This window comes from Silene latifolia, chromosome Y (assembly GCF_048544455.1).
Source record: "Silene latifolia isolate original U9 population chromosome Y, ASM4854445v1, whole genome shotgun sequence".
Taxonomy (NCBI): Eukaryota; Viridiplantae; Streptophyta; class Magnoliopsida; order Caryophyllales; family Caryophyllaceae; genus Silene; species Silene latifolia.
Genome location: NC_133538.1, coordinates 55,812,413 through 55,884,501, shown reverse-complemented (window position 1 = coordinate 55,884,501; position 72,089 = coordinate 55,812,413). Strand labels below are relative to the sequence as shown.

Sequence of the window (72,089 nt, the reverse complement as noted above, 5' to 3'; positions counted from 1 at the left end):
AAGCTAATTTGGTCCCAACAAATCAAGGAGTACGCGCCTACGAAGGCACTCGTCGCAAGGTAGCGGGGCTCATCACTTTGATTGTCGCAGCCAGACCACTGGAAAGGCAAACCAGTTTTCAGGTGGTCGACATCGATGCCTCCTTCAATATGCTCTTGGGACGTCCCTGGATTCACGCCCTCAAGGCAGTTACCTCAACTCTCCACCAGAAGATCAGGGTCCCCTTCAACGGGAAAACGATAACATTTCCTGCTTCCCCGATCAAAGCTGTCATGAGAAAGGGAATAGCCTCCCAGAACATTGAGGAAGATGATAATGAAATGTGGGGATTCCAAGATATGAATACATAACTGATGAATCAACACCCTTTGATTGTGACCCGTTTGCTAACCTCGCGGTCAACCGCATCATGATGCGCCAGGGTTACTTTCCGGGTTTGCTCCTCAATCCACTAAAGAGCACCTTACCTCCCATGAAACAGGCTAAGGTCCCCAACATTCCCTTCGGACTGGGATATGAACCTACCGATGAAGATATCCAGGAGATGAACCTCCTAGTTCAAAAACGCAAGAAGCACGGAGTTATCCTCCGTCCCTATCATCTGACCCTCAATGGTTACTTTGTTCCCGAGGGAGAATCAGAGCTCTAACATGGCTTTCCGGAGCCGATCTATGACTCTGTGGCCAAGGCCAGACACCCATGTGTAGAAGTCTTCCAGGACTGCTACTTCATCCCCGACAACACCGAAGCTGCATCAACTGAGTCTAAGCCGTCGTCATGCCTCGATGGACAAGCTGTCACCCACCTCTTTGGAGAGGATAACATTAAGCACCTCGACTATGAGGACATTATCAACATCGCCCTGAAGGAAAATCAGTTTAACCCAACTGCCTTGATCTCCGACACTGACCCGAAGAAAGCTACACAAGGCTGAAAAAAAACCATCAAGTGGACCGATCGCCGAGGCCGCATTCTCAAGATCACAAATGGAGAAGGGCCTATGCTCAAAGAGGGAAATTGAGAAGAATCTGAATCTGAGTCTGATTCGGAGTCAGAGTCTGTCATAGCTCCTAACACTCCCGATATCCCAGTCAAGGCCCCCTTCCCACTATTTTATCACAAGGTCGTGGCCGATTCAGAGGCTGAGTCTACTAGGGTCACCCCCACTCCCATGAAAGGTGACAACCTGGATGCTGTTCCAGGGGCCACCTCCTCTGCTGTGTCGCCTCTGACTGACCACGAGATGTCTGTCCTCTCCGAGCTTTTCGCTCGTGTCAACTTAATGAACGCTAAGTTTGCTTATGACTCGTCTCAATTTAACTGCAATGTAATTCTGAATGACTATGAGGAATTTGACTTGAGTGACTACCCACCTCACCTAGCCAAAGAACTTGACAAACGGGAAACCAAAACCGCCATCATTGAGGAGACCGAAACTATTAACGTAGGGACCGACAACACACCTCAAGAACTTAGGATAGGGACAACCTTGGACCCCTCGGAAAGACAACAGTTCATTGACCTCCTCCACGAATACAAGGACGTATTCACCTGGTCCTACAGAGACATGCCTGGGATTGATAGGGAAATTGCAGAGCACCGGATACCCATTAAGCCAGGAGCTAAACCCGTAAAGCAGAAGCTACGCCGGATGCGTCCTAAAAATCAAGGAAGAAGTGGATAAACAATTCAAGGCTGGTTTCATCAAAGTGTCTGAATACTCTGACTGGGTGGCCAACATTGTTCCTGTACCAAAGAAAGATGGGATAATTCGGGTTTGCGTCGACTTCAGGGATCTGAACAGGGCGAGTCTAAAGGACGACTTCCCTTTGCTACATGTTGACATTCTGGTAGACAACACTGCCGAACATGCTCTCCTATCATTCATGGACGGGTATGCCGGATACAACCTGATTAAAATGGCTGAAGAAGACATGCACAAGACTGCATTCACTACACAGTGGGGTACATATTGCTACACAGTCATGTCTTTCGGTCTCATCAATGTCGGGGCTACCTATCAAAGAACCGCTACCACTCTCCTATATGATATGATGCACAAGGAGGTAGAGGTGTATGTCGATGACATGATCGTCAAATCGAGAGAACGGGACGGCCACATCAACGCCCTTCGAAAGTTCTTCGCTCGTCTGCGGAAATATAACATGAGACTAAATCCTCAGAAGTGTGCATTCGGGGTCACCTTCGGAAAACTCTTGGGACATGTTGTCAGCAAAAGAGGCATTGAGATAGATCCAACCAAAATCAAAGCCCTTCAGCAAATGCCTCGACCTAAGAACGAGAAGGACTGAGCCAGCTCACATTTGTGCCATCAACAACGATGAGGAAAGCCATGATGAGCCTTGGTACCAAGCCAACCTCAACTACAGAACCAAAAACGAATTCCCTCCTAACTCTGACCAAAGGGGACAAAGAGCCATCCATTTACTTGCATCACAATTCGTGATAAACCAAAATCAATTATACAAAAGAACACCCCAAGGGATTCTCCACCTTTGCATTGACCATCACAAAGCCAAAAAAGTCATGGGAGAGGTTCACGACGGAGAATGTGGCCATCATATGAGCGCAATGATGCTTACCCGTAAAATCATGCGGCTAAGTTACTACTGGACCACCATGGAAGCCGATTGCCGTAACTATGTCAAACATTGCTACAATTGCCAAATCTTCACCAACATACAACATATACCACCATCCCTTTTATACACCATGACGTCACCCTGGCCTTTCTCAACCTGGGGCATCGACATCATCGGGAAAGTCAACCCGGTGGGCACCAAGGGACATTGTTTCGTCCTCGTCGCCATCGACAACTTCACCAAATGGGTGGAAGCGCAGTCATATGCAATCTTGACCGCCAAACAAGTGGCCAAATTAATCCAGAACAACATCATTTGGAGATATGGGGTACCCTATGAAATCATCAGCGATCAAGGCTCTCACGTCCGAGCGAAAACTCAGACGTTGCTGGACAAATACAAGAACAAATGACATCGATCATCCCCCTACCGTCCCCAAACCAACGGAGCGATGGAGGCAGCTAACAAAACTCTTATCACCATTATCAAGAAAATGCAAGACAACTACCGCGATTGGCCGAGCAAACTCCCATTCGCACTCTGGGGATACCGAACCTCCATTCAAACACCGACATGCGCCACACCCTTCTACCTAGCATACGGTATGGAGGTGGTTCAACCGGTAGAGTTAGAGGTTCCTTCTCTACGCATCCTACTGGAGAGTCAAGTCCCTGAGGCGAAATGGACCCGCCAAAGGTACGAACAACTCACTCTTCTAGACGAACGACGGCTTAACGCCTTGCACAACGTCCAGCTATACCAACGACGTATACAACGGGCATTCAACAAGAGGGTCAAACCAAGGAATATTAAGGAGGGCGACTTGGTCCTCAAGTCGGTCCTAGCACCGCTACCCGTCGATCTGAGGGGAAAATTCAAACCCAACTGGGTCGGGCCATACCTGGTCAAGAAAATACTTTCGAGGGGCGCAGTGAGACTGAGTGACCTAGATGGGGAGGATTTTACAAACCCGACCAACCTAGACCAACTCAAGAAATACTACCTTTGAACCGTAGCAACCAACGATCCAAGCCTAGTTGCACAACTAGCGTCCACCCTAACCCTTTTCAAGTCAAGTTCCTCAAACGCGTTCTGATTTGAAATTGCATGTTTCATCGAGTCTTAGTTGCGGCACCTTGCCCGTTTCGAATGTACTTTGATCTGTCAAAGGCAACGTCCATTTGCACTAAAACAAACAAAACCCCTGAACTACGAGCATGGTTTGATTTCACCTCTTCAGGTGGATACGTAGGCAGTCCCTCTTATACCTGAGGGATACAACCACAAAACAGAATCAAAATTTATAAAACATTTGGAACTACGATCATGGTTTGATTTCACCTTTTCAGGTGGATACGTAGGAAGTCCTTTCTTACACAAGAAGGATACAACCATCCCCATAATAAAAAAACATCACCCCCAAAATAAAAAAACATCACCCACATCAACTTTAAAAAAAAGAGAGAAAAGGGAACAACATTCCCTTTTCCCCGCAAAAATACCAAAAATGAGCCTTTCTCCCTTCCTACAAAAATCCCACTTTCCCAAGTGCAAATGTTTAGGAAGATTCAAATTGAATTGCCTTTACAAAATGGATGGAAGAAACGAGCGTTCTCAATTTTTGACACAAGCAATCCTCTTATTTAATTAATAATGGGAGGGATTACAATTTCAACAACAAACCAAGCTCGACGAGTCTATAACTTATCAAAGCTAAGGTGTTGACTAAAACACCTCACATAATAAAATTAGCACAAAACACACAATAACTAGCTAGTACAACATAATAAAAATTCACAACACTAATACAACATAATAATAAAATGGGTAATGGAGGTCTTCACTCTTCCATTCTACCCTTGCCTTTTCCCTCGGGGTGCATCTTCCCCTTGTTCTTCTTGTTGGCCCGCCTAGCATGGATTTCCTCTTCGGAACGGATCCTCAACGGATCTAAGACGGCAATGGCCTCGGGTCTAGTGCAAGACCCCATGTTCGGCCCAAAACGAGCCCATGCACGGCCCACCATGTTCTTGGGACCCGAGATTCTCCTCTTTGGTAGTCTTATCACATCGGGGCTAGCTCCATCAACATACTCCTCAAAGAAGGCACGGTTGGCCTTGCCAACCTCTCGATACTTCAAATCGACAACCTCGTCCTTACGAAATTTGGACCTCTCTTCCAAGGATGGAGCACGTGACCGTTTGACATAAGCGGGAGTCACCCATGTCGTGGCAACGGGGTCCGATACCTCCCAAAGCGGCCAAGTGGCCCACCATATTTCGAAGACCTCAACAAGCTCGGAGTTCCGGAAAACATTCTCTTGGACAAGGGTATCTTGAGCGGGCACCTTTTGTTGACGCCCCATTTGCCTCATGAGCCTTTTGGGATAAATGAAGGAAGCAACCTTCAAACCCACCACCATCAAAGAACGAGGACTATCACCCGAAGCGGGCAGCCCCGTGAAGAACCTCAAGTGCCACCATGGCACCACCCAACGGATGTGAGGACCACCCTCCGACAATCTTGCGGCCTAATAAGCCTCGGTAGAAGCAAAACTATCCGAGTACAATTTCTTCCTCATGGTAAGGTGACGCAAGGAATAAGAATAAGAATCAACCGGAGGCTCTACATACCTTAGCCTCTCCAATAGCCACACTTGGAGGATCCTTGGTGACCCAAATGAAGGGGCTTCTCCGAAAGAACCTTCCTTGTCCAAAGCTTGGATGATCACTCTAAGCACTAACCACGATGGATCTCTACCATGCTCCATTTTCTCAACCACATGTACAAGGGTCATGCTACCATAGCATTTCAGCTCCTCCTTCTTCAAAGCATCAACAAAGAGGTATACATGGCCAAGGCAAAAGGTAAGAGCCCTTCTCCTAGCCACCTCCGAAACATTGGCATCTAATCGGTTGGAAAAGATGTTGATGAGAGCCAACATATCCACACCATGTGGAGCAAGAAAGAAGTTGACTTGGCTTGTTGACAAGCCCAACATTGAACGAAATTTCTCCTTCTAGACAACCGAGTCGGAGGAAGCACCGGAACACAACCCGGCCACCCACTAATGGCTCCAACTTCTTCGGCTAGTGGACTAATTTCACCTTTCGGGAATACGAAAACATGGTGTTTCGAATCCCAAAATCGAGAACATGCTTCGAGAAATGAGGATTGCACCTTGACTTGACGGAGCACCAACAATTGACCAACTCCCATGCAAATGAGTTGATACTTTTCGGGAGGCGACAAATCCCGGCACCATTGTCGCAACGCATTCTCAAAGGCATCCATGAAATATTTTTGTGGAAGAAGAAGAAGAGGTTTTATAGAGATGTTTTTGTGTTTCGGATGATGAAACAATGAAGCGCAAACATCACTATTTATACAAAAACAATCAGCGCGTTTTTCAGAAAAAGGGGAGAGCTGGCTCCCATTGCCAGGCTGCTCGCGCCTCTTTAGGGCCTCCCCCAGGATTCCCGCTTTGACTTGTCTCTTTCAATTTGTGTTTTCTCTTGACACCTCAAACCTCCCGCCAGAACGCTCGCGCCTCTTCGGGATGATCCAGGACATTTTTTGTTTCCTCACACTCACATTTCCTTGTTTTCGCGTTTTACGAAATCCGACACGGTTTCCATGACGCAGTTTTAAACATACGGATTTTTCTTTCTTTTTTTAAGGGGGGAAGGGCTAGTCGCCCCGATCCGCGACGAATCAATTCCATGTCAGTCAAAATTACGAAATGTTTTCGCATTTTTGCAATTTTCCATCAAAATTAAAATCGAAAATTGATAACACGACATCAATTTTCCTCAAAAATTCAAGCGCTCACAAATTCGAGTCTTGACCTCAAAAAAATCAAATCAAATACACTCGTAAAAATATTTTCTAAAATTCATCCCCGATGGTTTGAGTTTGAAGTTTTCGAGTCACAAATCAATTTCAACAATTTCAATGCAATTTAATTCATGACACGAGTTAATTGCTCAATTTTAAAATTAATTCCTTTTGTGAGTCCAAACGTGACGACTTGTCGCAAAAATTTTCAAAATTCATTTCAATTTTCAAATTTCAATTTTTAACTTCGTGGCATCGTGGTTAATCTTTGTTTTCAATCAAATGCTTTTTACGTGTTTGCGTTTATACATACGGGCTACCTGTTGCCTGTTTTCTACACTAACGATGCAGGAACTGGTGCAAAGCAAAAGGGGAATTGACAGCCGACAACGCTCTTCCGAAACACAACACAAAAAGCTAAAAATCACAAAATGAACCACAATCCAAAAACACATATATACAAACTGCCTCACGCAAAATACGTCGACACACGTTTGATACAAACGACTTACCATACAAAAAGGATCCAAGACAGACATCTATCATACAGACACTCACCTAAGAAAACAAACTGGGGGCTATCCGCCACCTACCGAACTAAGCACTCCCTATCCTTTCGCTCAGAAAAGAAAGGGAGCAACACGGGAAACAAAGGAGCAACAACGGAAGTAGAGGTGGTTACCATGACGGTAATACCTCGTTCCTGCTCCACGACAAAAAAGAAGACAGTGTCTGGTAGACTTTGGATGATAAGGAGGCCAAGGACCATGATGTGACGCACCACCCCGGTGTTGACCTCCAATCATCAGCTGCCCTGTCTTTAAGCCACAACGAAAAAGAGAAGCCGGCTGCGACAGCCGCCTCCCCTCCTCTACGGAAGCATCCTCTACCACCACCTCAGCTCAAGCAGCCTCCACAGTCGCCTCTCCTCCTCTTGGATCATCCTCCTCTTCCAAGGCGTCCACAACGGACCCCATAGGTCCCAAATGGTACCCTGCAATCAAAGACAAACAAAAAACGTCAGCCGAAATTTCGGCATTATGACGGCGTAAATTGGACAAACCCAAAACAAACAAACAACTGCAAAGCAAAGTAAGGGCAACCCCGCCCAAATCCAACCAGACAAAAAAAAAACAATTCACAAAAACGAACAAAAAAAAACAACGACTCGCCCTTCTTTTCAAGCAAAAGATGAGTCGAAACAACCACAACAAAAAACGGCGCCCCAAGACCCATACAAGGTCCGCCAACAAACCAAAGTACATTCCCAATGCAACGAGGAATTTTTCTACGGCTCAAAAAGGCAATTTCTACGCCAATTTGGGCGCAAACCGGTCAAAAATTCAAAAACGACCGCAAAGAGGCAAACGTGATTTTATCACAGCTCAAGGCGACCTAAACTACCAATAAGGTCCATTTCGAGGCAAACTGACTCAATTCAAGCCCAAACAGGCGCTTATTTTGTCAGACATTAGACCGTCACATAAGGCAAAAATTCTAATTTTGCCCACAATACACAACAAAGGTCCACAATGGCAAATACGGTCTTTCTCGACTACAATACAACCTAGTGGGACCCAATACCCAAGCAAATAAACCTGGTATTGTGAGATGAGACGGTTTCTCCACCCCACTCACGTTTTTCGAACATAAGGAGCGGGAACGGGGACCAAAATGCAAACTAAAAGCACCCCTATACTCCTAAACGGGTTTCTAACCTAATGCAATCATCAATTTCACTCGAAATGGGCTCAATCAAAAATGCCCAAATCAATTTTCTAGGGTAAAACTTTCACCCTAATTCAATTTAGCTAAATGACCAACAAATTCAAATTGATTTAAGAGGAAATACATACCTTGAGATGACATTGTTGATGATAGCACGAATTCAAGCAGGCTAGAAGACTCAACAATGGCGATTTTAGTTTGTTTTGTCGAAACTTGGAGAAGACGAAGGGATGAATGACGAGCAGCCTGGTCTCGCGTCTTTTCTACAAAATAGCAGAGCCCCCTTCTATCGCCAAAGGGCTCGTGCCTCAATGAGGCTTCCCTTTGCTTTATTCAACGAAGTTTAGGTTTTGGCCCAATTTCCTGCGCAAATTCTTCAAAATTCAACGACGGCAATTAAAACCGTCATTTCAAAAATAATAGTGAAATCAAAATTCACTATTTCTTCAAATTTCAAACAAACGGTGATCAAAACCGCCATTTTCCCTTCAATAATAGTGAAAAATTCAAAATTCACTATTTTCCTTCAAATTACCACGACGGCAATTAAAACCGTCAATTTCAAAAACAAAATAATAGTGGAAAATTCAAAATTCACTATTTCTTCTATTTTCAATTTCAAGAATAATAGTGAAAAATTCAACAATTCACTATTTCTTCAAATTTCAGACGACAGCAATTAAAACCGTCATTTTCGAAATAATTAAAACCGTCATCTTCAAATTTCCGCTACTTTCAAAACAAGCCCATTCGACGCGGCTATTCTCACGGTCGATTAACCGACAATTCTCCATGGCTGGCGAGCCTTACAACGCATCGTGGATGACGCGCCCTCCTCATATACGCACCATGGCTGGTGAGCCTTACAACGCATCGCTGCTGGCGAACCCTCCTCCTATACGCCTCATGGATGGCGAGCCTTACAACGCATCGCGGTTGGCGAGCCCTCCTCACATACGACCCATGGCTGGCGAGCCTTACAATGCATCGTGGTTGGCGAGCCCTCCTCATATACGCACCATGGCTGGCGAGCCTTACAACGCATTGCGACTGGCGAGCCCTCCTCAGGTACGCACCATGGCTGGTTAGCCTTACAACGTGGTCGGACTCTCGAGGAGGTTTAGTTTTCGGTACTTGTCGTTAGGAGCACCTAGACCAAAACACAATTTATAACTTCACAAACAACTCTACAATTAGTAAAGAGGCAAGTAAAGGTCAGATCCCAAGGGACGGGAATTGAGATGAGATTTTTTATTGCAACTAGTGGTGTCTAAGGGTGTCACAATTTGGGGTTTGAAGTATAAGATTACTAAACTAAATGGCAATGAAAGTAAACTAGCAAGATGATTAAAAAGGGGTGTAAACAATTGATAAAAGGCACTAGGGTGTCATGGGGTCATAGGGGATTCATGGGAATTGATCATAAAAACATATTCTCAAATTATAAGCAAGCAATTATTGTTGTGATGGATCGAGTTGGTTTATATCTTACAATCCTAGGAAAGTTTGGGTCCCGGAGCCGAATCGATTAGATTATACAACACCTACAAGTCGACTTAATCTTCCCTACTCAACTATATGCATGGTCTAATGAGTCTCGAGTTGGTTTATGTCTTACAAGTCTCATTGAAAAGATAGGTGATTGGTAAAAAAAATGCAAGGATTCATAGGCTCGCATTTCATCAAACATAACATGTGCATAAGTTGAGATCACAACAAGTAAGCAAATAAACTATGAGAACATATTAATTTAAGCATGAATCATCCACCATGTTGGTTTCCCCTAATTACCCAGTAACCCTAGCTAAGGAAACTACTCACTCATTATCATGTTGAACATGCTAGCAAGGTTGTCAATCATACCAACAAAGTAAAACATGATGAATAAATGAAAGGGATTAACAATAATTAAAAAGGGATTAAGAGAATTATACCTACTAATGATTCCAATAATAAAGCAAAGAATAATTGGAGTACTTGATGATAGATTGGAAGGGTGTCGATCTCCCAATAATAACCCAAATAGTCTTCAATTACCCAAAACAAAGGATGAACAAGAGAGAGATTAAGGAAATGAAACTTGTATTAAAACTTGATTAAATGTTGATTACAAGATTAAAGAGTGATTTTATTGATATTAACTACACTAGAGATTGCTAAGAAGAACATGCTAATCTAATTAGACTAATGGGATATTTATAGTGGGGATTAGGTGCATAAATTAGGGTTTACTAAGGGCTTAAATGACGATTAAGTCCTTGAGGAATCGCCGGTCTCTAGGGAGACTCCGGTCTCCTTTTCGCCGGTCTTAGAAAAATATGCGCATCCTTCCTTCAAGCTTGTAGAAGACGAAATAGCTGTTAGGGAATCCGGGCGTCCAGGGCACGGGACGGGCGGATTTGGGTTATTCGGGACGGGCGTCCAGATGGGGAAGACGGGTGGATTTGGGATGTTTTGGACGGGCATCCACAGGGGGAAGACGTTTGGATTGTGGCTGCTGGACGGGCGTCTTGTGGACAATCCGCTCGGATTGTCTTACAACTTCTTTCTTTCTTCTTTTCTTCCTTTTTCTTCATAAAATCCTTGAGGATTTCCTCGGGGATGCAAGGATCTTTTCTGATCATTGCCCATCTACTATAGTATGTACAAAGGCCTTCTAATCTTGTCTTCTCTTTGATGCTTGGTCATTGAATTCAATCAATTTAGCCTCATTTTGCCATGAAAATGCAAGGTTTGCACTCCTTTCCTACCAAGGACACAAAACCTCAAAGAATATGCAAAACACAGGACTAAAGACAATAAATGACCCAAATATGCACTAAAAAGCATGGGAACAAGGCTAATTCAGGGACTAAATATGCTCTAATTATGATCACATCAAATATCCCCAAACCGAACCTTTGCTCGTCCCGAGTAAAGAGGTGACAAAGACTAGGACCATTATTTAAACTAACCTAATAGCATAGCCGATATGAGACAATTAGCGGGTTTCACTCCGCCCCTTCAACTCACAACAAGACAACCATGAGGTAGGATGCCTTCTTGCAAGGCAAGGTGAGTCTTGCCAAAATGGCGACACGTCCAAACATTAAGCACACAAAATCAAGTAATGGATGCATCTACAAAAGAATAGCCACTTTCCTCATCTAAGTGGCGGAAATTATCTACAAGGGAAGCAATTCAAGGGTACACACACCTTCATAGATGCAACTTCTTCAAACTACTAAGCCTAGAAGGATACCAACAAATCACCTCCAAATTGTGTCAAGCTAGGGTACCTTTGTCCTCAATCGTTAAATGCTTTTGTCAAGAGTAGACTCCCTATGTTGTTAGAAACACTGGAGGATCGCAGAACTCCCCCTCTTGCCTAGACAAGAAGAAGGGTCGTCCCCTCTCTACCATGCACAAAAATGGATACGATGGATAAAGGGATCAATAGATATTTGAGTTTCATTTTGGGAGTTTGCTTTTGTTTTTGTTTTCCCCCCAATTTCTTGTGGCATTTGACATTTGAGAACACTTTCTTTTGCCATTTATTTTGATTTTTGGCTTTTCAACACTTGACAACTTTTCAACTTTTCTTTGCATTTCTTTTTTTTGAACATTTTCAAAGTCACCCCATATGTAGTGAGGGTGCCTTATATTTGAAGCATAGGCATCTATTTTTGCTCCTCTTTTTATTTGATGCAATTGCAAACTTTTTCACTTTCTTTTCATTTCTTTGAACTCAAATCATTTTCTTTTTTTGCCCATTTCCTTTGATGACAAAAATGGTAGAACATGGATGAATGATGGATGCATGGTTTCAAGGGTCACCTTTGAATAAACGGTAGCAAAGGAGTTATCACACCACAAGGTACTCTTGACTAGGCCTTAATCCATGGGTCAAAGGATAATAGCATGACACATCCTAGGGTGTTTTACAAGTATTCTAACAAGCAAAGTCTTAAGAAGAAAAAGCATCTACTAGGGCCTATATACACTTGTCAAGCTTCCCAAGTAGACGGTTTCGCAAAATTTTCTAACATGAAAACTACATGCCATGATGCAACTAGCATATATACATCCTAATGCATATGATTCTACCAACTAATATGCCATATAATCTAAATGCAAGTCCTAAATTCACATTGTTATACCGCATCAATCAAAATAAAGCCACATAGTCATTAACATAAAGAGGAAAAAGGAGATTGGAAAGATCATACCATGCGGTCTTCAATGTCCTCATGTCTCGGATGTGCCGTAGTCATTCAATGTGAACAAGGATAAAGCAAACACAATATATACAACAATATATACAATTCTACACTACAAAGGAAATGAACTTGTTTTTGGATTTTCAAATTTTTTCAATTTTTTTTGGTTTTTTCGAAACTTTTTGATTTTTTTGGGTTTTTGGATAAAAGTTAAGTTAGAATTCCCCATCCCTACACTAATATGGGCATTGTCCTCAATGGCCAAAATGATGGGAAACTATGCAAATATGATGCATGAATTCTACACTAAATTCAAGCTACACTAATCTACACTACATGATGCATGTTTTTTGTTTATGACGGAGAGCGTAATTTAGATTACCTCCCGTTTCGTATGCATGTACTTCCCCAAACCGAGATAGACATTATTTCTAATGCCCTAAAGTATGGGGTAGTTCATGCACACAAGATGCAATGCGTGAAACTAAATTGTCATTTTGGATTTTCAAAAGTGGGAACAATGAAATAAGAACACCTCAATGGGGCCGAGGTGTTAGTCCTCATGTTGCTACGACTCTCCAACTATGATCAAGATAAAAATAAATAAAACAAAGAAAGAAGTAGACAAACCTCAAGAGGGTAGGAGCCTCCAAAGCTTGCTAGTCTTCCACCATATCATCATTGTCATATCATCTTCCTTAATAGAAGTGGACTCATCACCACTCCCCTCATCACTTCCTTGCTCACTTCCTTCATCACTTTCTTCATCATCTTCATTAGCCTCTTCTTCTTCATTTACCTCTTCAACAATACCCTCATCATCAACAAGCTCATCACCGACAACCTCATCGTCACCCGGTCCTTCACCCCTAGATGCACTTGGAAAGAAAACTTCCCTATCCGCCCAACTAGGCAAAGGACATGCAGGATCAAGTAGTCCTTGCCTAGCTAAATGAAGAAGGGGTGGATATTGGGCCAAGTATGCATCTTCCCGATCCTTATAAGCTTGTTTGTGCATCTCTTGTGTGACACCATCATTTATCGCGGAAAAATAAACATAGTAATTCTAGAATAAAGCTGCATTGATATGTTTGTAATAGGTTCAGTTGAGTAAAAACCTGTAATTTTTAAAAACCTGAACCTGTTATAAAAATATCCAAATGGGAAGGTGTCAAACATGCAAGGTCCAAAATAAATCTCATGAATGAAACATCGCTAAAGTCGCGAAACAAAGTTATACAACCCAAATATGAGAAAGGGAGACATATGTCCCTAAAATGTATGTGACATAAAAAGTGTTTAAGGGTCACAATAAAATTAAACCAATCTAGGTCCCAAGGTTACTTTGCTCGCTAGCTCGTCCATGTACCCCATATATGCATCACCTACCTGTCATTCGCATTTTTTACAAATACGAAAGCCACAGTCAGTGGGGAGTAACTCCGAGTTCTCCCAGCCACGAAATGTCATAATTAATATAACATGTAAACATAAGAATATGAATATGAATATGAATAACACATAGCCTTAGCATATAGATGCTAGACAATCGTGCTTATCATGTGAACAACAATATAACAACACATAGTCCTAGCATGCGAATACTAGACCGACTCATACTACACTATCATGTGAATCACATAACATCCAGGAATCCAAACTCTATCAACCATAGTCGGCTTGCATCTCACCTTCTATGATTCATAGAATCATCAAACAAGAAAGGACAATATATCTAGAGACAGGCATAAGTTACTAGTACAGTCAATAGTCACTTTGTAACTCGAGTCTATACCACGAGGTAGGGAAGCTAGTATTTTGGCTCAGAGGTTAATATGAATAAAACATGGCCAAAACACGACTCAACCCTAATCCTAGACTGCGCAGACCTAGAGAAATGCGGAAAAAACCATCGCACCCAAGACTCATGATAAAACCACATGAGTACCTTAAGGAGTCCACCAAAGGGTTGGCCAGTACTTATGCTGACCATCTCCTCACAAAATAGGCAGAAAGGTCATGCCCCAGCTTGGATATAAACCCACCAAGCCAGGAACACAAAGGCTATTAAGCCAAAAACATATACTCGTCAAAGACTATAATGGCCTATCTATGATGAAGGCCGAAATACTCACCTAGGACCTAGTCCCAGCTAGTCCCAGCTTGAATACTTTAGCCCACACCACACAAGACAAGTAGGATACCCAATTAACCATAAAAGGGACAAAGAGTCCAATCTTTTACACACAAAAGATCATACACACCCTAGTTTATGAAAGGTTACGCAAGAGCATATTCAGCTGACAATCCAACAATATCTCCAATATCAATAATAATCCAAATTCCAGCTAACCGTTAATCTCATAATTCATGAGAACAAGCTAAAATGGCAAAGAGGCAACAAGACTCAAGCATAAGGCATCCAAAGCATCCAACAACCAACATGTGAAATGATAATTACAAATATCAAGGCATAACATAAAACCTCCAATAACAACCAATCTCACCTCAAAGACAAACCCTCGACCCGAGTCCCGCGACGGGTCATCGGTCAAATCGAGGTCGGTTGGTTTAAACCTAGTTTGACCAAACTCGTTCGGCCAATCGGCCCGTGACTCGAGTCTTGGCCTACTTTGGCCCAAATCACAAATTTTATCGCAATATTATTCTCATGCTATTTCCAATTTCTATCATGTGAAAAACGAAAGTAACACATTATCAATCACCTAAACACTTAACAAACAACAAGCACAACATTAACTACTAATGTGACATTAATTCGTCGAGCAACTCGGAATAGTTACCTTAAGCTAGAAAAAAGCAAATAACCCTTGAGAAAGCTTCTAAAACCCAAAATTACTCTTCATCTTCAACCACATATGAGCCACCTAAAATAATTATGTGAAAGGACGATATTAACGAATTATCGTTATACAAAATAAGAGACGGAAATTAATTTAATTATATTTTAAATAAACCAAACTAGCGTTAAAATAATTTATAGACACGGCTCAAAAGTTATTATGACAACCTCAAACTCGGCCTAACCACCAACTACACATGGCCTCAAACTCGTGACTTAGCTAGGCCACTGCCTAGGCCACGGCCAGACCACTGCCAAGCTACAGCCAGGAACACAAATTAATATACAATACCCCAAATCCATAGTCCAAATCTGAACCTCAAAGCCATTAATCAACTGACGGTACAAGGGCTATGAATATCTCTCTGCAATTCAACGTATAAAGCTTTATATATCCATCATGATCTCTTTCGTCTCACATATCCCACCTCCTCTTCCATTTATAAATTAGTTACACCTAACATGGCAACCATCCGTAATTCCTTTTATTATTCTAACACAATCATCTTTATCCCAAATAGCATCCCAAAACAATCCATACATGTCAAGATACACCGTCTTAAATATACCACTTACTAGCTAGCATCCCAAATGATCCCTACAAAGTCGGTATACACCGTCTCAATCATCTCCACATATCAGTATACACCGTCTCAACTATACAACGGACTAATTAACATCCATAATGATCCCTATATATAATTATACACCGTCTCAACTATAAAACAGACTAACCAGCATTCGAAATAAACATATTTTATAAGTAATATCGAGTAACCTATCATTGTTACCTTTTTCCGATTGAACTAATCATTTATGACTAACAAATCTTCTACAACACCGCCTATCTCAGCATCTACAACCGTCTTATAATAAATAAAGCTGAAAGTATAAATTGGGTTTGTAAAAATACATGACGAAAATGAATGTTACTTACATCGGAATGACGAGAACGACGAGAGTAGCGCTATGGAACAAAATAATTGAAAACGGTTGAGAAACGAAGCGTCGGGACGGGTTTATAGACGCGAAATTGTAAAGGGGAAAAAAAAAAAGAAGAAGAACGAAAGAAGAAGAAAGAAGATGGAGGAACAACGTAGAAATGAGTGACGTGCTTGCTTGCTAGCTATTTATTATACGTATCTTTCTTCATCGTTAAGTAATTTCGCTAGTTTTTAAAACCGTCTCGAGTTAATAAAATCGGTTTTAGTAAAAGTTTCAGTAATAAAACGGAATCAATAATAAATAAATTTAATGTGTGAAAATAAAACAAACTCAGCTAGTTAACGTAAATAATACAATATCAGCTTGAATCGGAATTATTAGCGATTTTTACAAAACTAACGGATATTAATAAAAATTGCTAATTTAGTGAAATAAGCTCAAAATAGCTAATTGGACGGTTTTGTTCCCAAAATCCATCTCGGGTTCACTTAAAACAACTTTCATAAGGACTCATAAAGAAACGGAAATTATTAAATAAATAAACTCGAACTAACTTCAATAAACTCGAACTAACTTTAAATAAACTTATTAATGATTTTAAAAATTAACGTATCGAATTATGATGAAATTAATTAATTAGCTAAGCATATATATATAAATCGTTAAATGATGTAATTAAATTCAAAATAGCAATTAAAAGAATTTTATCCAACTTAATAAAATACGGGGTGTTACAATCACCCCATCTTTTAAAAAGTTTCGTCCTCGAAACTTGAAAGTATAAATGAAAGGTTATATAAAAATAAAACTGGAATTGGAATCGGTAACCAAAACATTTTAAAGGTTATTTATCGTAAGAATCAAAATTCTTTCAAAAGTTTCAAATAAAATTTTCCGACAGAACCAGATTCTCATCAAGGGAACGAAAGTGTTCTCGTTACGTATTCAAGAACATCACATTCCAAATCAAAGATAAGGTGAAAAGGCAAATCATTTGTATAAATCAAAAATCAAAATACCTTTAAAAACATTAATGAAGAGTTTTCAAAAATATAAGTCTCATTCATGGAACGGAATTGCTCTTGTCGTGCACACAAGAACGTTAACTTTCCAAGTCAGAGACAAATTTAAAACAAAAACTATTCGCCGACAAGCGTAGAACAAGTTATCAAACGTAAACGTTTCCAATAACTAGTTCTATCAGCCGATCAACGTCAAAATCAAAGAAAAAGGCAATCCACTCAAATTTTCTTTTGCGAAAGACAAAATAGAAATGAAGGTTTCACCTTTAAACTAAAAGGGGAGTTAAATTCCTGAAATATAATATTAAACTTTGACAAAGGCATCATGATTAAATCAAAGTGAATAGAAATTGGATAAAATTTACAAAAATCTCATGTTTAGCAACTCAAAACCATGATAAAGAAGTCTATACTCAAGGAACAATTAGAGAATTAAATCGAATTTTCATTTTTCCAAATCTTTACAAGTAGGGAAAATTTTGTAATAGTAACATAAATTTTTAACAACGAACCAAAAATGGTAGCTTGAAATATTTTAAAATTGTGCGAAATGAAAAGTAAGTTAGACATCATAGATACAAGTATGCTAAGAGGGTTCCAGCTTAACCAACAAAAGAGGTATGATGAACTTCCTAGGGATAAGAATTGAAGTCAAATTTACAAGGATGTCAAGGATAGAGTTTCACAAGATACAAGTGTCAAACTTAAAGGAGGAGCAAGATGAAGCGAGGAAATGAGGTATGAACGGTAACGCTTATGATCAAGGAGAAAGGAAAATTAGACAACAAGGAAACGCCAGATACTCAAATTTCAAACAACAATGTCATCACTCCACTAAGGAAACAAAGGGTAATAACCAGGTCAGGAAATGATAGGAAATTTAAAAAGGGATATATGAACATGTCAAGATGTGAGACTAAAAGAGTCGAATCATAAAGATAACTAGTTAACAACCAGTAAGAGATATTAGAATTAGGGAGGTATTCAAGACAAGGTAATAACGAGTAAACTTTTATACTTAAGAATCAAATCCAATCAAGGTATGAACGAAAGGGGGGAAAACGATTGATGGTACTGATACGTGCATTTTATATAGTCTTTTTAGTCTATTCTTGCACGCATCTTTATGCTATTTTAGTAGTTATTTGCTACGAATATGCCCCGAATTGCATACTTTGGAAGTTCTTGTATTAATTGCAGGAATGAGCTTAGAAATGCGGAATCAAGCCTAAAACATGTCCCTACGCATGCATTTAGGAGATGAGTTGAGTCGGAGCTTGGAAAGTGCTATTTTGAGATGCGCATTGGAGTAAGGAAGTTAGGCGAGCCAAGAGAGTGCTTCAATTTGCTAGTTCCTGCTTATAAGAGCCATATCTCGAGTTCTACAACAGCTATTAAGGTGATTCTAGTTGGAGGTGAAAGCTTATCTTCTTAGCTTTCCAACGCCACCAACCACGCCCTATTTGTCCAAGTAACGAAGGAATGGCAGCCGTTTGAAGTTCAGTGCGCAAAGCAGGAATTACGCGCTGAGAAGTGCTCGATCGAGAACTATTTCTATTCGATCGAGAGCCCATTTGCTCGATCGAGAGCTACTTCTTCTCGATCAAGTGATTAAAGGGAAAGAAGTCCTCGATCGAGAGGAATTGTTCTCGATCGAGAGGAATGCTAAGGAATATCACTCGATCGAGAGCCTTAAGTGCTCGATCGAGCAACAATCTTTGACGGGCTTGGCCTGTTTCGTTAATTAGGTTTTATTATGTTATGTTTTTGCTATAAATAAGGCTTGCACGCCAGTTTTAGGAGGGGAATGTTACTCTTCGCCTCTCTAATTACTCTTAATACACTGCTACTTTTACACTGTTACTTCGCTCTTCCTTTTCCGGATCAAAATTCAGTAATTGTTTCTCTCCCTTTTCTCTTTCGTTTTAATGTTTATTTATTGTTCTTATTTCTATTATTCTTGTTTCCCTTTAATTATGTCTAGCTAAATCCCCTTAGTATGTTAGGATTAGGGAAGCCGTGGTAGCAATGTTTTAATTGACTTGAATGGATTAGTCTTGCGATAAGAATTGTATTAGGCAATTTAATTGTTATTAGGTCGAATGAATGCATGAAGGAGACCAATTTATCTAGTTAATCCCGACCTGGATCGAAAGATTGGAAGGGAAGGCTTGCTTAATTACAATAGGGTATCGTAGTGAGGGCGAAAGTTAAGCTATTTACGCTCTAGGGTGGTTTAAGGACCGAAAAGTGACGACCATAGCTCTTCTTATCAATAGTCTAATCGCCTCAGTATTTCCGATAGTGTAGCTGCCACGGTGGACCGACTCTTAGCATACTCCCTTCTCTTACTGTTAATTCTCTTATTCATTTCCCTCGCCTTAATCTCTAGTTTAGTTAAATCAATCAAAACCCCCAATTGTGACATTAGACAGATAAATAGACAAATAGATAGTACACCGCCTCCCTGTGGAGATCGACCCTACTTACCGCTGACTTCTGTTAGTTGTACTTAGGTATTTATTTTTGGTACGAAACGACAGTATCAGGTACGAAAGAAGATTTTAAGGCTTAATCCATACGCTTCCCAAAACTTAAGGTTCTCTCTAACAAGGTCACGTCTATTAGTGTATTGTACCTTTATAACACAACGACCAAAACCCAAAACAAGGGTCAAGGTAAAATAAACGCTCGCTTAAGGGGTGATAAATCGGTTAGATACTTCTTCCACTTATCTTATCACATATTAGGATTTCCCTAAAGCAAATCTACCACTCAAGTATAAAAGCATCTCTGTATCTCAAGCACTCGACACAACCTCAATGTTTTAAAAGCCAAAGAATGAATTGACAAAGACTTCTCAACAAAGTTCTCAAGAAACAACTAACACGAAATCACATTCCCAATCTATACGGGATTGTTAACATCTAAAAATGGGTTTTCTTCCAAATTCATATTCTAAACTTATCTCATGTTTACTCCTAAGGTGACGACGCTCAACCTACTAAGCTTTCAAATCCCAAACATAAACAACAAAGCCAAGTTCTATAACTTTAATTACATAGGCAACTCATTCCTAACACAAAGAATCCACCAATCGATTATACTCACTTTGTCAAGGAACTAGGTATAAGAATCACTAAGTATGTCTCATCACATTACCTAAGTCTTTCTAACATCACATCCTCTCAAAACCAGGGTTAAGGGCAGACACAAACAATCTCCTCAAAAGTCGAATTTTCCAACCAAGGTCAACATTCCTCACAAGAAAGAGTACTATCTAATGGCGTTAAGGGAGGATAAGCAATGAACAAAGGACAAGTTAGGAGTACAAGCGTAGCTTTTAAAGTAAAACAGAAGGGAGTTTAGAAGGAGGATAAGCACCAAGAGATTAAGAATAAGGCGAGATACAAAAAGAACGGGAAACATCTTCAAGTAAGTAGAAGCATTCTTCAAAGGTTGAACAAATCTTCAATCCTCAGCAATAGGCACTAAATCTTGATCTTCTTAAAATATAAGTGTCCTTTCAATGGAACGGAGATACTCTTGGCGATCACTCAAGAACATCAATATTCCAATTCAAAGACATAAAAAATACATTTTTACACCAACAAATGATAAAACTAATTATCAGACGTCTCCAATAACAAGCTTTAACACTAATTGACGTTAAAACCAGTGAAAAACATTAAAATATTTTCAAAACCTTTAGTTCAAATTTTTTTTTTTTATAATAAGGGTAATAACTCCATTAGCTATAGATAAGCTCACGGTCATTGATCCAAGAACGCAACAATTATTAAATGACAATCAACAAACAGGTTAGTACCTAACAAAGAGCAAACACAAAGAGACTACAACATAAGGTCCTAAGTTTACCCATCTTACCCATCTCTCGAGTTTATTATTTCAAGGTCAAGTTATTTATATTGGGGTGCACAAACGTGCGTCGGGAGCAAATATGCTCTGATACCAACTGTGACACCCTCATTTATCGCGGAAAAATAAACATAGTAATTCTAGAATAAAGCTGCATGGATATGTTTGTAATAGGTTCAGTTGGGTAAAAACCTTTAATTTTTAAAAACCTGAACCTGTTATAAAAATATCCAAATGGGAAGGTGTCAAACATGCAAGGTCCAAAACAAATCTCATGAATGAAACATCGCTAAAGTCGCGAAACAAAGTTATACAACCCAAATATGAGAAAGGGAGACATATGTCCCTAAAATGTATGTGACATAAAAAGTGTTTAAGGGTCACAATAAAATTAAACCAATCTAGGTCCCAAGGTTACTTTGCTCGCTAGCTCGTCCATCTACCCCATATATGCATCACCTACCTGTCATTCGCATTTTATACAAATACGAAAGCCACAGTCAGTGGGGAGTAACTCCGAGTTCTCCCAGCCACGAAATGTCATAATTAATATAACATGTAAACATAAGAATATGAATATGAATATGAATAACACATAGCCTTAGCATATAGATGCTAGACAATCGTGCTTATCATGTGAACAACAATATAACAACACATAGTCCTAGCATGCGAATACTAGACCGACTCATACTACACTATCATGTGAATCACATAACATCCAGGAATCCAAACTCTATCAACCATAGCCGACTTGAATCTCACCTTCTATGATTCATAGAATCATCAAACAAGAAAGGACAATATATCTAGAGACAGGCATAAGTTACTAGTACAGTCAATAGTCACTTTGTAACTCGAGTCTATACCACGAAGTAGGGAAGCTAGTATTTTGGCTCAGAGGTTAATATGAATAAAATATGGCCAAAACACGACTCAACCCTAATCCTAGACTGCGCAGACCTAGAGAAATGCGGATAAAACCACCGCACCCAAGACTCATGATAAAACCACATGAGTACCCTAAGGAGTCCACCAAAGGGTTGGCTAGTACTTAAGCTGACCATCTCCTCACAAAATAGGCAGAAAGGTCATGCCCCAGCTTGGATATAAACCCACCAAGCCAGGATCACAAAGGCTATTAAGCCCCAAACATATACTCGTCAAAGACTATAATGGCCTATCTATGATGAAAGCCGAAATACTCACCTATGACCTAGTCCCAGCTAGTCCCAGCTTGAATACTTTAGCCCACACCACACAAGACAAGTAGGATACCCAATTAACCATAAAAGGGACAAAGAGTCCAAACTTGTACACACAAAAGATCATACACACCCTAGTATATGAAAGGTTACGCAAGAGCATATTCAGCTGACAATCCAACAATATCTCCAATATCAATAATAATCCAAATTCCAGCTAACCGTTAATCTCATAATTCATGAGAACAAACTAAAATGGCAAAGAGGCAACAAGACTCAAGCATAAGGCATCCAAAGCATCCAACAACCAACATGTGAAATGATAATTACAAATATCAAGGCATAACATAAAACCTCCAATAGCAACCAATCTCACCTCAAAGAGAAACCCTCGACCCGAGTCATGACGGGTCATCGGTCAAATCGAGGCCGATTTGGTTTAAACCTAGTTTGACCAAACTCGTTCGGTCAATCTGGCCCAGCTCAGAGTCTTGGCCTACTTTGGCCCAAATCACAAATTTTATCGCAATATTATTCTCATGCTATTTCCAATTTCTATCATGTGAAAAACGAAAGTAACACATTATCAATCACCTAAACACTTAACAAACAACAAACACAACATTAACTACTAATGTGACATTAATTCGTCGAGTAACTCGGAATAGTTACCTTAAGCTAGAAAAAGGCAAATAACACTTGAGAAAGCTTCTAAAACCCAAAATTACTCTTCATCTTCAACCACATATGAGCCACCTAAAATAATTATGTGAAAGGACGATATTAACGAATTATCGTTATATAAAATAAGAGACGGAAATTATTAAATAAATAAACTCGAACTAACTTCAATAAACTCGAACTAACTTTAAATAAACTTATTAATGATTTTAAAAATTAACGTATCGAATTATGATGAAATTAATTAATTAGCTAAGCATATATATATAAATCGTTAAATGATGTAATTAAATTCAAAATAGCAATTAAAAGAATTTTATCCAACTTAATAAAATACGGGGTGTTACATCTTGCATAAGTAGAGTCATGTAGTCATTGCCCGCTTCTACACCTTCGGGTTTGAACTCTTGATATTTGAATGGATAGGGTGGTGTGACAATGGAGGAGGAGGGCATTTCAATTTCACGCCTTTGTTGACGGATGATGTATTCAGCTTCCTTTGAGAGAGGAAGAAGGTAGTTTGTTCTATGAACACTCAAGCGGCATATCTTGGAAGGCAAAGTAAAGGATCTAGCATCATTGGTGAGCCACCCATATTTGGTGTCAAGAGGATTATGCTTGACCCACTTGTACTTGTTAATCATGACATCCATGTCAATGAGATGACCCCCTCTTTTCGCCACATACTTGCTATCCTTGTTGAAATTCGGATCAAAGTACTTGGCCAAGAGAGTAACTAGACCTCCATTTACGATAAAAGCGGTGCCTTCCTTTCCACAATCAACATTGAGCCATCTTTCCACCAAAAGCCTTAGAGCATTGTAAGGCTTGGTGAATTCCCTTCCAATATTTAAGGCCGACTCAAGTAGAACACAATCGAGCTTGGTAAAGTGGTTAGTGTCTTTTCTTGCAATGATAGTATTCCCGATGACCTTCTGCCACACTCTAATGCCCGGATGGTGGACTAATAGAGCGAGACAAGCATGAAAGTTCTCGAATTTCTCCCCGGAAATCGCCTCCCAAAGAGGAGCGGGGTCATATTTTTCGGGCTTCTTATAATAACGAGGGGTATCACTAAGACCTAATGCTTTACTCAAAACATCAAAGGTGATGCGTCTATTCACATTGGCAAGGCGAAACTCGATGTATTCTCCAGTCTCTACCTTAGTCACTTTCAATGAACTCAAGAATTCCAAGGTAAGGGAGGGGTATGTCAACTCTCTTGTAGTAAACAATTTTCCCAACCCCATGGCTTCAAAGAAGGCTTTTGTTTGCTCAAGGACACCCAATTTGTTCAAGGCATCTTCACATATGAATTTGGTGGGTAGAATGGATTTCTTAGCATACTTGGCAAATGTATCCCTATGGGAGTTCGAAATGAAAATTACCTCCGGATAGTTTGATAATTGAGCAATTTCCGGAATTGTTGTTGTTGTTGCTTCCAAAGGAGAATTTTGTTGTTGTTGAACTTCCAAGCTTGCACTAGCGACCACCATAGCCATTGAGGCTTTTATTGCTTGAAGGCATTGTTGCCTTTTTTAGAGTGCCTTTGCCTTGAGTGCCTTTGTTGATCCTTTTGTTCTTGCCATTGATGATTATACCAAGAAAAGATTGAAAATCTTCAATTTCTAATTATACCCAAATCGATTTGATGGTGAAAGGATTTGCCTTTGTAATTCAAAAATCGACTCAAACGTTGAAGATTTTGGTGCTTGGATTGATTATTGTTGGAAAAGGAGTGAGTAATTGTTGTTGTAAGGAAGTTTGGATTTGATTTTGTTGAATTTGGTTGAGGAAATCTTGTTTTGGTGATGGAGAGGATGAGTGTTTTGGGGTTTTTGGTAGTGTTTTGAATGTATGAATGAAGGAATGAATGTGGGAGGGGTTGTAGATACCCAGTATCTGCTGAGACTCCAACAAACACCCGATGATTATCGGACTACAACATGTTTTGGGATCGCAGCGCTTGATCGACAGTTTGTGTATAACTTTACGTCATAAAACTTAAAACGATTTCGAAAACAAAACATTTCAAAACATTTCAAAAATACCTGGAGTGTTTAATGCACGACGACGGGGTCGCAATGACACTAACTAGAGTCAAAACCGACACCGGACCAAAAACCGACTCGAAAATTCAAAATCCCGACTCCAACAACGAGTCAAACCGAGTAAACCACAAAAACAAAATATCTTCAAGCCTTCTATGCTAAGTTTTCCCGGATTCATGTTGGTCAAGTACCAAACATGTGACTACAAAACCTACGATAGAACAAATCATGATTGCGTTTGTTGTGATAGCGACAACACAGCTCGAAGACCCGCGACGTGGCTCGCGCCTCTTTGAGCATCCCGGGTGGCCACGTCACTCAAAACTCACACAACCACTCATTCTCCTATAAATACCCCTAAAATGCCACACATTTGAGACTTACGCGAGTGTCCGCCCCCTCTTTTCTCCTTTAAAATTCTCGACTCGACTTCTTAAGTCACAATCCGACGCGTGTTTACGACCTACCGATCGTAAACACGAGCCTTACACATTGTTTGGTACCGTCATCGTGCATTAAATCCCTTGTCCGACCACTTTGACCTCTACACCATCACTAAACTTTTAAAACACTCTTTACTTACCAAAACGGTTTTAAACCGAGTTTTTTCCGATCAAACAAGTTGTTACACTTACGTTGGTCACTCGCCATAACCAAACATGTAAGTATGAGGGTGTAAAAATCCTCTTTTATTATGTTTTCATTTGTTTCATGACTTTAACATGCTAAAACATGCATAACATGAACCAAAACATGGGATAAACGAGCCAAAACCGATTTTTGGTCTGAGGCAGAAGCCCCTTAGGTCTCCAAATGGCTTGCGCCTAAATGGGGTGCCCGGACCAGAGATCAACCTTGTTTCTTCTCGTCATTTCCCTCAACCCATTTTTCATATTTGTAATCGATTTTTACCATTTCAAGTATTTTCGAAACCTTTTTGTTTCACTTCACATATTTTAACCATAAAGCATTTTTCACCCTTGGTTCTTCATACCATGACGGTTAAATCCGTGTTCGGTGATAATATTTGGTTAATGACATTTAAAAGGTATTTTAAAGCCTTTTATTTCATTTCTTCACATTTTTCAAACAAACATATTAGTCACCAACACAAAATCATCCTTGGTTCTACATACCATACCGGATTTTAATCCGGGTACGATGACGAGTATCGACTAATTACATTCAAAATGGACTTAAAACAATTAGTCCATAATCATTTTCAAAACTATTCATGTCAAGCTTGTCAAACCGAACCCGACACCGAATATTATCAAATAATGATGATTATTCGAGTCTAGTTCTTCAAATCAACAAATGCGGTCTAAACGACCCTTTCAAAATCAAACCGGGTTCAAATACCCATTTTTAACACGTTTTATAACGTTTTCTAAATAGTCAGAACACGGCATACAACCGTTGGCTAGCCCACGCCTCAAGCAGGACTTTTGTTTCTCATTTTCAAAACCAGAGGGAGGCCCCTTACACCGCCGGCTGGCTCGCGCCTCTTATAGCCGTCTGGTACAGGGCCTGTTCCCTTCCAACATTAGTCCAGGACGATCCTGACTCCGGTTGACCCGGATATAGGACAGATCAGATGACTATTCGTCTATTCAAACCATATTTGCAAAATGCCTTACTAAGACAAATGGATCATGTTATGCACCCTAAACCTAATACGGTAAATGGTTGTTTAATTTCCGTCTTACATGCAAATAAATCATTAATCCAACTCGACATCTTATACTTGATACGTGGATTAAATCAACCGATTTAGAAAGCTGTCACATGTTAGGTTTAAATCATTGGATGTGCATTCATGCATTTAAACCGTTTTATCAACTTTTGCATTCAACCAACCAAGATCGATCAGTAGAGGCCGCTAAACGCGGGCGGGATTGGGTGTCTGATTAAAGGGCTTCCCAATACGTACCTTCACCTCTTACTCAGAAACTTTGGATAGTGGACGACCTTATCCAGGGCGTACGAGAGTCATTCTAGAGATAGGATGCTAAAGAGAGACGATTTCCTTATTTTTAGTACCTATGTCAAAACGCTGCTTTGTGCTTCGATTTGACCGAGGTATAAAGTGGAATTCGAACGGCTTCCAGGCATCCCACAAATGCGTGGTGCCGACTCCGAACATCTCTAATCTTTTCGAGACCCTTACCGAGACGAAACCGACCGATCTAAAACGATCCGGTCGAAGGCATCTTTACGCCGCCGAGCGTGGCTTTCAAAAGACCGCTGCATATCCACAGATCGACTGGACTTGCAGGTGGCCCGCGACTATGGACCGGTAGGCGGCCCGAATCCGCAGACCGAGACGTGGCCCATGACCACAGATTGGCGACTCCGCTGGGGAAAACTAGGACACTTACGTCTTTGTGATCCCTAGATGGTGAGACTCGAACGAGGTCTTGGTTGGAATGCATTAATTGATATTATGGTCACGGTCGAGTTCCTTGTCCGGGCCCACAACCTAACCCTTTTCGACCAATTGGCTCGTCCTGTCGGCGTGAGTTTTCTCATCCCCACGTTTTGAATCCCGATTGAGTCAAGCATACCATTGACGTTACACATTTCTGTTTCGTCAAAGAGCTTTCATCACTTTCGAGCATGAGGCTAGGGCACCCTCCTTACACATTTTGTTTGGATTGGTATCCCTCTCGCAAATCGGGGTTTGATTGCTTGGTGTGTAACCCACCCCTTTAAGCCAAAACCCGTGTCAGCATGATGCATAATATAATGAAACTGTGAGTGCTTATGTGCTACTTGATCATAAGTCCTTTCGTGTCATTTCAAACTTTCAAAACACCTTTTTGCGCCGTTATAATAGCCATTTCAAACCTCGGTCTTTCGCCGACCGATGGACGCCTCTCTAGGCCGTCGTAATGACGATTTTCAAACTCGGTTTTGTATAACCATTTCAACACGCCTTTCTGGGCCGTCGTAATGACGATTTTCAAACTCGGTTTTGTATAACCATTTCAACACGCCTTTCTAGGCCGTCGTAATGACCATTTTCAAACTCGGTTTTGTATAACCATTTCAAATCGCCTTTCTAGGCCGTCGTAATGACGATTTTCAAACCTGTTTTTGTATAACCATTTCACAATCACCTTTTTACGCTATTATAATCGCCACGTCTAGACACGGATTTTAACCCGTTTCGCGCCGACAATGGCTCTTTCAAAACCCGAGAAAAGCACACACCCTTTTCTCGAGACACTTTCGAGATCCCGAGGACCATGCACCATCCCTGAGACCTCTTCAAACATTTCAAACTCGATTTTCAAAACATATAATTTTGAATTTCAAAACCGTCTTGGGAAACAATACACTGCTTTTCGAGCCGCCTCAAACTCAAACCGTCTTTTGCAAATAAACTTAAGACAACCTTTTTCAACTGATCGACTTACGGAGATTTCTATCTTCGGAAGCCGCCCACTAAAGCGACAAATGAATCTTTTTGAAAATTTCTATTTTCGAAAGCTTCAGTCCACCATTCCAATTCCGCCTCGTGTCTATCGAGTCAAAGCAAACGTACTTATGGGTCTTTACTTATGAGTAGTCTCACCACGAGACCCGTCCAATGGCGTCACGCCGTCATGGTTGGACTCGTGTCAAAGGTTCGGTCAAACACCGTCACGTCATAAATCGAGTCAGCACCGAGGTACCACACACGGTCACCCCATCTTGTTGAGTCGATCTTGGTCTCGTCCTCTGCGTTGTCTGCGTTCAGTCTTAGAACCGTGTCGGATTGAGTTGTAATGTGAGCCGTTTTTCTGCCTCAGAGCCATGGCCCCGTCTTCAGCTTCGTCCAACAACAACAATGATAACAACAGAGATGTCACAACTGATTAGCTAGCCAGCCTGCTTACCGTTCTTAAGGTCACCCTGGATCGCGTCGAGACCCGTATCGACGCCCTGGAGAACAATGAAATTGGGGAACATAATACCCCACCTCTGACTGAAACTGAGAAGAGACTGAAACTCTTGGAAGAACAACTCCTAGCTCGGGGTAACAACATCCACCTTGAAAATAACCGAAGGTTCGAACCTTTTGGGGACTAGTTACCTGACAACTTCACCCTGACAGATGTGCCTAAGTTTAAGGGAGTGGAGGACCCACTCAACCACATCCGTGCTTTCAAAGACTACATGGCCATTAAGGGGGTCAAACAGGAACTTTTTACCAGGATCTTCCCATCCTCTTTGGAGCCGATTCCTCGCCAATGGTATACTCCTTGGACCCGAAAAACTTTACCACCTGGGATGAGATCGCAGTTAAGTTTGCCAAACAGTATGCCGACATTGTCGAGATCCAGTGCCAACACCCGTACTCTCGAGGTGTTAACCCAAAACGACAAGGAAGGATTTCTCGAGTTCCTAACCCGTTGGAGGAGGGTGAGTACTCAATTGGTCGATGGCGAGTGAATCAACTCGGTGGAAAAATTTGTCAACAACCTCCGCCCGGTTTATGCCAACTCTTTGAGGTATTAGAATATCAAAACTTTTCAAGATCTCTGATTCGGGGACACGTATTGAGGACGACCTCGAAAGGGTGTCTTAGCAAAGACCACGGCGGGGGTTATCAAGGATCCACCTCAACCGGATCTCGCCCTTACGGTCAGACAAACAAGATTGATGAGGTTAACCTCGTCGAACCATCTGCCAAGAAAATTGAACGCCCCCAGAGAGTGTTCACCAACATAGGGTTAACTTATGCAAGTGCCCTGAAAAGGCTCATGGACCAAGGGAAGCTACAACCAATCGGGCCCACCCCGGACCCGTCCGACGCCAAGAAATCCCGATTTTGGAAACCCAACGCCTACTGCCAGTATTATCGAGGGAAAGGGCATGATACCAAAAATTGCTTCAAACTCAAGCACCTTATTCAAGACATGATTGAGAAGGGAGATTTGCCTATACCCCCACCACCTAAGCCAAACAACAAGACGAATCCTCTGGGAATTCACGCCATCTCTGACGATGAGCCGACCCTAGACTGCTCTCATCTCATCTTGCCAATTGACGACGAGGTGAATGTTCTGGAAAAGGATCCTTCAGACGGAGTGTTTGTGTTCAGTGCTGCCACTATGCTCACTATGTTTCAGCAAGTTGAGGAGGCCATTGCCAGCCTTTCTGAGAGAATCACCCGACTCGACGATGCCTACCGTCGACTCATCTTCAATTCCCCGGCAACACGTCCGAGGGAGAATTCCCCAAGCATTCAAAACTACCCACCCCAGGATGGATTGCTCCCGCGACCATTCTGGCATAGACCCCACGAAAATCACCTTCAAAATAACCACCTTCACGAGAATTACCCTCAAAATAACTACCCTCAAAATAACCACCCTCACAAAAATCGCCCTCACAAAAATATCCCCCACAAGAACTACCCACCGAGGAATACCCCTCCAAGGTATCCTCGAGACCCTGAAATTAACGGCATATGGCGGGATGATGTTGATGATGTCTATGTCATCCCGGGGAAGGAAAAGTGGACGAAGGAAATCGGACATCTCACCCGGTCCGGACGCCCCTATCAAAACACGAGCAACCCAACGGTCGTTCCAACAACGAATGACCAAATCGTCCCAGAGGCGGACACTCAACCAAAGGCTCCCAAGAACTCAATCCTGAAACAGCTCCAGAAAGCAAAAGCCGAGATCTCAATTTGGCAGTTGATCGCAACGTCTTTTGAGCACCGACAGGCCTTGCTGCAGGCCTTGGGGAAATTAACCGTGCCCTCCACCTCTTCCCCAGGAGAAATAGTGGCACACATGACGAGGATATTCCCCTGTTCGGAGCCAATCATAACCTGGCTCTGTACATCACCGTACGATGCCTCCAGAAGAATATACCAATGGTCCTCGTGGATGACGGTTTCGCCGTGAATGTCATCCCTCTCAAAACTGCCCACCGGCTGGGCATCAAGGAATCTGATTTAATCCCAACAAATCAAGGAGTACGTGCCTACGACGGCACTCGTCGCAAGGTCGATGGGCTAGTCACTTTGACCGTCGCAACTGGGCCATTAGAAAGACAAACCAGTTTTCAAGTGGTCGACATCGACGCATCCTTCAACATGCTCTTTGGACGTCCCTGGATTCACGTCGTCAAAGCAGTCACCTCAACGCTCCACCAAAAGATCAGGGTCCCCTTCAACGGGAAAACAATCACGATCCCCGCTTCCTCAATCAAACCAGTTATGAGAAGAAGGGTAGCCTCCCAAGCCATTGAGGAGGACGACAATGAAATGTGGGGTTTCCAGGCTGTAAACGCCGTAACTGATGAATCAGCAACCTCTGATGGTGACCCGTTCACCAACCTCATGATCAACCGTATCATGATGCGTCAGGGTTATTTCCCGGGTTTACCGCTCAATCCACTAAAGGACCCTTTGTCTCCCTTGAAACAGGCTAAGGTCCCCAACATTCCCTTTGGGCTGGGGTACGAACCTACTTACGAAGATATCCAGGAGATGAACCTCCTAGTCCGAAAACGCAAGAAGCACAGAGTCATCCTCCGTCCATACCACCTAACCCTCAATGGATACTTTGTCCCTGAGGGAGAGTCTGAACTCTACCACGACTTTCCGGAGCCAATCTATGACTCTGTGGCTAGATACCCGGGAGTGGAAGTCTTCCAGGACTGCTACTTTATCCCCGACAACATCAAAGCTTTATCAACCGAGTCCAAACCGTCACCATGCCTCGACGGACAAGCTGTCACACTACTCTTTGGGGAAGATAACGTCAAACGCCTCGAATATAAGGACATCATCAACATCGCCCTGAAAGACAATCAGTTTGATCCAACCGCCTTGATCTCCGATACTGACCCGGAGAAAGCCACCCAGGGCTGGAGGAAGACCATCAAGTGGACCGATTGCCAAGGTCGCATTCTCAAGATCACAACTGGAGAAGGCCCTATGTTCAAGGAGGAAAGTGAAGAAGGATCTGAGTCCGAGTCTGAGTCAGAGTCAGAGTCTGTTATAGCTCCTAACACTCTGGAAGTCCCAGTCAAGGTCCCCTTCCCACTATTTTATCACAAAGTCGTGGCTGATTCAGAGGCTGAGTCTGCTAGGGTCACCCCCACTCCCATGAAAGGTGACAACCTGGAGCCTGTTCCAGGGGCCACTTCTTCTGTCGTATCGCCTCTGACTGACCACGAGATGTCTGTCCTCTCCGAGATTTTCGCTCGTGTCAACTTAATGAACGCTGAGTTTGCTTATGACTCGTCTCAATTTAACTGCAATGCAATTCTGAATGACTATGAGGAATTTGACTTGAGTGACTACCCACCTAACTTGGCCAAAGAACTTGACAAACGGGAAACCAGAACCCCCATCATTGAGGAAACCGAGCCTATTAACGTAGGAACCGACAATACACCTCAAGAACTTAGGATAGGGACAACCCTGGACCCCTCGGAAAGACAACAGTTCATTGACCTCCTCCACGAATACAAGGACGTGTTCGCCTGGTCTTACAAAGACATGCAGGATTGAGAGAAATTGCAGAGCACCGGATACCCTTTAAACCCGGAGCTAAACCTGTAAAAACGAAGCTACGCGGATGCGTCTGAGTGGGCCTTAAAAATCAAAGAAGAAGTGGACAAATAGTTCAAGGCTGGGTTCATCAAAGTGTCTGAATACTCGGATTGGGTGGCCAACATTGTGCCGGTACCAAAGAAAGACGGACGAATTCGGGTTTGCGTCGACTTCAGGGATCTAAACAAGGCAAGTCCAAAAGACGACTTCCCTTTGCCACATGTTGACATTCTGGTGGACAACACTGCCAAACATGCTCTCCTATCATTCATAGACGGGTATGCCGGGTACAACCAGATTAAAATGGCTGAGGAAGACATGCACAAGACTGCGTTCACTACGCAGTGGGGTACATATTGCTACACGGTCATGCCTTTCGGCCTCATCAACGCCGGAGCAACCTATCAGAGAACCGCTACCACTCTCCTACATGATATGATGCACAAGGAGTTAGAGGTATATGTCGATGACATGATTTTCAAATCAAAAGAACGGGACGGCCACATCAATGCCCTCCGGAAATTCTTTGCTCTTCTGCGGAAATATAACATGAGACTATATCCTCAGAAGTGTGCATTCGGGGTCACCTCCGGAAAACTCTTGGGACATGTCGTCAGCAAAAGAGGCATTGAGATTGATCCAACCAAAATCAAAGCCCTTCAACAAATGCCTCGGCCTAAGAATCAGAAGGAGATTCGGGGATTTCTCGGTCAGGTCCAGTACATCAGCCGGTTCATTGCCAAGCTCACTATGATTTGTGAACCAATATTCAAGAAGCTTCGTGCCTCCGATCACACCGATTGGGACGACGACTGTCAGAAGGCATTCGACAGGATAAAGGAAATCCTATCCAAACCTCCTGTCCTCATGCCACCTCAACCGGGAATTTCTCTATCACCGTACCTGACTGTTACCGACACAGCCATGGGAGCAATGCTAGCACAAACAGTTGGCAACGAGGAGCGAGCCATCTACTTCATCAGCAAAAAGTTCATTGAGTACGAGACGAGGTATACCCAACTGGAAAAGACATGCCTTGCCCTAGTATGGTCAACAAAGAAGCTGCGGCATTACATGCTCAGCTACTCGATCCACATCTACTCCAAGATGAACCCGGTCAAATTCATCTTCGAAAAACCCGTACTAAACGGAAGGCTGTCTAGGTGGACACTCATGTTGTCTGAATTCAATCTCAATTTTGTACCACTCAAGGTTATCAAGGGAAGAGCAGTCGCCGACTTCCTAGCAGAAAATCCCATCAACAAGGATCCAACGATCGACACATGGTCACTTCCTGACGAAGACATCCTTTGTGCCGACTCCGACGCATGGGACCTATACTTTGATGGTGCATCTAATCTGAGAGGCTTCGGGGTAGGAATCCTTCTAATTTCACCAGAGGGAGAACATGTTCCGATCTCGGTCAAGCTAGACTTCGCCGTCACCAACAACGCCGCTGAATATGAAGCATGCCTCATCGGCTTACAAGCAGCCATCACACTTGGCATCAAGAGATTGAGGGTCCATGGCGATTCCTCACTCATCATCAATCAGGTATCCGGATCATGGAAAATATGATCTGACAGCTTAGCTCCCTTCCGAGCAAAGATCAATCAAGAGGCCGAGTTCTTCGACCAAGTCGACTACTTCCACTTTCCGCGAGAAGAAAATCAATTTGCTGATGCCCTGGCAAAACTTGCCGCGCTCGTCAACATACCTGACGACATGACATCGATGCCCCTATGTGTCGAGAGAAGGAGCGAGCCAGCTCACATTTGTGCCATTATCGACGACGAGGAAAGTCATTATGAACCTTGGTACCAAGCCATCCTCAATTACAAAACCAAAAACGAATTCCCTCCCAACTCTGATCAAAGAGGACAAAGAGCCATCCGTTTACTTGCATCACAATTCGTGATAAACCAAAATCAACTCTACAAAAGAACACCCCAAGGAATTCTCCTCCTTTGCATTGACCCTCACAAAGCCAAAAAAGTCATGGGAGAGGTTCACGACGGAGAATGTGGCCCTCACATGAGTGCAATGATGCTTACACGGAAAATCATGTGGCTAGGTTACTACTGGACAACCATGGAAGCCGATTGCCGTAACTACGTCAAACATTGCCACAATTGCCAAATCTTCGCCAATATACAACATATACCACCATCCCTTTTATACATCATGACGTCACCCTGACCTTTCTCAACCTGGGGCATCGACATCATTGGGAAAGTAAACCCGGTAGGCACCAAGGGGCATTGCTTCGTCCTCGTCGCCATCGACTACTTCACCAAATGGGTGGAAGCGCAGTCATATGCACTCTTGACCGCCAAACAAGTGGCCAAGTTCATTCAAAACAACATCATCTGCCGATATGGGGTACCCCATGAAATCATTAGCGATCAAGGCTCTCACTTCCGGCGGAAACTCAGGCGTTGCTGGACAAATACAAGATTAAACGACATCGATCATCCCCCTACCGTCCCCAAACCAACGAAGCGGTGAAGGCAGCAAACAAAACTCATGTTACCATTATCAAGAAAATGCGAGACAACTACCGCGATTGGCCGAGCAAACTCCCATTCGCACTCTGGGGATACCGAACCTCCATTCGAACACCGACAGGCGCCACACTCTTCTACCTAGCATACGGTATGGAGGCGGTTCAACCGGTGGAGTTAGAGGTCCCATCTCTATGCATCCTACTGGAGAGTCATGTCCCTGAGGCGGAATGGACCCGTCGAAGGTACGAACAGCTCACTCTTCTAGACGAACGGCGACTCAACGCCTTTCACAACGTCCAACTATACCAACGACGTATACAACGGGCATTCAACAAAAAGGTTAAACCCAGAAACATCCAGGAGGGCGACTTGGTCCTCAAGTCAGTTTGAGAACCATTACCCGTCAATCCGAGGGGAAAATTCAAACCCAACTGGGCCGGGCCATACTTGGTCAAGAAAATACTTTCGGGGGGCGCAGTGAGACTGAGTGACCTAGATGGGGAGGACTTCACAAACCCGACCAACCTAGACCAACTCAAGAAATACTACCCTTGAGCCCTATCAACCAATAACCTAGCCTAGTTTTGCAACTAGCAACCACCTCAACCCTTTTCAAGTCAAGTTCCTCAATATGTTCTGATTTGAAATTGCATGTTTTATCGAGTCTAAGCTGCGGCACCTTGCCCGTTTCGAATGTCCTTCGATCCGTTAAAGGCAACATCCATTTGCACTACAAAAACAAACCCCCTGAACTATGAGCATGGTTTGATTTCACCTCTTCAGGTGAATACGTAGGCAGTCCCTCTTATGCCTGAGGGATACAACCACAAAACCCAATTCGAATTCACAAAACATTTCGAACTACGATCATGGTTTGATTTCACCTCTTCAGGTGGATACGTAGGCAGTCCTTTCTTACACAAGAAGGATACAACCATCCCCACAATCAAATACAATCATCCCCATACAAACATCCCCATCAAAAAAGAAGAAAGGGAAAACCATTCCCTTTCCTACAAAAATACAAAAATGAGCCTTTCTCCCTTTCCACAAAATACCACTTTCCCAAGTGCAAATGCTGAGGACGATCAAATCGAATTACCTTCACAAAATGGATGGAAGAAACAAGCGTTCACCATTTTCGACACGAGCAATCCTCTTATTTAATTAATAATGGGAGGGATTCCAATTCCAATAACAAACAAAGCTCGACGAGTCTACAACTTGTCAAAGCTAAGGTGTCCACTAACACACCTCACATAGTAAAACTAGCACAAAACACACAACAACTAGCTAGTACAACATAATACAAACTCACAACAATAATACGATATAATAATAAAGCGGGTAATGGAGGTCTTCACTCTTCCATTCTACCTTTGCCTTTTCCTTCGGGGTACATCTTCCCCTTGTTCTTCTTGTTGGCCCGCCTAGCACGGACTTCCTCCTCGGGACGGATCCTCAACGGATCTAAGACGGCGACGGCCTCCGGTCTAGCACAAGACCCCATATTCGACCCAAGACGAGCCAAAGCACGTCCCACCATATTCTTGGGGCCGGAACTCCTCCTCTTCGGTGGTCTCATCACATCGGGAGTAGCTCCATCAACATACTCCTCAAATAAGGCACGGTTGGCCTTGTCAACCTCTCGGTACTTCAAGTCGACAACCTCGTCCTTACGGAATTTGGATCTCTCTTCCAAGGACGGAGCACGTGACCACTTGACATAAGCGGGAGTCACCCATGTCGTGGCAACGGGGTTTGGCACCTCCCAAAGCGGCCGAGTAGCTCACCACCTTTTGAAGAATTCCACAAGCTCGGAGTTCCGGAAAACATTCTCTTGGACAAGAGTATCTTGAGCGGGCATCTTTTGTTGACGCCCCATTTGCCTCATTAGCCTTTCGGGATAAACGAAGGAAACAACCTTCAAACCCACCACCATCAAAGAACGAGGACTAGCACCCGAAGCGGGCAACCCCGTGAAGGACCTTAAGTGCCACCACGGCACCACCCAACGGATATGAGGACCACCCTCCTCCGCCAATCTTGCGGCCCAATAGGCCTCGGTGGAAGCAAAACTATCCGGGTACAACTTCTTCTTCATGGTAAGGTGACGGAAGGAGTAAGAAGAAGGATTAACCGGAGGCTCTACATACCTTAGCCTCTCCAATAGCCACACTTGGAGGATCCTTGGCGACCCAAAAGAGGGAGCTTCTCCACAAGAGCCTTCCTTGTCCAAAGCTTGGATAATCTCTCCAAGCACCAACCACGATGGATCTCTACCATGCTCCATTTATGCAATCACATGGATAAGGGTCATGCTACCATGGCATCTCGGCCCCTCCTTCTTCAAGACATCAACAAAGAGGTACACATGGACAAGGCAAAATGCAAGAGCCCTTCTCCTAGCAACCTCCGAGACATTAGCATCAAACCGATTCGAGAAGATGTTGATAAGAGCCAACATATCCACACCATATGGAGCAAGAAGGAAGTTGACTTGGCTTGTTGACAAGCCCAACATGGAACGAAATTTCTCCTTGTAGCACAACCGAGTCGGAGGAAGCACCGGAGCACTACCCGGCCACCCACCAATGACTCCAACTTCTTCGGCAAGAGGACAAATTTCACCTTTCGGGAAAATGAGAACATGATGTCTCGAATCCCAAAACCGAGAACATGCTTCAAGAAACGAAGGTTGTACCTTGACTTGACGAAGCACCAACAATTGACCAACTCCCATGCAATCGAGTTGATACCTTTCGGGAGGCGACAAATCCCGGCACCATTGTCGCAAGGCGTTCTCGAAAGCATCCATGAAATATTTTTGTGGAAGAAGAAGAGGTTTTGAAGAGATGTTTTTGTGTTTCGGATGATGAAACAATGAAGCGCAAACGTCCCTATTTATGCAAAATGATCAGCGCGTTTTTTCAGAAAAAGAGGAGAGCCGGCTTCCATCGCCAAGCTGCTCGCGCCTCTTTGAGGCTTCTCCAGGATTCCCGCTGTTGACTTGTCTCTTTCAACATGTGTTTCTCCTGACACCTCAAACCTCCCGCCAGGAACCTCGCGCCTCTTCGGGATGATCTGGGAAATTCTGTGTTTCTTCACACTCACATTTCCTTGTTTTCGCGTTTTACGAAATCCGACACAGTTTCCATGACGCAGCTTTAAACATACGGATTTTTTTAAGGGGGGAAGAGCTTGTCGCCCCAATCCGCGATGGATCGTTTCCATATCAGTCGAAATTCCGGAATTTTTTTCGCTTTTTTCGCAATTTTCCACCAAAAATCAAAATCGGAAATTGATAACACGACATCAATTTTCCTCAAAAATTCAAGCGCTCACAATTCGAGTCTTGACCTCAAAAGCCAAATATACTCGCAAAAATCCTTTTCTAAAAATTCTTTCCTGACGGTTTGAGTTTTATATTTTTCGAGTCATTTTCAAAATTTCGATGCAATTCAATTCACGACACGAGTTAATTGCTCAAATTTTCAAATCAATTCATTTTGAATTCCAAACGCGACGATTTGTCACGGAATTTTCAAAATTTCAATTTTAACTTCAGGTCATCTTGGTTAATTTTGATTTTCAATTGCTTCTACGTGTTTACGTTTATGCGTATGTGCTATCTGTTGCCTGTTTTCTACACTAACGATGCAGAAACTGGTGCAAAGCAAAAGGAGAATCAACAGCCGACATCGCTCCTCCGAAACACAACACAAAAAAGCCAACAATCACAAAACAAACTACAATCCAAAAAACACATATATACAAACCGCTTTACGCAAAATACATCGACAAACGTCTATCATACAGACACTGGCCTAAAACAAACGTCTATCATACAGACACTGGCCTAAAACAAACGTTTATCATACAGACACTGGCCTAAAACAAACGTCTATCATACAGACACTGGCCTAAAACAAACGTCTATCATACAGACACTGGCCTAAGACAACGAATTGGGGGCTAACCGCCACCTACCGAACTAAGCACTTTATATCCTCTCAAATGGAAAAGAAAGAGAGCAACAGGGGAAACCGAGGAGCAACAGCGAAAGCAGAGGAGGTTACCATGACGATAACCCTCCGCTCCTGCTCCATGACAAAAAAGAAGACAATGCCTGGCAGATTTTGGATGATGAGGAGGCCAAGAACCATGATGCGATGCACCACTTCGGTGCTGACCACCACTCATCAGCCACCCTGTCTATGAGCCACAACGAAAAGGACAAACCGGCCATATCAGCCGCCTATCCTCCTCTACGGAAGCATCCTCCACCACCGCCTCGAATACGGCAGCCCCCTCGGCCGCTACATCCCCTCCAGGATCGACTTCCTCCTCTAAAGACTCAACAACGGACCCCATCGGCCCCAGACGATACCCTGCGATAAAAAAAACAAACAAAAAAACGTCAGCCGAAATTTCGGCATTACGACGGCATGAAATGGATAAATCCAAAAACAACAGCACAACCTGCAATGCAAAAGCAAGGGAAATCCCGCCCAAAATCCAACCAAACAAAACGGTTCACAAAAAAACACAAAAACGACTCGCCCCTCTTTTCAAGCAAAAGACGAGTCAAAACCACAAAAAGGGCATTTCAAGACCCATACAAGGTCTGCCCATAACACAAAATACATTCCCGACACAATGGGGATTTTTCTGCGGCTCAAAAAGGCAATTCATACGCTAATTTGAGCCCGAGCCGGTCAAAAATTCAAAAACGACCGCAAAAAGGCAAACGTGATTTTATCACGCTTCAACATGACCTAAATTACTAATAAGGTCCATTTCAAGGCAAACTGACTCAATCCAAGCCCAGGCAGGCGCTTATTTGGTCAGACGTAAGACCATCGCAAAAGGTAAAAATTCAATTTTGCCTGCAAACATCCAACGAAGGTCCTTAGATGGCAAACACGGGTTTTCCCAACTACAATGCAACCTAGTGGGGCCCACTACCCAAGCAAATAAACTTGGCATTGTGAAATGAGACGGTTTCTCGCCTCAATCACGTTTTTTGAGCCTAGGGAGCGGGAACGGGGACCTAAATGCAAACTAAAAGCATCCCTATACTCCTAAACAGGTTTCTAACCTAATGCAAACATCAATTTCAGTTGAAATTGGCTCAATCAAAAACGCCCAATTCGATTTTTTTTAGGGCAAAATTCGCCCTAATTCAACTAAGCTAACAATCAACAAATTTGAAAGGATTCAAGAGGAAATACTTACCTTGAGATGACATTTGTTGACAATGGCACAAGTGAAAGCAAGCTTGAAGGTCCTTTAATGGCGATTTTGGCGAGTTTTCGAGGTTGAAGATGAATAATCATCCGCAGCTCAACCTCGCGTCTTTTTAACAAGAAATAGGGAAGCCGGCATGCATTGCCAGGTGGCTCGCGCCTAAACCAGGCCTCCCTTTTGCTTTTCAGCGAAATTTGGGCTTTGGCCCAATTTCCCACAACAAACTTCAAAATTTTCTTTGACGATATGAATGTCGTCATTTCCTCGAAAAAAACAAATAGCGAAAATTTAAAACTCGTTATTTTCAAGCAAAAGGCGATCAAAACCGCCAACTTCAAAAAAATAATAGCAAAACTCAAATTTGCTATTTTTCTCCAAATTTCGAGCAAACAGCGATCAAAACCGCCAATTTCAAAAATAATGGCGAAATCAAAATTCACCATTTTCCTTCAAATTTTCCAAAATAATGGCGAAAATTCAAAAACCGCTATTTCAAGCAACGGCAATTAAAACCGTCAATTTCAAAATAATAGTTGGAAATTGAATTCCACTATTTTCACCACACATGTCAACGGCGGCACATAAACCGTCACTTCAATTAATAGTGAAGATTCCAAATTCACTATTTCTTTCAAAATGTCAACGGCGACACATAAACTGTCACTTCAATCAATAGTGAAGATTCCAAATTCACTATTTCTTTCAAAATGTCAACGGCGGCACATAAACCGTCACTTCAATTAATAGTGAACATTCCAAATTCACTTTTTCTTTCAAATGTCAACGGCGGCACATAAACCGTCACTTCAATCAATAGTGAAGATTCCAAATTCACTATTTCTTTCGAAATGTCAACGGCGTCACATAAACCGTCACTTCAAACGCTATAGCAAACTCAAATTTGCTATTTTCCTTCAAAATTAGAACAAACGGCGATCAAAACCGCCACTGCAAATTCAAACCGAAGGGTGAAGTTTCCAAATTCATTATTCCTTCAAATAATAGCAGGGGGCTTCCTCGCGGAACCCGCTCATTCAAAAAACAGTGATAGTGAGAATCCATACTCGCTATTTCCCCAGAGACATCACGAGTTCGCTACTTCCACAAGCCCATTCGACGCGGCTACTCCCATGGTCCATTAACCGACCATACCACTGGCTGGCGAGCCTTTGTCCGCAACCTTTTCAGGGACACATCCCGAAGATGCCTCGGGTACATTTCCTTACCTTTTCAAGGACACACCCCGAAGATGCCTCGGGTACATTTCCTTGTCACGGCTGGCGAGCCTTACAACGCATCGCGGCTGGCGAGCCTTACAACGCACCACGGTTGGCGAGCCTTATAACACATCGCGACTGGCGAGTCCTCCTCACATACGCACCATGGCTGGCGAGCCTTTGTCCGCACCATTTCAAGGACAGATCCCGAAGATGCCTCGGGTACATTTCCTTGTATCGGCTGGCGAGCCTTACAACGCATCGCGGCTGGCGAACACTCCTCACATACGCACCATGGCTGGCGAGCCTTTGTCCGCACCCTTCCAAGGACACATCCCGAAGATGCCTCGGGTACATTTCCTTGTCTCGGCTGGCGAGCCTTACAACGCATCGTGGCTGGCGAGCCCTCCTCACATACGCACCATGGCTGGCGAGCCTTTGTCCGCACCCTTCCAACGACACATCCAGAAGATGCCTCAGGTACATTTCCTTGTCTCGGCTGGCGAGCCTTAGAACGCATCGCGGCTGGCGAGCCCTCCTCACATACGCACCATGGATGGCGAGCCTTACAACGCACCACGGCTGGCGAGCCTTACAACGCATCGCGGCTGGCGAGCCTTACAACGCACCACGGCTGGCGAGCCTTACAACACACCGCGGTGGCGAGCCCTCCTCACATACGCACAGCAGCTGGCGTGCATTTATCCGCAACCTTGCAAGGACATATCCGAAGATGCCTCAGGTATGACTCATTCTTATGGCTGGCGAGGCTATGTACGTAGTCTAACGGACATTAAACGACCCGCACGGACATTCGACAGACTCTAAAATGTTCCCGATGACAGGTCGTTGACTCATGCCCTCGAGTCGCCTCGGCGTCGCCCTTCCCAACGGCAGGTCCTTGGCCCGAATCCTTTCGAGCCGCCTCGACGTCGCTTGGATCTTCAGGTTGTAATCTTCGATTGACCTGGGGACTCTACTTTGACTTTCGCCCTGTCCAAGCCTCAGTCAAAGTGGGGGCTCTGTAGATACCAGATCTCTTTGAGACTCCAACAAACACCCGATGATTATCGGACTACAACATGTTTTGGGATCGCAGCGTTTGATCGACAGTTTGTGTACAACTTTACGTCGGAAAACTTAAAACGATTTCGATAAAAAAACATTTCAAAATATTTCAAAAATACCTGGAGTGTTTAATGCACGACGACGAGGTCGCAATGACACTAACTAGAGTCAAAACCGACACCGGACAAAAAACCGACTCGAAAATTCAAAATCCCGACTCCAACAACGAGTCAAACCGAGTCAACCACAAAAACAAAATATCTTCAAGCCTTCTATGCTAAGTTTTCTCGGATTCATGTTGGTCAAGTACCAAATATGACTACAAAACCTAGGATAGAACAAATCATGATTGCATTTGTTGTGATAGCGACAACACAGCTCGAAGACCCGCGACGTGGCTCGCGCCTCTTTGAGCAGCCCAGGTGGCCACGTCGCTCAAAACTCACACAACCACTCATTCTCCTATAAATACCCCTCAAATGCCACCCATTTGAGACTTACACGAGTGTCCGCCCCCTCTTTTCTCCCATAAACGTCTCGACTCGATTTCTTAAGTCACTATCCGACGCGTGTTTACGACCTACCGATCGTAAACACGAGCCTTACACATTGTTTGGTACCGTCATCGTGCATTAAATCACTTGTCCGACCACTTTGACCACTACACCATCACTAAACTTTTAAAACACTCTTTACTTACCAAAACGGTTTTAAACCAAGTTTTTTCCGATCAAACAAGTTGCTACACTTACGTCGGTCACTCGCCATAACCAAACATGTAAGTATGAGGGTGTAAAAATCCTCTTTTATTATGTTTTCATTTGTTTCATGACTTTAACATGCTAAAACATGCATAACATGAACCAAAACATGGGATAAACGAGCCAAAACCGATTTTTGGTCTGAGGCAGAAGCCCCTTAGGTAGCCAAATGGCTCGCGCCTAAATGGGGTGCCCAGACCAGAGATCAACCGTGTTTGTTCTCGTCATTTCCCTCAACCCATTTTTCATATTTGTAATCGGTTTTTACCATTTCAAGTATTTTCGAAACCTTTTTGTTTCACTTCACATGTTTTAACCATAAAGCATTTTTCACCCTTGGTTCTTCATACCATGACGGTTAAATCCATGTTTCGGTGATAATATTTTGTTAATGACATTTAAAAGGTATTTTAAAGCCTTTTATTTCATTTCTTCACATTTTTCAAACAAACATATTAGTCACAAACACAAAATCATCCTTGGTTCTACATACCATGCCGGATTTTAACCCGGGTACGATGACGAGTATCGACTAATTACATTCAAAATGGACTTAAAACAATTAGTCCATAATCATTTTCAAAACTATTCATGTCAACCTTTTCAAACCGAACCCGACACCGAATATTATCAAATAATGATGATTATTCGAGTCTAGTTCTTCAAATCAACAAGTGCGGTCTAAACGACCCTTTCAAAATCAAACCGGGTTCAAATACCCATTTTTAACACGTTTTATAACGTTTTCTAAATAGTCAGAACACGGCATATAACCGTTGGCTAACCCGCGCCTCAAGCAGGCCTTTTCTTTCTCATTTTCAAAACCAGAGGGAGGCCCCTTACACCGCCGGCTGGCTCGCGCCTCTTATAGCCGTGCCAGTGCAGGGGCCATTCCCTTCAAAGATTAGTCCAGGACGATCCCGACTCCGGTTGACCCGGATATTGGTCGGATCAGATGACTATTCGTCTATTCAAACCATATTTGCAAAATGCCTTACTAAGACAAATGGATCATGTTATGCACCCTAAACCTAATATGGTAAATGGATGTTTAATTTCCGTCTTGCATGCAAATCAATCATTAATCCAACTCGACATCTTATACTTGATACGTGGATTAAATCAACCGACTTAGAAAGCTCTCACATGTTAGGTTTAAATCATTGGATGTGCATTCATGCATTTAAACCATTTTATCAACTTTTGCATTCAACCATCGATCAGTAGAGGCCGCTAAACGCGGGCGGGATTGGGTGTCTGATTAAAGGGCTTCCCAATACGTACCTTCACCTCTTACTCAAAAACTTTGGATAGTGGACGACCTTATCCAGGGCGTACGAGAGTCATTCAAGAGATAGGATGCTAAAGAGGAACGATTTCCTTATCTTTAGTACCTATGTCAAAACGCTGCTTTGTGCTTCGATTTGACCGAGGTATAAAGTGGAATTCGAACGGGTTCCAGGCATCCCACAAATACTTGGTGGCGACTCTGAACATCTCTAATCGTTTCGAGACCCTTACCGAGACGAAACTGACCGATCTAAAACGATCCGGTCGAAGGCACCTTTACGCCGCCGAGCGTGGCTTTCTAAAGACCGTTGTATGCCCACAGATCGACTAGACTTGCAGGTGGCCCGCGACTACGGACCGGTAGGCGGCCCAAATCCGCAGACCGAGACGTGGCCCATGACCATAGGGGTATTTAAAAACACCCGAAAATTTCGAACTGTAGGGGGAAGACGAGTGTTTTTCCTTCGGGACGCTCGGATTCTGCTCGTTCTAGATTCAGGAATTCTCGCCTAAAGACGAGTGTCTTTCAGCTGGGATGCTCAGATTCTTCAGTTGCAGGACGAGCGGATTCCAATAAAGACGGGCGGATTCTGTTACAGCGAGTTTTCTTATTATGCACTGGCAAAAAGACGGGCGTCTTTCCGCAAAGACGAGCGGATTCCTAAAGACGAGCGTCTTCTCTGCTGGGACGCTCAGATTCTTCAACAGTCCCAAATTTTCAATTTTTCAGTTCAATTAGACGGACGGATTCTGCAACAGACGTCCGGATTCCCTAAAGACGAGCGGATTCTCCTTAAGGACGCTGGGATTCCTCTTAGTCTACCCGGATTCAATTCCATCCGTGCACTTGCATATCCCGTGTAATTTTCATTCTTCAAATCTCGTGTTCTTCATTGTAGGGGCACTAATAAAGCATGAATAGCCTAGGCAATTGCTATCCCCACACCAAGCTAAAGCACTACACATCAATAAAATCATTAGTCCCTCCCTCACTTCTCTCAAAAAATGATAAATATGTTGATCAAAGCATAAAAATCCAAAAATGACAAAAATGCAATGTAAGAATTAAAATGCGAGTTAGGGAGTTAGAAATATTTACAAATGGTGGTTTGGAGAGGACTCCACCAAACTCTCATCCTTAGTGAGATGTCATGGGGACATGTCCAAGGTGTTGTTGATGTTGCTCAACACCTTGAAAAAGTAGTCAAAAGCTTGTTCATTGTCATGATAAAGATCTTCAATAGATCTTTGCCCTTGTTGTCCTTCATGTTGGTCTTTATCGATAGCATTGCCAATGTAGGGATTGAAAATCCCTTCAAACTCATCGTCCCAAAGACCACAAACTTCATCTACTTGGTCACTAAAGATATCTTGAGTTGATAGAGACAACTCTCCCGCTTTCTTATCTTGGCCAATGGGGCCATCCTCTTCATTGCTTGACTTTGGTGAGCTTTTCAAGCTCTCTTTGTTAAAATTCACTTGCTCTTTGAATGGAGCATCATTAACTTTCTTCTTCCATTGGAATTCCGACTTGTTCCTATCATCCTTCCGGCTATAATGATCAACCATAAAACATGGTTCATGCAAATGGGGAGCTCTTATGGTCTTGTCAAGATTGAAAGTTATGCTCTCGTCTCCCACTTCTAGAGTGAGCTCTCCATGCTTCACATCAATCACCGCACCCGCGGTGTGCAAGAAAGGTCTTCCTAGAATGATCGGAATATTGGAGTCTTCTTCCATGTCAACAATGACAAAGTCCACCGGGATGAAAAATTTCCCAACTCTTACGGGAACATCTTCCCATATCCCTAATGGCGTCTTCGTTGATCTATCGGCCATTTGGAGTGTGATATTGGTGCATTTAAGCTCTCCCATCCCTAACCTTTTACTCACCGAGTACGGCATAACACTCACACTAGCCTCTAGATCACATAAGGCTTTGTTGATCGTGGTGTCGCCAATGGTACACGGTATTAAGAAGCTTCCCGGATCTTTGAGTTTTGGAGGTGAACTCCCTTGAAGTATTGCACTACTCACCTTAGTGAAAGCGATAGTCTCAAGCTTCCGGATCGACTTCTTCTTAGTGAGGATGTCTTTCATGTATTTTGCATAGGCCGGCACATGATTGATTTATTCCGTGAAAGGAATCGAGACTTCCAAATTTTTCACAATCTCCATGAATTTTGCAAGTTGGTCATCAAATTTGGGCTTGGCTTGACGACTTGGAAAAGGAAGTCTAATCACAATGGGCTCCTTCTCCTTGGCCTTGTCTTTATTTTTCTTTGAAACTTCTTCTTTTGATGGTTCTCCATCCATGGAGTTTTGCACAATTTCTTCTTTGTCACTAGCTTCCATAACTTCATCCTCAACTTGCTTCTTCGGTGCTTCATACCTTGTACCACTCCTCAAGTGAATGGCACTAACCGTTTCATGTCTTGGGGGATTACTTTGAGGTGGTAATTGCCCCTTTTGTCTTTGTGAGTTTGAAGATGCTAGTTGAGTCAATTGGGTTTCCAACATTTTGGTGTGGGCTAGGATGTTGTTGATGGTGATTTCCTTTGCTTGACTATCCTTTTGCATTTAAGTGAAAAACTCTTGTTGATTCTTTTGTATTTGGAGGACCGCTTTTTGAACATCAAAACCTTGGTCATTTTGTTGATTGTATGGAGTTTGATTTTGGTAACCTTGGTTTTGGTTGTAAAATGGGATTTTCGTTTCTCATGGGAGGTGGAGTGTATGTTGGTTGAGGGTTTTGAATATTTTGGCTTTTGTATGAGAGATTTGGGTGGAATTTGGTGTTCTCATTGTAATAGTTGGAATAAGGGGTACCACTTTTGTATGCTTGAAAAGCATTTACTTGTTCATTTGTTCCCCTACATTCCCTTTGGTCATGTCCCAAAGTTCCACAATTCTCACATATCCCACTTGGGATTGATGAAGATGCCGTCATGGCATTAACATGATGCTTTGGTGATTTTGAGGCTTCTTCAAGTCTAGCCATAGCTTTTTCAAACTTCAAATTGATGGTATCAATGTGAGTACTAACTTGAGCACCCAATTGAGTAATAGAATCCACCTCGTGGTTTCCTCCTCTAGTAGCCTTGCGAGGTCTACTATATTATGAATTATGGACTGCCATTTCCTCAATTTTGTTCCAAGTTTGATTGTCATCAACTTCGGTGAACATTTCATTTGATCCCATGTTGAGAATGTTTCTTGAGTCTTCATAAAGACCGTTCCAAAATTGTTGTACCAAGAACCACTCGCTAAGTCCATGGTGAGGACATGAGCGGAAAATTCCTTTGAATCGCTCCCAAGTTTCATACAAAGATTCTTCATCTCTTTTCTTAAAGCCCATAATTTGAGCTCTTAGCATGTTAGTCTTTTCCGGTGGATAGAACTTTTTGTAGAAAGCTAGAGCCAATTTCTTCCAAGAATCAATTCCGAGAGTAGCCTTATCAAGGCCTTTCAACCATTATTTCGCGGTGCCAATTAGAGAAAAAGGAAATAAGACCCATCGAATTTGGTCTTGAGTTACACCAGTTTGAGATATCGCATCACAATAGTCACAGAAAGTCTCCATGTGAGAGTGAGGGTCTTCACTAGGCATCCCCCCAAATTGGCTTCTCTGACTAATTGGATAAATGTGGATTTGGCAATAAAATTTCCGGTTAAGTGTTGTGGTGTGGGAGTACCATTAGGTAGGTTCTCCTCGGTTGGTACGGAATGTGATGAAAATTTAGCCATTGTGGGTTGATTTTGTGTTGGATTTTGTGTTGGGTTCTCCTCACCTTCTCTTGCAAAAAGGGTTGATAAACTCAATAGTGTTTGGTTGAATATCTACAACCTCACCAATACCTCTCAAAGTTCTCCTAGTAAGTCTTCTATTGGTTGTCAAAGTCCTTTCAATTTCGTGATCAAAGGGTAACAAGTTACCTTGTGATCTTTTAGACATGCAAAATATCAAACAAATCGAAAACAATTAGAACAAACCTTGAGGAGTTTTACTTCCCCAAGGCAAAGAAAGACACAACTAATAACAATATAAGAAAATCTAAATCAAGTTAACACCGTCCCCGGCAACGGCGCCATTTTTGGTCGGACTCTCGAGGAGGTTTAGTTTTCGGTACTTGTCATTAGGAGCATCTAGACCAAAACACAATTTATAACTTCAAAAACAACTCTACAATTAGTAAAGAGGCAAGTAAAGGTCGGATCCCAAGGGACGGGAATTGAGATGAGATTTTCTATTGCAACTAGTGGTGTCTAAGGGTGTCACAATTTGGGGTTTGAAGTAGAAGATCACTAAACTAAATGGCAATGAAAGTAAACTAGCAAGATGATTAAAAAGGGGTGTAAACAATAGATAAAAGGCACTAGGGTGTCATGGGTCATAGGGGATTCATGGGAATTGATCATACAAACATATTCTCAAATTATAAGCAAGCAATTATTATTGTGATGGATCGAGTTGGTTTATATCTTACAATCCTAGGAAAGTTTGGGTCCCGGAGCCGAATCGATTAGATTGTGCAACACCTACAAGTCGACTTAATCTTCCCTACTCAACTATATGCATGGTCTAATGAGACTCGAGTTGGTTTATGTCTTACAAGTCTCATTGAAAAGATAGGTGATGGGTATGAAAATGTAAGGATTCATAGGCTCGCATTTCATTAAACATAACATGTGCATAAGTTGAGATCACAACAAGCAAGCAAATAAACTATGAGAACATATTAATTTAAGCATGAATCATCCCCCATGTTGGTTTCCCCTAATTACCCATTAACCCTAGCTAAGGAAACTACTCACTCATTATCATGTTGAACATGCTAGCAAGGTTGTCAATCATACAAACAAAGTAAAACATGATGAATAAATGAAAGTGATTAACAATAATTAAAAAGGGATTAAGAGAATTATACCTACTAATGATTCCAATAATAAAGCAAAGAATAATAGAAGTACTTGATGATAGATTGAAAGGTTGTCAATCTCCCAATAATAACCCAAATAGTCTTCAATTACCCAAAACAAAGGATGAACAAGAGAGAGATTAAGAAAATGAAACTTGTATTAAAACTTGATTAAATGTTGATTACAAGATTAAAGAGAGATTTGATTGATATTAACTACACTAGAGATTGCTAAGAAGAACATGCTAATCTAATTAGACTAATGGGGTATTTATAGTGGGGATTAGTTGTATAAATTAGGGTTTACTAAGGGCTTAAATGACGAATAAGTCCTTGAGGAATCGCCGGTCTCTAGGGAGACTCCGGTCTCCTTTTCGCCGGTCTTTGAAAAATACGCACATCCTTCCTCGAAGCTTGTAGAAGATGAAATAGCTGTTAGGGAATCCGGGCGTCCAGGGCACGGGACGGGCGGATTTGGGTGATTCTGGACGGGCGTCCAGATGGGGAAGACGAGCGGATTTGGGGTGTTTTGGACGGGCGTCCACAGGAGGAAGACGCTCGGATTGTGGCTGCTAGACGGGTGTCTTGTGGACAATCCGCTCGGATGGTCTTACAGCTTCTTTCTTTCTTCTTTTCTTCCTTTTTCTTCATAAAATCCTTGAGGATTTTCTCGGGGATGCAAGGATCTTTTCTCATCATTGCCCATCTACTATAGTACGTACAAAGGCCTTCTAATCTTGTCTTCTCTTTGATGCTTGGTCATTGAATTCAATCAATTTAGCCTAATTTTGCCATGAAAATGCAAGGTTTGCACTCCTTTCCTACCAAGGACACAAAACCTCAAAGAATATGCAAAACAAAGGACTAAAGACAATAAATGACCCAAATATGTACTAAAAAGCATGGGAACAAGGCTAATTTGGGGATTAAATATGCTCTAATTATGGTCACATCACAACGCATCGCGGCTGGCGAGCCCTCCTCATATACGCACCATGGCTGGCGAGCCTTACAACGCATCGTGGCTGGCGAGCCCTCCTCATATACGCACCATGGCTGGCGAGCCTTACAACGCATCGCGGCTGGTGAGCCATCCTCATATACGCCCCATGGATGGCGAGCCTTATAACGCATCGTGGCTGGCGAGCCCTCCTCAGGTACGTACCATGGCAAGCAAGCCTTACAACGCATCGGGGTTGGCGAGCCCTCCTCAGGTACGCACCATGGCTGGGGAGCCTTATTACGCATCGCGGCTGGCGAGCCCTCTTCATATACGTCTCATGGCTGGTGAGCCCTACTACGCATCGTGGCTGGCGAGTCCTCCACATGTACACACCACAGCTGGCGAGCCTTTGTCCGCAAACGTGCGAGGACATATCCGAAGATGCCTCAGGTATGACTCCTTCTTATGGCTGGTGAGCCTTTGTACGTAGTCTAACGGACTCTAAACGACCAGCACGGATAGTCGACAGAATCTAAACTATTCCCGACGACAGGTCCTTGGCTCGTACCCTTGAGTCGCCTTGGCGTCGCCCTTCCCCACGACAGGTCCTTGGCCCGAATCCTTTCGAGCCGCCTCGACGTCGCTTGGGTCGCCGGGTTGTAATCTTCGATTGGCCTGGGGTCTCTACTTTGAATTTCGCCCTGTCCAAGCCTCAGTCAAAGTGGGGGCTCTATAGATACCCAGTATCTGCTGAGACTCCAACAAACACCCGATGATTATCGGACTATAACATGTTTTGGAATCGCGGAGTTTGATCGACAGTTTGTGTACAACTTTACGTCGGAAAACTTAAAATGAATTTGGAAATAAAACATTTCAAAACTTTTCAAAAGTACCTGAAGTGTTTAATGCATGACGACGGGGTCGCAATGACACTAACTAGAGTCAAAACCAACACCGGACTAAAAACCGACTCAAAAACTCAAATCCCGACTCCAACAACGAGTCAAACCGAGTCAACCACCAAAAACAAAACATTCAAAGCCTTACATACAAAGATTTCCCGGATTCATGAATGGTCAAGTACCAAACAAGTGACTACAAATCCTAGGATAGAACAAATCATGATTGCACTTGTGTGAAAGTGACATGACGACTCGAAGACCCGCGACGTGGCTCGCGCCTCTTTGAGCAGTCCACGTGGCCACGTCGCTCAAAACTGATACAACACTCATTTTCCTATAAATACCCCTCAAATGCTCCCATTTGAGAACTCACGCGAGAGTCCGCCCCCTCTTTTCTCCCTTAAAATTCTCGACTCGACTTCTTAAGTCACAATTCGACGCGTATTTACGACCTACCGATCGTAAATACAAGCCTTACACATTTTTTGGTACCGTCATCGTTCATTAAATAACTTGACCGACCACTTCGACCACTACACCGCCACTAATCTTAATAAAATACTCTTTTTACTTACCAAAACGGTTTTAAACCGAGTCTTTTCCGACCAAACGAGTTGTTACACTTACGTCGGTTTCTCGCCACAACCAAACATGTAAGTATGAGGGTGTAAAAATCCTTCTTTTATCATGTGTTCATTTGTTTTATGACTATAACATGCTAAAACATGCATAACATGATCCAAAACATGGGATAAACGAGCCGAAACTGAGTTTTGGCCTGAGGCAGAAGCCCCTTATTGTGCACAAAGGCTTGCGCCTCAATGGGGTGCCCAGGTCAGAACTCAACCGTGTTTGTTCTCGTCTTTCCCCTTTCATTCATTTTCATATTTGTAATCGGTTTTTACCATTTCGAATATGTTCAAACCTTTTTTTATTTTATTTCATTTGTTTTAACAATAAAACATTTTTTACCCTTGGTTCCTCATACCATGAAAGTTAAATCCGTGTTTCGGTGATAATATTTGGTTAATAACATTTAAAAGGTATTTTAATGCCTTTTATTTCATTTTGGGAGGTATTTTAAAGCCTTTCATCATTTCTTCACATTTTTAAAACAAGCATATTAGTCACCAACACAAAGTCATCCTTGGTTCTACATACCATGCCGGATTTTAACCCAGGTACGATGATGAGTATCGACTAATGATATTCAAATGAACTTAAAACAATTAGTTCATTATTAATTTCAAAACCATTCATGTCAAGCTTGCCAAGTCGAACCCGACACCGAATATCATCAAAATAATGATGATTATTCGAGTGTCGTTCCTCAAATCAACAAATACGGTCTAAACGACCCTTTCAAACCAAATCGGGTCAAATACCCATTTTTCAATACGCTTTATAAACGTTTTTCAAAAAGTCAGAACACGGCATACAACCGTTGGTTGACCCGCTCCTAAACAGGCCTCTTCTTTTTTATTTCCAAAATCAGGGGAGACCCCCTTTCATTGCCAACAGGCTCGCGCCTCATGTGGCTGCCTGGTGCAGGGTATGTTCCCTTTCCAGCATTAGTCTAGGACGATCCCGATTCCGGTTAACCCGGATATAGGACGGATCAGATGACTATTTACTCATTCAAATACAATATTTGCAAAATGCTTTACTAAGACAAATGGATCACGTTATGCACCATAAACCTAATACGGTAAATGGATGTTTAACTTCCGTCTTGCATGCAAATCAACCATTAATCCAACTCGACATCTTATAGTTGAAAGTTAGATTAAATCAATCGACTTAGAAAGCTCTCACATGTTAGGTTTAAATTATTGGATGCGCATTCATGCATTTAAACCGTTTTATCAACTTTTGCATTCAACCAACCAAGATCGATCAGTAGAGGCTGCTACCACGAGCGGGATTGGGTGTCTGATTAAAGGGCTTCCCAATATGTACCTTCACCTCTTACTCAGAAACTTTGGATAGTGGGCGACCTTATCCAGGACGTACGAGAGTCATTCTAGAGATAGGATGCTAAAGAGGGACGATTTCCTTATCTTTAGTACCTATGTCAAACGCTGCTTTGTGCTTCGATTTGACCGAGTTATAAAGTGGATTTTGAACGGGTTCCAAGCATCCCACAAATGCTTGGTGGCGACTCTGAACATCTCTAATTGTTTCGAGACCCTTACCGAGACGAAACCGACCGATCTAAAATGATCCGGTCGAAAGCATTTTTACGCCGTCGAGCGTGGCTTTCAAAAGACCGATGCATGTCCGCAGATTGAACAGGACTTGCAGGTGGTGTTGGAGTAAGTGTTCTCCGATAATAATGTGATCACAACTGTTGATCATAATGATCACATGTTTAAATCTCATTTTAAGAATACATGTGGGATGTAATATTTTACAGTCAACTGGTCCACACACCGATTGGCTGACTAGAGTTTGACATTACTGTCGTGCGACGGTGATGATCAGTTGATCCTCTTAGGTCATACCTATACGGAAATACTCTTAATTGATTATTTAATTAATCGTATGCCGATACGAGTTAATTAAATTGCTTAAAATTGACGGATGATTTTGTGAGTAAAATTAACGTGTCTCATTGTAATTCGATTAAATTAGATACGTACTAAGTAATTGAATTGTTTTATTACTTAGATTAATTTATTGTTTATGAAACAATTAAATATTAGAATGAATAATTTATTATGAATACAACTTATTGTAGTTTATAATTGTATGACCCATTTTGGTACAAGTAATTATGAATTACTAGTTAAATTTTTTATGTGACATATTTTATTAATATGTTGATTTTTAATATGTTAAAAATACATTATAGTGTAACATGTCATGTAACATGTGACACATGACAAAATTGACAAATGACAAAATAAAATGGACTACCCATTTTATCCTAAGTGTACCGAAATTTTGGGGATGGGTTAGGGTGTTATTGTGTTAAATATTTTTAGTGGAAAACACAATTATATCCTAGTCTCCTAGCCATGCATGCCTAGTCTTTTTCTTGGGAATAATAGAGGATCATGCATTGGCCCTTCTCCGTTCCCCTACCCTGTTTTTCCACCCACACAAGCAAAGGGTTGGTCTTACATTTTTGAGATGTACACTACTCTTGAGAAGAGAAAATTTTTTCATTCGTATTATTCTAAAACCTTGTGAAGTTTTAGAGAGAAAAATACTCCAAATAACTCATCTCCACCGAAATAATAGAGAGACAAAAATATATTTTTTATGTCATTTTTATGTAAGATTAATATTATTACTAGTTCATAATAATATTGGTTATTAAGGGTATTCCTTGGGTATATGCTTTTGGGAGAGGTTCTAATTTGAACTTTGTTCATCCATTATTGGAAAGCTCAAGAACAAGTGAAGGTAGGAGACCTTACTTGTGCCCAAATATTCGAAATATCAAATGTAAGGAACCGGTTTTCTCCTTACTCTTGTAATTGTTTTGTATGCATAAGATCCTTAAGTTTTTATGACTAAAACTTTTAACAAAATTTGTGATATTTAAAATATGATTTCCAACAAGTGGTATCAGAGCATTGTGGTTGTTGCATGCAAGATCGGGATCGTTTTTCCGAGATAATACGATTAACAAATAAAACTTGAAATTTAGGATTTATGAAGATAAATCACGAAATAATTTTGCATGTTAAAAATTTCTGGTCCTAAATGGATTTTAGGTCATATGGGACGATTTATGGATTTTTATTGTTCATTATATATATTATTCGCATTAAAATATGATTTTTATGAGAAAAATGTACTTCGAATTTTTCAGTGGTTTTTGGATATGTTTTCACATATATATCTACTGATGGCCTGTAAATTTTCATGTTAGAATAAGTTGTTTTGCTCGAAATATGAATTTTATAAGTTAAAATCGTATGTAAATGGGTAAATAGGTTAATATGAGTTATATTTCGAATCTGGTCATGGAAAATTAGTATGTTGTCACATGCAATTTTACAAGATGTGTGTAATATATTTGCGTATAATGAAGTCTTTTTGCATGATTTATGAATTATTGATAAAAAATCACATAAATAGTGATTATAATTAGTAATAATGCTAAAACATACTTCATGACTAAAGGAAAAACGTCACATGTTGCACTTTATCATATATTCAGATCTAAAAGTGAAAAGTTGATGAAAATATTTTTTCTCATATTTTTATGGTCATATTTGTTAAAACCTATAAACCGCAACATTGTTTTTCTTGATAAATTTTCAAAATTTTTAACCTAAGTTTTGAACATTATGAGTGTCATGGTATTTTTCCAGAATGTTCATGAGTTTAAATTTCAAATTTCAAATTTCGAAATTATTTGAAATTTTTATAATTTAATTTGAAGTTTATAGCATAATTTTGTATTTTGGGTCCATTTATGAACAATATTAAGAAATCAAGTTTAATTATTGTCAAAATGTTAGTGGAGACTAATTTTTGAGTCCTAATATGGTTAGGGTAATTAACTTGTACAAAAATATGAATTTATGTAATTATTGTGATTTTAACAAGTTATAATCACGTAAATCCATGAAAACCGATAAATATACGATATTGGCTCTTAAAAGGCGATTTAGCATAAAATTGAGCATGTTCTTACATATTATAATGCTGCATTTTATTTATGATTGTCATATTTTAAATTTTATGTAATTTTACTTAGTATGGCCTTAGTTTTAATTGGTATTACCCGAAATGTATGGGAATATCGATTCGGTTGTAATTATTGTGATCTCGTATCACCGTTTTGTAATTTAATAGATTTAAATTTTTAATTACAAATGTATAATATGAAATTATGTAATTCATTTTGTAATTTAATTATTCCGGAGTTCCTTCAATACGGTGACATTCGAGAAGCCGGTCCATCAAAGAAAGTGTTGCCTTAAAGTGCGTGCCAAGACCGAAGTTCAAGGGACCAAAGGAGTTGGTTTCCGAATTTGTAATAGTTTATTAGATTTACTATTTTAGGAAGGCCATACTAGGATTTTATTTTTTATGCTTTGCATTTTATTTATATGTTGCATGCATCGCTAAATCGCCATAACTAAACATGCATTTTATTTTAATCGAGTTTATCGACCGTGTCAATTACAATTATCGTAGTTCACCGCTTTAGTTCACTTAAAACGTGATAGATAATAAATTGACATGACCTCTCGCTAAAATAAACAATTGAGACTTAGCCTTACCAAAAAGTAGAAACCATGAAAACCTATTTCGTGAGGGAGTGCGCTCGGCCACACCGGGGTACATACCTTGTTACGTAGAGGAAGTGGGTGATAAATGTCTATCCACCGGATTCATGTTGATGAGGGTTGTATCGGCTACACCGTGCCCAAGTTAATGTGGATTTGGATCATGGACACATTTATTCGAAATTTGGGTTGAACTCAACAAAAGTATTCTCGACCATAGCCGGATGTGTTCTGGGCTAAAGATAAATATTAATGTAATTTTATCGACCAAGAGTTCTAAAAGTAGAATCGATTAAAGAGTTAATCCACCGAGTAATATTGATAAGGGATGAATCGGCTACACCGTGCCCAAGTTAATATGAATTTGGATCTTGGAATCATTTATCATAGTTGGGTAGAGGTCACTATGTAAATGCTTTACTTGTTTAATTATTTACAAGTATTATTATAACGATAAATATTAGTTTTTCATCATTTCGTTGTCGCATCGTTCTATTTTCTTTACCTCAATTTATACGATATCATTTCGATTATAGTACAAAATCTCCATTAAAACATCGTAACTTGAGACAAATATGAATTTTTCTTCTAAAACCTCGTGTTATCCATTGGAAGGATCTCTTGTGAAGAGTATAGATAAAACTTATTCATGATCAAAAGGGTTTTTTATTCTTGACTAACATATCTACTTACAATGAATTGTTTCTCATATGCTTAATTGAGTTAAGTACTTTGAAACGTTAAATCATTTTGGTAACTAGATTTGTAGGAAATCAAAATTGACCAAAATACAGCAACCACTTCAATGAAAGTTTTAAGACTAAACGAATGAATTTAAGAGTAGTCTTCATGAAATTCAATTTTGCTTTTCTAAGCAAAGACTCGTTGACATGAGTGGGAGCATTCTCTTAACCGTTAAAAAAAGGACGAAGTTCAAAGAAGTAAAATTAGAATGGAACTGATACAAGGTAATGTTAAAAGTAAAGTTATTGAGAATAACGATACTAAATCTATCAATCCCGACCGATAAAGTTTCCATTGTCTTAATTGTTGGACGCTAGAAAGGAAACTACCCCAAATTATTGAATAATAAGCAAGTTAGTTGTGGAACATCTAATGAGACCTTCTTCTTTAAATGTTTATTTGATTGACATAAATTTTGCTAGTACTATTTCGTCAATATTAGAAACTGGTGGTGGTTTTCATCATTGTATTTCATACATAGGATGATTAGAATATGACGAATAGCAACAAATGATGTTGAGAGATAGAGTCATTGTGTACTCAATCTAGTTTTTGGGTTTAAAGTTGTACTTAATTGTGACTATTAAGTGCATAAACTCTAAATAAGAATACAAACTTGTTAATATACAAAAGAGGTTTCACTTTTGTGACCCTATACACCATGATTTGATGTATGGCTAGCCCATTATCAAAGTGATAATATTCTAAACCAAACTGGAATGATATATCATGTAGATGATGCAAGACTCAAATTGGTAACCCAAGATTAAACTTTAAATTCTGGAATGATGAATGCAAAGAGTTAGCGAGTACTCTTGGAACCATTAGATTATTAATCTTATGGTATATGCGTATCTTGTATTCAAACCAAGATGTCTCGTACCTTTGCTTGAAAAGGAGATCGAGGTTGTAAATCATTGATCCAGAATAGGTTGTTCATTTTCTCTTACCAACGATTTAAGTTGACACTATTGTGTTCACTTAATAAGGTAAATAGAGAAATCTTTGAAGAAGTTCAAGGAGTTCCAGGAATCACGATTTAGTCGTGATGGGATTATCAAAGTGAAGACTTTGATGTAAACCAAAGGAAATGTGATATAATATCACAAGTTAATCTCTCTTTGCACGCATTATGGGATAATGTGTGGTTGGATAAAGAAATCAAACCCTATTCGATATGGTTTAAACTTTAATCAAGTTACTTTGAGTTACGTGATCCTTTTGGGGATTTTATCATATTATCTAAATTATTTTTCCACTAAATCTAAAACGAATCATATGAGATATTAAATGGTAGGGTACCATGTTTGTAATTTTTCAAAAGAAATAAATGCTCATTTTTCCTTACTATAATCACGAGTACATCGGGTTTGTGGCTCGTGAAGCTGTCTTTCTAGAATACAAGTTTATTTCTAGAAGACAGAGTGGGAGAAATTATTCAAGAGCCACAAAGAATTATTCAAGAGCCACAAAGAATGTTATGTCGCAAGAAACTGGTCTTTCTTGGCTACATGAGGTTAAATTCATCACTTGTTGAAGATGATGAATTAGTGTTACTTTTAGAAAGTAAAGAGCTTGCAACTTACAAAGAAATTGTTTGATTCAAGTTAATTACTTCTGGAAAGAAATGAACATATGACTTACATGAGAGTGTTTAAGTCACAACTCAATACAAGGCTTAGAGCCATGAAAATCCGAAATAAATTCCAAGTGAATTGTTAGATATCAAAGCTTAATTGGTAGCAATGGGTTTTGCACTAGTTGAAATGCTTAATTCTATTTGGATCTTCTTAGGGATTGTGTTTTATTATGAGATATATAGCGAGTGAATCTAAAACCCACTTCTTCAATTAGAAGAAATGTATTCAATACATGTCTTGAGTTTTGTAGATTCTTGCCATCCTAAGATAATGTGAAACTTAATAGAGGGTCTTAAGTAGGACATGAATGAGTTGGAATCAATGTTTTGATCATGTTATAAAACTTTTCTCGATAGGTCGAGAAGTTGTGTTTGTACATAAAGTTTAGTGGGAATTACGGTAATTTTAATTAGTCTAATATGTGGATGACATATTGATCATTGGGAATGATTTAAGACTTGGAGATATATAATACATCTTTAATATCCAGATTTATGGAGATAAATCCACATGATATTAGCGTCAAATAAGAAGTCTTATGTTGATAAGATTCATGACTAGTTCAATCAAGTTAAACATATTTGATTGATTCCATTTGCTTCCGCTGCCGGATCAATTAAATGAGTAATGATGTATAACACTTCATATACTTTGAGTATGATGAATTGTTTCAAATCGAATTTAAGTAATAGTTACCAAATAGCCATATTGATTATTCTTAAGTGCTTGAAGAAGCATTAAAGATGCAAATTTACCAAATAGCCATATGGATACGTACTAAGTAATCAAATTGTTTTATTACTTAGATTAATTTATTGTTTATGAAACAATTAAAAATTAGAATGAATAATTTATTATAAATACAAATTATTTTAGTTTATAATTGTATGACCCATTTTGGTACAAGTAATTATGAATTACTAGTTAAATTTTGTATGTGACATATTTTATTAATATGTTGATTTTTAATATGTTAAAAATACATTATAGTGTAACATGTCATGTAACATGTGACACATGACAAAATTGACAAATGACAAAATAAAATGGACTACCCATTTTATCCTAAGTGTACCGAAATTTTGGGGATGGGTTAGGGTCTTATTGTGTTAAATATTTTTAGTGGAAAACACAATTATATCCTAGTCTCCTAGCCATGCATGCCTAGTCTTTTTCTTGGGAAGAATATAGGATCATGCATTGGCCCTTCTCCCTTCCCCTACCCGGTTTTTCCACCCACACAAGCAAAGGGTTGGTCTTACATTTTTGAGATATACACCACTCTTGAGAAGAGAAAATTTTTTCATTCATATTATTCTAAAACCTTGTGAAGTTTTAGAGAGAAAAATACTCCAAATAACTCCTCCTCTCCACCGAAATAATAGAGAGACAAAAATATATTTTTGTGTCATCTTTAAGTAAGATTAATATTATTACTAGTTCATAATAATATTGGTTATTAAGGGTATTCCTTGGGAATATGCTTTTGAGAGAGGTTCTAATTTGAACCTTGTTCATCCATTGTTGGAAAGCTCAAGAACAAGTGAAGGTAGGAGACCTTACTTATGCCCAAATATCCGAAATATCAAATGTAAGGAACCGTTTTTCTCCTTACTCTTGTAATTGTTTTGCATGCATAAGATCCTTAAGTTTTTATGATTAAAACTTTAAACCAAAATATGTGATATTTAAAACATGATTTCGAACAGGTGGGCCCATGTCCACATCTTTATGCATGATTTATGAATTTTTGAGTAAAAATTCAATAAATAGTGACATAAATTAGCCTATAAATAGTGACTTAAATTAGCCTATAAGAATAATGTGCAATGTTGCTTATTTATCCCACTTTTCATATCTAAAAGTGAAAAGTTGATTAAACTATTTTTTTTCTTATGCTTTAATGATTTTATTTGTCAAATTCGATAAACCGCAACGATGTTTTTCTCGGAAGATTTTCGAAATTTTTAACCTAAGTTTGAACATTATGAATGTCATGGAATTATTCCAGAATGTTCAAGAATTTAAATTTCAAATTTTGAAATTATTTTAATTTATTTTAATTTAATTTGGAGTTTTTATATATATTTTGAGTCCAAATGAACAATAATAGAAATTCAAGTTGAATTATTGCCGAAATTTTTGTGAAGACTAAATTTTGAGTCCTAAAAGGTTAGGGTAATTAACTTGAACATAAATGTGATTTATGAAATATTTCATGCTTTTAATAGATAATAATTATACAAATCCATAAAACCGAGAAAAATATACGATATTAGCTCTTTAAAGGCGATTTGGCATAAAATTAAGCATGTTCATACATATTTTAATGCTGCATTTTATTTATGATTGCCATATTTTTTTATTTATATAATTTTTGAATTATGTAATTCTACTTGGTATGGCCTTAGTTTTTTAATTGGTATTACCCGGAATGTATGGGAATATCGATTCGGTTGTAATTATTGTGATCTCGTATCACCGTTTTGTAATTTAATAGATTTAATTTTTATTACAAATGTATAATAGGAAGTTATGTAATTTTTAATTATTACTTGTAATTCCGGAGATCCTTGAAGACGGTGCCATTAGGAAAGGCGTTTCGACAAGACGGTGTTGCCTTGGAATGCGTGCCAAGTGAAGTTCAAGGGACCAATGGAGTTGGTTTCCGAATTTGTAATAGTTAATTAAATTTTCTTTTTAGGAAGGCCATACTAGTATTTTATGTTTTATGTTTTGCATTTATTTATATGTTTGCATGCATCGCTAAATCGCCATAACTAAACATGCATTTTATTTTATCGAGTCATCGACCGTGTCAATTATAATTATCGTAGTTCACCGCTTTAGTTCACTTAAAACATGATAGATAATAAATTGACAAGACCTCTCACTAAATAATAATTGAGAATTAGCCTTACCAAATAGTAGAAACCATGAATCCCAATTTCATAAGGAAGTAGGCTCGGCTCACCGGGGTGCTAAACTTGTTATGTTGGGTAAGTCGGTGGTAAAAAGTTATTACATCAAAATTTGGATTGAGCTCAACGGAAGTATTCGTGACCATAGTCGCATGTGTTCCGGGCTAAAGATAAATATTAGAGTAATTTTATCGACCGAGAGTTCTAGAAGTAGAATTGATTAAAGAGTTAATCCACCGAGTTATATTGATAAGTGATGAATCGGCTCACCGTGTCCGAATTGATATGAATTTGGATCTCAGGTTCATTATAATATTTGGGTGGAGGTCACTATATAAATGTTTAAAACTTGTTTAAAAATGTTTGTAAGTTTGATCAAATGACAAAGGTTATATTTCCTTTACCTCCATGTTTGTAGTTTATATATCGCAATGGATCCTACTAATGCAACAACACCTAGTACCATTGAGTCTTGTCATAACTTATTTGACGATATTTGCTCCAACCACAATCTCGATACTACTAGAGAGCTTCATTTTGGGATAGGTTCCGATGGAAACCTTAATTTCATTACTTCCACCATACCTCTTACTATGACTAGATTTTTTGTGAATGTGTCTCGGGAAGACCATCTCGCTAAATCTATGAGATCCTTATCTTTTGAAGAAAGGGATGTCGAAACTAGTGGGAGTTATAGCAAGCAAGCTCTTGCAACTAAGGGAAAGTGGTTCAAAAGGAAGGGAAAGAAAGGTAGAAGATTCAACAATGGAAACAAGATGGCTTGTGGGAATACCAAATGAGCCAAAGTTGATGATGAATGCCATTATTGTCATAGCATAGGACATTGGATGAGGAATTGTCCCATATATTTGGGAATATTAGGGATGGACTTGTTATTCCACTCGGTAAAATTCCATCTGAAATTTATGTTATTGATGTAAATTTTACTTCCACCACAACGTGGGTATTAGATACCGGTTGCGGTTCTCACCTTTGTAATCATTTACATGGGCTGAGAAACGTGGAAAAGCTGAGCAAGGGCGATGTTGATCTCCGTCTTGGGAATGGAGCTAGGGTAGCGGCTACATCCAAGGGAACTTATGTGCTTGTTTTATCAAATGGATTTGAGTTTTTATGTACCTTCTCTTTCTAAGAACATTATTTCAATTGCTATGTTAGACATCGAGGGTTTTAATTTTGCCATTAAAAACAATTGTTGTATTATTTCTAGAAATGACTTGGTCATAGGCCGAGGCTCTTCTATTAATGACATTTATGTTCTAGAAACTTCTAATCCCAGTAAAGACATCTATAATATACAATCAAAGAAACTCAAATCAAGTGATCCAAATGAATCATACATTTGGCATTGTCGATTGGGTCATATCAATGAGAATCGCATCAAAAGATTAGGTTCCACTAATGTTATTAAACCATTTGATTTTCAATCATATGGTATATGCGAATCTTGCCTCCAAGGAAAAATGACTCGTAATCCTTTTAGTGGTAAAGGGACTCGAGCTAGTGAACTATTGGGACTTATACATACCGATGTATGTGGACCAATGACTATCACCGCTAGAAGAAGTTATGATTACTTCATAACCTTCACCGATGATTTAAGTAGATATGGGTATATCTACTTAATGAAGTATAAGAGTGAAGCTTTTGAGAAATTTAAAGAATTTCAAAATGAAGTAGAAAACCAATTGAACAAAAGGATAAAGGCACTATGATCCGATCATGGTGGAGAGTATCTTAGTAATGAATTTGATTCACACTTGAAAGGTTGTGGCATCGTGTCACAACTCTTTCCACCCGGTACACCACAACTTAATGGTGTTGCCGAAATGAGGAATCGAACCCTACTAGATATGGTTCGATCCAAGATGAGTCAAACGGAGATACCTGACTCGTTTTGGGGATTTTCAATCCAAACCGCAATCAAATCATTGAATAATAGTCCAACAAAGGCAACCGAAAAGACTCCATATGAGATGTGGAAAGGAAGGGTTCCTAATATATCCTATATGAATATCTGGGGATGTAATGCTTACGTCAAGGTAAAGACCGACAACAAGCTTGCCCCACGATCCGAAAAATGCATCTTTGTAGGTTACCCCATTACCTCCCGAGGATATTACTTCTAGAAACCTCATGAAAACAAAGTGTTTGTGTCTAGTGAGGCTGTCTTCTTAGAAAGTGAGAAATTTTGAACTTGATGAAGTTCAAGAGCGACAAACTGAAGTAGAGACGCAAGAAGATGGGACCCTCGATGTGTTACTTTTAGAAAGTGACGAACCCGCCACCTACAAAGCTGCAATCTCTAGTCCCAATTCACCTTTATGGCTTGAAGCCATGATATCCGAAATGAGTTCTATGCATGAAATCAAGTATGGAACCTGGTGGATTTGCCTGAATGGGCAAGACCTCTTCAGTGCAAATGGATCTTCAAAGTAAAGAATCGCATAGAAGGACATGATAATGTCTACAAGGCTAGGCTAGGGGCAAAAGGTTTTACTCAAGTTCATGGTCTTCACTATGACGAAACCTTTGCCCCCGTGGCTATGTTACGATCAATTCGGATACTGTTAGCGATCGCCGCATTTCATGACTATGAAATATGGCAAATGGATGTCAAGACCGCTTTTCTGAATGGGCATTTAGAAGAGGAGGTATACATGATACAACCCGAAGGTTTTGTGGATCCTAAAGATCCTAACAAAGTATGCAAGCTTAAGAGATCCATTTATGGTCATAAGCAAGCATCAAGAAGTTGGAACCATCGATTTAATCATGTCATAAAATAAAATGGTTTTACTCGAAGTATTGAGGAACCATGTTTATACATGAAGTTCAGTGGGAGAAATGTTGTTATCTCCAGGTCCAAAATGGTGGGAACTAGTCAAGGAAGCGTTAATGGTCGATCCGGATAACCCGGAAATGGTAATGATCTAATCCTAGCTGCACTCTTTTGTCTCCAAACATGTTAAGACCAAGCTTATGCACGCCTTAATGCTATTGAAAGTCAGATTATTGCTGTAGAAACTAGAGTTCCTCCTGTAGAGAATGACATTCCCGACATGGTCGTGCATGATAACCTTCCACCCTTTGTTGGACAACCAGAAGTCAATCTTCCTCCAGGTCCTACTGAAGCTGAAAAGCGACTCCAATATTTGGAGGAGCAACTAATGTACCTCAAAGGAGATGACATATACAGGGAAAACAACCACAAGTATAAGGCGGTAAATGCTCAATTGCCAACTAACACCAACATGACTGACATCCTGAAGTTTAAGGGGCATGAAAACCCTTTGAACCATATCTGTGCTTTCAAAGATTACATTTCTATCAAAGGCATTAAACCAGAGATGTTCTTAAGGATTTTTCCTTCATCTCTCGATACTATCCCTAAACAATGGTTCTACTCCTTGGAACACAAGAAAATTGCTACCTGTGATGATGCTGCAATTGAGTTCACCAAACTGTACGCAGATAATGCTAAAATTCAAGTCAATATGCGCACTCTAGAGGTTCTTACCCAAAATGAGAAAGAAGGCTTCACCGATTTCCTAAGTAGGTGGAGAAAGACTAGCACACAACTTGTTGAACGCCCAGATGAAGCCACTCTTATGGAAAAGTTCGTGGATATTTTGAGACCCATTTATGCAAACCATTTGAGGTACCAAAACATAAAGTTTTTCAAAGACTTGACTGAGCTAGGAACGAGAATTGAAGACGACATCCGTAAAGGACTTTTATCCAAAACGGTAGGTCGCGGATATCAGGGTTCAACGAGTCATTCTTATGGCTCCACTAGCAAGACCGATGAGGTTAACCTTGTCGAATCGTCATCTCAGAAGAATAACCCACAGAGAAAATTTACCTATGTTGGTGAATCAAATTTTGCTGCTCTGAAAAGGCTGATGAAACAAGGTAAGCTCCAACCCATAGGACCTACACCTGACCTAGAGAAGAATTCTAAATTCAGGGATGAGAACTCATACTGCGAATATCACAGAGACAAGTGACACGATACGGAGAAATGCTTCAAATTAAAACATGTCATTCAAGATATGATCGAAGATGGTCATTTACCCATGCCCCCCACAAGCAAGCCTAACAATACTCAAAATCCTCTTGGAGTTCTGACGATCACAGACGAAGAATCCACCTTGGATTGTTCACACCTCATTTCTCTAGTGGAAGACGAGATTCATGCACTAGAAAATGAGGGGAGTTATTCCACCATCTATCCTACCATTGCTGATTTTATCGCATGGGCAAGGAGTGTAAGTAGGCAAGTTTCAGAGCTAGAGGCTGTAGTGGCATCCCTACGCAATATAAGCACTATACCTACGGGAAATGTGCCACTGGCCCCAACTCTATCTCAAGAATCTACGATGCAAGAGGTAATCGTAGTAGTCGAGAATCTAGTCGAGCAAATAATCAGTTTGGAAGCTGAAATCATCAGGTTGAGAGAGCTCAGTATCGCCAACGGAATATAAGCAGACGACAATGAAGACGAATACCTCACAGAACACTATCTAGTCAAGATCAGTGAGGATATAGTCAAGGCTAGCGAAGGTCAATATATAGACCACCTTACTCGCTCCGGACGTCCATATCAAAATGACTCTCAAAACGGTCCTGCTGTTAATGGTCCAGCTACTTACACCAATGTCATCACACCAAATGATGGCGAAGATACATCTACTGACCATTTACTAAAACAACTACAAAAGACAAAGGCTGATCTTTCAGTCTGGCAACTAGTTGTGAGTTCATTACCCCATCGTCAAGTTTTACTGCAAGCATTGGCTAAACTGAACGTAGCGCACGATTCTACACCTGATGACGTAGTCAACCTAGTCTTCCAAGACTCAGTCAAGCTAACTAACCTAGTTACTTTTTCAGATGAGGATTTGCCTCCTTTCGGCGCTAGTCATAACCTCGCTCTATACATTACAGTCACATGCTTAAAGAAGAACGTACCAATGACTTCGGTGGATGATGGCTCCGCAGTCAACATCATATCACTGAAGACAGCATACAAGTTGGGCATGAAAGAATCAGATTGGACTCCTACCAACCAAGGTGTTCGAGGATACGATGGAACACGACGTAAAGTAGTAGGGCTAATTAACATTCCTATAGCCACAGGGCCAATCGAGCGAAAGGTTAATTTTTAGATAGTGGACATCGAGGCATCCTTCAATATACTTCTAGGAAGGCCCAGGATTCACGCTTCCAAAGCGGTAATATCCATCTTGCACCAGAAGATCAAGAATCCTCTAGATGGCAAAGTAGTGACGATCACTTCAACACCTATCAAGGCCGTGATAGAGAAAATGTTAAGCAACCAAGTAGTCACAGACCCAGTATAAGAGCTTGGGGGATTTCAAAGCATAAATATTATAGAGAGCGAGCCGACACCTTTATACTTCAACCCATACTCCAATTTAGTGGTCCACCACGTACTCAAGTCCCAGAGATACTTCCCGGGAATGCCAATAAACACTGCCAAGAAGAATACCTTTGCACCTTATAAAGAAGGAAATTCTCAAAGGATACCATTAGCTTTGGGATACAAGCCCACGAAAGCAGAAGCCTTAGAAATTCTTACTCAGTTCCAAGACCGTAAAGACAAAGGAATCCAGATGTGATCCTATCTCCCTACCCTAAATGGATACTTCGTCAGGGAGGGGAGTCATGAATACTTTCACGGATTTCTCGAACCTTGGCATTATAAGGGAACACAACTAGCTGTAATCGAGGTCTTTCACGATTTCTACATCATCCCTTCAGAAACGGTTCCTACCGTCAAAACTCGTCAAACACCTTGTCTAGACGAACAAGCCGTTAGCCTTCTGTTTGGAGAAGACCGATTCGTCAGAGCAGCGCAGGATGAGATCATTACCATGATACTTCAAGATGACCATTTCAACCCAACAACGTTAATTACTAATACTAGCTCAAATTAGCAGAAAGGATGGAGAAAGTCGTGAAATGGACGAACAACCAAGGAAAGCTCTTCAAGGTCACTACTGGAGAAGGAGAGATGTTCAACGGAGAACCCGAAGATGATGAATTCAAGTCAGAGTCGGAGTCAGAGTCGGAATCAGAGTCTGAGTCTAGAGAAGTCGCTACAGAGTCTCCTTCTGTCATCACTCCCCATCCCGTTGTTTCTCCTAGCATAGCATCACATAATAACAGCAGCTTAGGAAATGCCCAGCGGTTGTCCCTTTACCGCCACTGACTACTGAACATATGGCTTCTTTGTTTCATCTCTTTTCAAAATTTAATATGAATAAATCTGATTCTGCTTACTCCATGTGTTTTTCTGAATGCAATTTTATTTACGATGATAACGAGGATGATCCTAACACAGACTCAATCGAATTACCTCCCTATATAATTAAAGAGATACTACAAGAGGGGGAGGGGGCACCAGTTATAGAGAACACCGAACCCATCAACGTAGGAACCGAACTAGAACCCTAAGAACTTAGGATAGAGACGACCTCAGACCCAACTGAAAGGGCCAATTTCATCGACATCCTACACGAGTTCAAAGACGTTTTCACTTGGTCTTATAAGGACATGCCAGGAATCGACATGCATATTGCAGAACATCGCATTTCAATCAAACCAGGTTTCAAACCTGTAAAACAAAAGCTCCGTCAGATGAGGACCGAGTAGGCTCTTAAGATCAAATAAGAAGTCGATAAGCAATTCAAAGTCGGGTTCATCAAAGATTTTGAGTCTTTAGACTGGGTGGCTAACATAGTCCCCGTACCCAAAAAGGATGGCCGAATCCCGGTTTGTGTAGATTTCAGAGACCTGAACAAAGTGAGTCCTAAAGACAAGTTCCCTCTACCCCACATCGACATAATGGTAGATAATACAGCAGATCACGCGTTGTTATCCATCATGGACGGGTATGCAGGGTATAACCAGGTCAAAATGGCCATAGAAGATATGCACAAGACAGCCTTCGTCACTCAGTGGGGCACATATTATTATACTGTTATGCCGTTCGGGCTAATCAATACAGGGGCTACATACCAACGCACTGCGACCACTTTATTACATGACATGATGCATAAAGAAGTAGAACTATATGTAGGTGATATGTTTGTCAAATCTAAGGATAGAAAAGGGCACATCGATAACCTTTACAAATTCTTCCTAAGACTATGCAAGTACAACATGAGGCTCAATCCTCAAAAATGTGCGTTCGGAGTCATATCAGGCAAGCTTCTAGGATATGTAGTCAGCCAGAGAGGGATAAAGATTAATCCATCCAATATCAAAGCTTTAATCAAAATGCCACAACCCCAAACAGAAAAAGAGGTTAGAGGATTTCTAGGCAAAGTGCAGTATATAAGCCGCTTCATAACGAAGCTCACTATGATCTGCGAACCTATTTTTAAAATGCTAAAGAAACCAGATCATACCATATGGGACGACGACTGTCAAAAGGCGTTCGACATGATTAAAGAGATATTGGCCAAACCACCAGTGCTAATGCCTCCCCAACGAGAGCAACCTCTTGGTTTATATCTCACAGTCACCGAAATGGCCATGGAGGCTATGCTCGCACAGACCATTGGAAAAGAAGAAAGAGCTATCTAATACCTTAGTAAGAAGTTTTTGGAGTACGAGAGTAAGTATACACCTCTCCAAAAGACATGCCTCGCTCTTGTGTGGGCAACAAATGGATCCCGTCAAATGCCTCTTCGAGAAACCCGTCCTCAACGGACGTTTGGCAAGATGGACCTTAATGCTCTCAGAATTTGATCTCAAGTACGTACCTTTGAAAGTCATAAAGGGGCACGATTTTGCTGAATTCTTCGCAGATAATCCTATCAACGATACCCAAGAAATAGACACGTGGTCATTTTCAGACGAGGACATCCAACAGACCAGTATAGACTCTTGGGATCTTTATTTTGATGGGGCATCGAATTTAAGAGGATTTGGAATAAGATTGTTTCTCATTTCTTCTGAAGCCGAGCATACACCAATTTCTATCAAACTCGACTTCGAGGTGACAAATAATGCAACAGAGTATGAAGCTTGCCTCATTGGTCTACAAGCAGCAGTAAGTTTAATTAGGCATTAAGAATCTTCGAGTTCACGGAGACTCATCCTTGATCATTAACCAAATTACAGGATCTTGGAAAATTCGAAGAGATTGTCTAGCACCCTATCAGGCTAGGATAGATCAAGTCGCCCAATTCTTCGATAATGTCACTTATCTACACCTACCTCGTGAATAGAATCAATTTGCAGACACTCTTGCAAAACTTGCATCTTTGATTAATATGCCAGACAACATGGTTGAAATGCCTTTATGTATCGAACATCGGTTAGAACCGGCCTACGTACACCTCCTTACAGATGAAGAAGAAAGCCCAAGGGAACCTTGGTTCCAAGCCATTCTAAACTTCAAATTTAATGATACATACCCACCAGATATGGACAAGAGGGGACAATGCACCATTCGTCTACTGGCCTCCCAGTACCTTCTTATGCAAGGAAAATTATACAAAAGAACACCACTCGATGTCATCTTGCGTTGCCATGATCATTCACAGGCACAGAAAGTAATGGAAGAAGTTCACGATGAAGAATGCGGTCCTCACATGAGTGGACCCATGATGGCAAAGAAAATCACGCGTCTAGGACATTACTGGAGGACAGTGGAGTCAGATTGTATTAAATACGTCAGACATTGCCACAATTGCCAGATCTTCGGACATGTGCAACATGTCCCTCCCTCAATGCTTTACACCATGACATTTACTTGGCCATTTTTATCTTGGGGAATAGACATCATTGGGAAAATCACTCCAGCTGGAACAGGAGGTCACTGTTTCATTTTGGTAGCTATCGACTATTTTACTAAATGGGTCGAAGCAACATCCTACACTGGTCTTACAGCTAAACATGTGGCAAAGTTTATACAAACCAATATCATCTGTCAATATGGTTGGCCACATGAAATCATTAGTGACAACGGGTCACATTACCAGGCCGAAGCTGCACAATTGTTAGCCAAATACAAAATCAAACATCACCAATCCTCGCCATATAGACCCCAAAATAACAGCACGGTAGAGGCAGCTAACAAGAATGTCGTCATGATCCTCAAGAAAATGATTGACAATTATTGAGATTGGCCTAGCAAAATAAGATTTGCGCTATGGGGATATCACACATCAGTTAGGACGCCCACTCGGGCTACTTCTTTCTTTTTAACTTACGACATGGAAGCTGTGCAAACAGTTGAATTAGAAATCCCATCCCTACGCATTTTGCTGGAAAGTCAAATCCCAAAAGCTGAATGGAATAGGGATAGATATGAGGAACTCATTCTCTTAGACGAACGAAGGTTGCGCCCATTATATAATGTGCAGACATGTTAGGAGCGTATCAAACAAGCCTTTAATAAACGGGTTAAGCCCAGGAACATCAAAAAAGGAGATTTGGTGCTCAAATCAGTCAGTGCTCTCCTACCTGTCGATCCACGAGGAAAGTTTAAACCTAACTGGGCCTGACCTTTCTTAGTCAAGTCCATACTCTCAGGGGGTGTGGTTAGGATTACAAACCTAGATGGAATTGAATTTGCTAACCCAGCCAACCTAGACCAACTTAAACGATACTACCCTTAGCATAGGACAAAAACACGTCTCGTGTAACACGCATGTGCCACTCTTGTGACACGAAATAAAAATGGCCCTTGGCCCGCTGAAAGAAAGCTTATGCCATTCCGCTCTTGCATTTCGACATTTTATCATCCTCACATCATCAAAATTGAATTATACGTTCCTTAGGAGTAAGTAAAGCACATGCTTATTTTTCTAACGTTCATTACAAGCTCTTGCTTCGAACAGTTATTCTTTTACATTTACTCAAACTACGCACAAGGTTTGATTTTATTATTTCTAATGAATACGTAGGCAATCCTTCACAGGATACAACCCATTATTTTAAAATGTAAATAAAAGGACATTTGCATTTGCATTTGAAATTCAACAAGGATAAGAAAAAGAAAAATCATAATAGTTTCTTAACTAATAAATCTTT

The 72,089-nt window shown here is 40.9% G+C and overlaps 1 non-coding gene across 1 annotated transcript; it reads left to right on the top strand.

The window, feature by feature from the left end:
- The first annotated feature begins 47,939 nt into the window (after positions 1-47,939).
- LOC141635264 (small nucleolar RNA R71) lies at positions 47,940-48,046 on the top strand. Its single transcript, XR_012539963.1, has one exon. It is a non-coding gene; the product is annotated as a small nucleolar RNA R71 (small nucleolar RNA).
- The last annotated feature ends 24,043 nt before the right edge of the window (positions 48,047-72,089 follow it).